At 45.7% G+C, this 72,089-nt stretch overlaps 1 protein-coding gene and 1 long non-coding RNA gene across 4 annotated transcripts; one reads left to right on the forward strand and one right to left on the reverse strand.

Moving 5' to 3' along the window:
• Positions 1–6,410: 6,410 nt before the first annotated feature.
• Positions 6,411–9,529, forward strand: LOC147979745 (uncharacterized). The gene is made up of 2 exons (XR_015618971.1): positions 6,411–6,725; positions 9,222–9,529. It is a non-coding gene; the product is annotated as an uncharacterized LOC147979745 (long non-coding RNA).
• A 4,389-nt stretch (positions 9,530–13,918) lies between these two features.
• LOC125544045 (myosin-17) lies at positions 13,919–38,200 on the reverse strand. 3 transcript variants are annotated; one of them, XM_048707582.2, is made up of 39 exons: positions 37,799–38,200; positions 36,217–36,345; positions 35,794–35,937; positions 35,558–35,703; positions 35,301–35,457; positions 35,141–35,199; positions 34,861–35,020; positions 34,600–34,749; positions 34,382–34,518; positions 34,134–34,280; positions 33,938–34,039; positions 33,801–33,858; positions 33,614–33,715; positions 22,006–22,040; positions 21,698–21,824; positions 21,436–21,606; positions 20,072–20,203; positions 19,895–20,004; positions 19,718–19,778; positions 19,032–19,209; positions 18,660–18,865; positions 18,384–18,503; positions 18,201–18,299; positions 17,888–18,109; positions 17,426–17,565; positions 17,159–17,273; positions 17,013–17,066; positions 16,839–16,919; positions 16,501–16,671; positions 16,093–16,245; positions 15,809–16,015; positions 15,580–15,720; positions 15,434–15,504; positions 15,255–15,354; positions 15,132–15,188; positions 14,985–15,041; positions 14,811–14,891; positions 14,565–14,647; positions 13,919–14,480 (listed from the first exon to the last, which is right to left on the reverse strand). In XM_048707582.2, exons 1-39 carry the CDS (start codon positions 37,799–37,801, stop codon positions 14,357–14,359), a joined length of 4,590 nt encoding a protein of 1,529 aa, XP_048563539.1. In that variant the 5' UTR covers positions 37,802–38,200; the 3' UTR covers positions 13,919–14,356. The 3 variants fall into 3 exon arrangements, with proteins under 3 accessions (XP_048563539.1, XP_087403271.1, XP_087403270.1); XM_087547145.1 differs by having other exon boundaries at positions 13,919–14,647; XM_087547144.1 differs by having other exon boundaries at positions 18,201–18,503.
• Positions 38,201–72,089: the final 33,889 nt, after the last annotated feature.

Genomic DNA, 72,089 nt, shown 5'->3' on the forward strand with positions numbered 1-72,089 from the left:
TACGGATATATTTTTCCTATATGTGATCGATCGGAAGCTTTGGACAAATTCAAAGTGTTCAAAGCCGAAGTTGAGAACCAACTAAACGCTAAAATAAAAGTTGTACGATCAGATCACGGGGGAGAGTATTATGGTAGGCATACCCCTTATGGGCAAATTCCAGGACCTTTTGCTAAGTTTCTCTCTGAGAATGGAATTGTTGCCCAGTATTCAATGCCTGGTGAACCTCAACAAAATGGCGTGGCTGAACGCCAAAACCGCACACTTATGGACATGGTGCGAAGCATGCTCAGTCATGCAAGTTTACCAGTCAGCCTATGGATGGAGGCATTAAAGATGGCCGCACATGTGCTAAATCTCGCTCCTACTAAAGCAGCACCGAACACACCTTACGAGATGTGGACGGGAAAGAAACCGAGCTTGAATTACTTACGTGTATGGGGCTGTCCCGCTGAGGCTAGAATTTTCAATCCACAACTTTAGAAATTAGATCCAAAGACAGTTAGTTGTTTCTTCATTGGATACCCTCATAGGGGAAAAGGGATATCATTTCTATTGTCCTGGTCACACCACCAAGTATGTGGAGACTCGACAAGCAGTATTTTTTGAGGATAATGAAGCCACCGAAATAAGGGAGATCAATCTTGAGGAGAAATGGGTGTGTGTTCCATCCCCGAATATCCAAGAGATTGTTTTGCCACTACAAAGTGTAGTGACGTCTCATGCTAATCCTCAATCTAGTACTTCAGGTCCTGAGGCTGATGGTGATCCTGAAACTAATGTCAATCTAGAAGGTGAAGAGGATCACCAGTCGGGTAATGAAGATGACCCTCAGAACAATGATGCTCCTCCACCACCTCCTCCTATGGGCAGGCCACGCCGTGAGAGAAAGAAAGCCATATCAGATGATTATATCACATACTTGCTTGAGGATATGAATAATCTGGGAAAGGTGGAGGATCCAACCTCTTATAAGGAAGCCATTAAAAGCGAAAATTCGTCCAAGTGGTTGGTTGCCATGGAAGACGAGTTGAAGTCTATGGGCTCAAACGATGTTTGGGACTTAGTAGAAGTTCCCAATGGAGCTAAGAAAGTAGGCTGCAAGTGGGTCTACAAAACCAAGTATGATTCCAAAGGGAATGACGAACGGTTCAAGGCAAGGCTAGTGGCAAAAGGGTATACACAGAGAGAAGGCATTGATTATAAGCAAACCTTCTCTCATGTGTCAACCAAGGATTCTTTTAGAATCATAATGGCATTAGTATCTCATTACGACCTAGAACTACACCAAATGGATGTTAAACGGCATTTATGAATGGAGACTTAAAAGAAAACATTTACATGGCTCAGCCAGAAGGCTTTGTTGTGGAAGGAAAGGAACATTTAGCATGTTGTCTAAAGAAATCAATTTATGGCTTGAAGCAAGCTTCAAGAGAGTGGTACCTCAAGTTTGATAAAATTATCAAAACTTTTGGTTTCACCGAAAACGCTGTGGACAACTGCATATACGTTAAGTTTAAAGGCAGTAGGTTCACATTTTTAGTCCTATACGTTGATGACATATTGTTGGCATGTAGCAATAAGGATACGCTGCATGAGACCAAGAATTTTCTGTCATCCAGTTTTGATATGAAAGATCTTGGTGAAGCCACGTATGTCCTCGGCATCGAGATTCACCGAGATAGGTCCAGAGGAACGTTAGGACTATCTCAAAAGGAATACTTTGAGAGAGTACTAAAAAAATTCAATATGCATAAGTGCTCACCCTCACCTGCTCCTATAGTTAAGGGCGATAAGTTTGGGACATTTCAATGTCCGAGGAACCAGTGTGAAACTAATCAGATGAAGTCGGTTCCTTATGCTTCAGCTGTCGGAAGTATCATGTATGCTCAAGTGTGTACACGCCCAGATTTATGTTTTATAACCGGGATGCTTGGCAGATACCAATCTAATCCAAGACCGGACCACTGGAAGGCCGCAAAGAAAATCTTGCGTTATATGCAAGGAACTAAGGATTTCATGCTTACATATAAAAGAACTGATAACCTAGAAATTATTGGTTATTCAGACTCTGATTTTGCCGGTGTGTGGATAGTAAGAGATCCATGTCAGGTTATATATTCACACTCGCGGGAGGAGCTATATCATGGAAAAGCTCCAAACAAACGTTAACTGCTGGATCTAAGATGCAAGCAGAATTTGTAGCATGTTATGAGGCCACCGGGCAGGCTGTATGGCTAAGGAATTTTATTCCCGGACTTAAAGTGGTTGACAGCATATCTAAACCAATTTTATTGTACTGCGATAATGAACCCGCAGTTTTCTATACGAGTAACAACAGGTCAAGTAGTGTTGCCAGACACATTGACATAAAGTATTGTGTTGTGAAAGATAGAATCCAGGATCAGACAATTGATGTTAAACATATAAGAACGAAGCATATGCTTGCAGATCCGCTAACAAAAGGCTTACCACCCAGTATTTTTCGTGAGCATGTTGCCGGCATGGGATTACTGGAAGCCTTATGATTCTGGAATAAGAGGACCATTACAATAAACCACTCCCCAATTACCAAAACTTTTTCCATTTCGAAATAGGCAGGTGTGCTATAAGTGTTGAGGTTCTAAGGCGTTTCGAGCTGTTATAACACCTCACTTTGGTACATCATTCTTATGTAGAATGGGCAAATGAAGTTAAGCCTAACGATCAAGGGGGAGAATGTTGGTTTTGATCTGACGGCTTAACAGGTAGTTAGATCTATTAGTCTAACAGGAAAAAAATTAAGGGGATAACGATAAGTGAAGGGGTCCACGTACCAACGTACGTGAGCCTTGATCAGAACTAACGCGTCCTGGTCAGGGGCGCCCAAAAACCAACTCAGGTTTTGGGTCCCCTGTCGCCAGCGCCATATAAAAGGATAAGGGAGAGAGCTGGCCATCTGCAAGATCACAATTCACGTAAAGTTTACTCTCCTCCCGATATTCTCACCCCATCCGATCAGGGGAAGCGTTGCGGCGACGGGAAGACCCAAGCCAGCCGCCGCTACTGTCCCCGGCAAGTGCCGGTGGCGTCCTGAAGGAAACAAGACGTCAAGGAGAACCTCTGCTTTGACTACATCACGCCTGCACCGAGCAGGCGATCATGTCCACTCCCGTGACATGTAAAGGATCCCTAAACCCTTCTCTGTTCATATCAATCAGGTGTTCTAGTTGCAATCAATTCCTACTAATGGCATCCTATAGATGCATAATTAATCCAATAACGAGGAGTAGAAATGATTTATACAAGATCGCATGGCGTGACGGAGCCATGGGAGTTGGGAAGGCACACGGGGCGAACCACTCCCATCCGCCATCCGGGCCGGCAATCGACTCCGCCACTGGGGCACGCTGCCCTCGCCACATCCACGTGACCCCGCGATGACGGACAGCAACCCAGCCCAGTGCTGCTACTACCTATCTTTGGATGGTTGCGTGGAGCGCAGTAATTACCAAAAGCTGTAGGGATGGCAGTTTTGCCCATGAGTATGGGTACTCGCGGGTACCCTACCCGAAAACAGTGGGTATGGGTAACACTTGGAGATATTTTGTACCCACGGGTATAGGTACCCATTACCCGCAAAATATATGGGTAGGGCATGGGTAAAAAACTGTGCCCATGGGTAACCCAATGGATACCTAGAAAAAAAAATAAATAAAAATAACTCCTATAACATGTGGGGTTAACATCCAACTCATATGGTCCTGCCCTAAATCTCCTATTCCTTAAACAAGTCATAGCTCAAAGGCTCATAATCATCTACTCTCCACTCCTCCTACGTCCTATGTGACTCCTCAAGAAGATAAAATATTGACTCTTCACTACCAGACTCTTGTCGAACTCTCGATCCAGCGATCCCCAATTCACACCACCGCATTCCACCGCATAGGTCTTCCACCAACCGTTGCGCATACTCCTCTGATGCCTCCAAGAGGCCACCCATCGAAGGAGGCCGCATCCGTACTATACTACTCTACCATGATCACTTTAATTTTGAACTCATTTCTCTACCTCTTAAAAATTTGAATGCTACATATTGTACTCAATGGATACCCATTGAGTATAAGATACCCGATGGGTATGGGCATGGGTCTCAGTTTATACCCATGGGTACTGAAGTGGGTGGGTATAGAAAGTTTCTGCGGGTATGGATTTGGGTAGAAAGAGGTTATATCCACCCATATCCTACCCATTGTCATCCCTAAAAAGCTGCGCGTACTATGACATGGCTAAGCTGAAGCTGAAGATGGTAGTACGATGGAGCAGGTGTCGCTATTCTTCATCTGCATCAGTGTTACATCGCTGTTACAGGTCATGCTCTAGTCTCCTCTGATTAACCCAATGAGTGCTTGCTCGTTTCCTGTTATCATGATCACTTATCTTTTTTCCTTTTCTTTTTTGGGGGATTATGATCACTTATCTATGCGCTGGCTGGTTCTACATCGATCACATTGTCAGGGTTACGAAGCAATGGTCCTCTCGCAGGCATCAGCCTCAAGTGACGGATGCTCAACGGTGAGGTGTCACAGCACACGTGGCAATGTATACATATGCAGCAGGGTATGCATGGCTTGCAAGCATCAACCTCCTCAGCGATCATCAAAACCCCAAATTCCTTTCCTCGTTTCCTGGATGTATAGTTACATACGACTCACTTTTGTACAAGTCGGCGCACGCAAACCTAACCAATCACTCCAAACCCAAACACGAGGGGAAAGAAAACCAATTTTCATGTGCCCCAAAATCTCGAGTCAAAACTGTGGTATGTATGTATGTATCATGCGCTATGTACAACACCACAACAATAAAAAGGCGTGTTGATCATCAGTTCTATTTCTCCCAGTCAGGCTTCAAACGAGGAGTAATTGTCTCCTTGCTCAGTGGCGGCGGATCCATATCTGCTATGTCAACGTGCACCATCAACCTGACAATGTGATCCACGGAGAACGGTATGCTACACCAAGAAATAAACGGCGATTTCTGAAGGAATAAGGAGAACAAATTTTAGCATTCCAAACGGAGCTGCTGGAAAAAAAAGCGTGGGAGGGTGATGCTTGAAACTTGAAATCGTCGTCTAGGATCGACAGGGTAGGCCGAAATTTTCCAATAGCCTTTATATTATGCTCCTTCCGTTCCTAAATATTTGTCTTTTTAAAAATTTTAATAAATGACTACATACGAAGCAAAATGAATGAATCTACACCCTAAAATATGTCTATATACATCCGTATATGGTAATCCATTTGAAATCTCTAAAAAGACAAATATTTAAAACGAAGGGAGTAGAAAAATGTGTTTTAAATTAAAAATTAATAAATGTATATGAACATTTTTATGGTTGGCTCACCCTGACCTGTTGAGCTAAGACATACCGGGCAGAAATCATCAGTGATCTCTTTGAGAGACTTGATGTGTTTCTCTTCAAGTATTAAAAGTGTGACGGCCTATAGAATATGCTTCGGCTCAATCTTCTTTCAAGAAGTCTTTGAGCCTGCTTAGATGCTTGAGACTTCTTAAAACATGAATACTATGAATCCAAATTACAATGATTATTCAAGTCATCGAATAAAACTAATAATTCAATACAACAATTATTTCGAATACAACAACGATATTGATCACACATGAATTAAATGAAATGAATGTAAAAATTGGCCGGTGCCTTTGCCAATGGTGCCCAATGCCTTTGGCCATGCCTCTGCCAATGGTGCTTAATGGTCAAACCTCGCCGTCTCTTGCGCTTTCGATTCTCCACCTTCTTCACAGCTAGGACCGCCACGACCATCTGCTGACGATGGCGCTCGAGTTGTGATGCCCGGATGATTAGCTACAGTAAATCCCACGTTAATGATGCCACGTCACCTCGGTTATTGTTGTTAATCTCGCGTTAGTTTGAAACCGATTCAAATTCAAGTTTGAATTAAAGTCAAACGATAAAAGTTCGCAAACATACCAAACTAAAATGTTCCAAGTGTGGCACATATTCCATAATTAAATATGGTGGTGAACCAACATTTCTGTATAATGTTTTAGTGCCCTATTATAATTAAAACAGTGAATAAAAACAATTATTAAATGCTTTAATTACTAAGCAACACTAAACTATTAAATTAAAGTGCCAAATTAAGTGTGGCAGAAGCCTAATTATAAATAATAATTTAGGGGTAGCATTATATTTTAAAAATCTAAAAATTAAAATGAAACTAAAAGAAAATAGTAAAGGTTAAAACAAACAAACAAAAAGACCCCCCTTGGCCAACCGACCCAACAGACCGGCCCAGACAGCCACCCGGCTAGCCCACTACCCCCAGGCCTATATCCCCGGTGCCCCCCCCCCCCCCCCGCGAAACCGTAACTTCCCCCACCCCCACGATCCCACTCCCCCTCTGCTCCCCCCGAATCTGGATCGGGGATGGGGCACCCGACGCCGATGCCCCGGCTCGTCCCCGCCGTCTCGCCGTTCACCGGGCCACCCACCGGACCCCCCTGTCCTCCTGTCCTCTCCGTCTTCCACTCATCACCGAGCCGCACCCGCTCGTCGTCGTCGTGTGCCACCACCGCCGCCTGGAGGCCCCGCCGTCGCCGACCATCGTCGCCGCTCGGATCACCCGCCGCCTCACCGTCCTCCTCCTCGTCTCCTCCTCGCCGGACCACCCCGCGCACGCTGCCCGAACCCTACGGCCCTAGTGAGCGCCTCCCCCCTCTCCTCCTCTTTCCCCTGTCCCCGTGTGCGACGCGCCCACGCGTCTGTCGTCGCGACCGTCCAGCCGCCTGATCCATGCTGCTGTCACCGCAGACCGCCACCCCATCTGCTTCCCGAAACCGCGCCCGTCGCGGACCTCTGGCCGCGAACGGCTACGCCCAGCCACGCCTCCACGCGCGCCCTGGCTGCCCTGTGCGCGCCTTGGCCGCGCGCCTCGCCCGCCTGTGCTTCCCCAGCTCTACACGCACCCGCAGTCGTCAGCGTGCACGCCACCGAACCTCCTCGTCGCTCGCCGCTTCCCTCGCGGTGCCGTTCGGGTCCGTCCCGCTCGGCCTCCGCCTTCCTGCCGCCGGCCCCGCCTCGGGCTGCCGTGCCCGCTGCCGCCCAGGCTCGGCCTTCGCTCGGGCGCCCGCATGCCCCAGCCACCGAGCGGGCTGGTGCCCGCACCCGTTTGCCAACGCCCGTTTGGCCCCTTTGGGCCATTGACAACGGGGGCCCACCCCCAGAATGGTTTTATAAAAAAAGGGTTTAAAAAATAATAATAATAAATAAAATTATTAATTAATTAATTAATTAAAGAATTAACTAACTAATTAATCCTGATTAGATTAACCTAATCAATTAACTAAACCCTAATTAACCTAACAGAGTATGACACGTGGGTCTCACTGGACCCACACGTCAGGTTGACCAGGTCAACTGCTGATGTCATGCTGACGTCAGCAAACACTTCTGAATAATGTTGATTTAATTAATTAAATAAATCCTAAAAATAATTTAAATCTTTTAAAATTAATATAAAATAAATCGTAGCTCGGATGGAAAAACTTTGTACATGAAAGTTGCTCAGAACGGCGAGACGAATCCGGATACGCAACCCGTTCGTCCGTCACGCATCCCTAGCATAGCGAACACGCAACTTTCCCCCTCTGGTTCATCTGTTCGAAAACGCGAATACTTTTCCGGATGTTTTCCCCCTTCACCGGTACCACCTCGTACCGCGTTAGGGCACACCTAGCATCACGTTTTGTCATGTCATTCATCGTCATGCATTTGTTTGCATTATATTTATTGTTTCTTCCCCCTTTACTCTCGTTAGACACCGAGACCGACACCGCTGCTACCCAGTACGACTACGATGTTAACGACCCCTCTCTCTTACCAGAGCAACCAGGCAAGCCCCCCCCTTTGATCACCAGATATCGCCTACTCTTCTCTATAGTGCTTGCATTAGAGTAGTGTAGCATGTTACTGCTTTTCGTTATTCCTATCCTGATGCATAGCCTATCCTCGCTACTATTGTTGTTACCATTACCTGCTATCCTACTGCTTAGTATAGGATGCTAGTGTTCCATCAGTGGCCCTACACTCTTGTCCGTCTGCCATGCTATACTACTGGGCCGTGATCACTTCGGGAGGTGATCACGGGCATATACTATATACTTTACACAGTTACATTACCTGTGGTACTGTTCGGAGTTGGGGGCTGAAGGGGCAGGTGGCTCCATCCAGGTAGTGGTGGGCCTGGATTCCCGACGGCCCCCGACTGTTACTTGAGGCGGAGCGACAGGGCAGGTTTAGACCACCTAGGAGAGAGGTGGGCCTGGCCCTGGTCGGCGTTCGCGGATACATAACACGCTTAACGAGATCTTGGTATTTGATCTGAGTCTGGCCACTGGCTTATACGCACTAACCATCTACGCGGGGACAGTTATGGGCACTCGACGTCGTGGTATCAGCCGAAGTCTTCGTGACGTCAGCGACTGAGTGGCGCACGCCGAATTGGACCGTAAGCCTGCTCTTGTATTAAGGGGGCTAGTTCTGCTTCCGGCCGCGTACGTAACGTGCAGGTGTGCAATGGGCGATGGGCCCAGACCCCTGCGCCATAGGATTTAGACCGGCATGCTGACCTCTCTGTTGTGCCTAGGTAGGGTTGCGACGTGTTGATCTTCCGAGGCCGGGCATGACCCAGGAAAGTGTGTCCGGCCAAATGGGATCGAGCGTGTTGGGATATGTGGTGCACCCCTGCAGGAAAGTTAATCTATTCGAATAGCCGTGATCTTCGGTAACAGGACGACTTGGAGTGGTACCTTGACCTTATGACAACTAGAACCGGATACTTAATAAAACACACCCTTTCAAGTGCTAGATACAACCGGTGATCGCTCTCTCACAGGGCGACGAGGGGAGGATCATCGGTTAGGATTATGCTATGTGATGATACTTGGAGGACTTCAGTCTACTCTCTTCTACATGCTGCAAGACGGAGGCTGCCAGAAGCGTAGTCTTCGAAAGGACTAGCTATCCCCCCTTATCCCGGCTTTCTGCAGTTCAGTCCACGTATAATAGCCTTATTCCAATTGATACCAATGCATACATATGTAGTATAGCTCCTTGCTTGCGAGTACTTTGGATGAGTACTCACGGTTGCTTTCTCCCTCTTTTCCCCCTATCCCTTCTACCTGGTTGTCGCAACCAGATGTTGGAGCCCAGGAGCCAGACGCCACCTTCGACGACGACTCCTACTACACCGGAGGTGCCTACTACTACGTGCTTCCCGCTGACGACGACCAGGAGTAGTTTAGGAGGATCCCAGGTAGGAGGCCTGCGTCTCTTTTGATCTGTATCCCAGTTTGTGCTAGCCTTCTTAAGGCAAACTTGTTTAACTTATGTCTGTACTCAGATATTGTTTGCTTCCGCTGACTCGTCTATGATCGAGCTCTTGTATTCGAGCCCTCGAGGCCTCTGGCTTGTAATATGATGATTGTATGACTTATTTTATTTGTAGAGTTGTGTTGTGATATCTTCCCGTGAGTCCCTGATCTTGATCGTACACGTTTGTGTGTATGATTAGTGTACGATTGAATCGGGGGCGTCACACGAGCATTGATTCCACGTCCGAGTGGTCGGACGTGGATGAATCCTCGAGCAAAAATTGCTCAAATCCATCTGGAAAACCACATCAAAGCTCGCATCAACGAAATTTCTGCGGCCGGGCTACAAGGGGAAGGAAAGGGGCTCACCGGGGCGGCGGCGACCGGTGGCGGCTCGGCGAATCCGGTGCGGGGGCCGACCGGTGGCGACTCGGCAAATCCGGGGCGGGCGCGGCTTGAGGCAGTCAATTCGGGGTGGCGGCGACTTCGCAGTGGCTCGGCTCGTCGGATCCGGGGCGGGCGACGCAATTCCGCTGGCAAGAATGGTCGGAATCGCAGGCGGCGGGCGGCCGCGGAAGGGGATGTGGGGAGCGCGCTCTGAAATGTCCCTCCCGCCAACCGCTTTCGCGGGATACAGGGCACCGACGGGGTGAGGAGGGGGGCTGTGTTTTCGCAGGTCGGAGGAGGGATTTTAACACGCTGCTCAAAAAAATTTACAGGTCGAACGCTTTTAAGATTTCTGTTCGGGTCACATTTTTCACCAAAAACCATAAACTGGCGGTTATTTTGCAGGTCAAAGGTGATATAAGGGGTCTGTTAGAGATGCTCTTAGAGCATCTCCAGCCGTTAGCCCCCCAGGAAGCTTAAAAATCGCAGGGCGAGCCGGCGCTAAAATCGGGTCTGGGGGCGATTGGGTTCCAGCCGCCCCCCACAGGTCGCCCCCAGGCGCCGATATCGGCCCATTTTTGATGCAAATGTGCCTGCTTTTTGGCCCACTTTCGGCGAAAAATCGGCCCGATATCGAGGCAAATCGACCCATATTTGCCGTGGTTCGCGCAAATTCAACAAAAGTATTTTTTTATCACATAGTTCATCACAGAAAATCAATAGAAATTAAATAGAAGACAAATCACCGAACACCTGGCGGGCGCAGTGGGCGCAGTGGGCGCAGAGCTGCCGGTATACCGCCCTACGCAGCCGAAGCGCCAGAAAACTCGCCCGGAAGGTGGTGGAGAGGTTGCCGCGATGAAACTTTCTCTTTTTTCCGGCAAGGAATGGCCTATCTAGCGGTGCTGGGCGGTGGGCGGCACCGGGATCGACGGGGTGGTGGCCGAGCGTGCGGGGGTGGGGGGGAATCTAGACGATCGCCTTGACTTTTCACCTGACAGTGTGGCCTAGGCGTGTTTTCCCCTTCCGCCGAAGCCCCCGAGCGCCCCCCCCCTAGTGCGCTGGGTTCGGCCTGGGATCGCCGGGCCCAAAAACGGACCGAGCCGGCGGATTTTTTCGATGTCTTGGGGGCACGACTGGGGTATTTTTTTTTCAATGCCGGCACGAAAAAAGTCCCCAAAACGGGCCGAACCGGCGGATTTCGACGTCTTGGGGCACGACTGGGGTTTTTTTTCGACGTCGGCACAAAAAAATCGCCTTGGGGGGCCTGTTGGGGGCACGGCGGGAGATGCTCTTACTTTCCTGCTATGATGTGTGTTGTTCTGCCATTGGCATACTTCATGTCGGGTACCTCCTGGTGGTGGGGTTGTTTGCCGGTTCTATCCGGGCTCATTACTTTTCGGGTCCAATGTGCCGGCCACATTTGGTGTGTTGTTCGTCCATGTGTCTGGCGAGTTACTTTTTACCTGAATTCTTAATCGCGCAGCTGCGCCGGATGGACATTGTGAGCGCACACGCGAGCTGTCCGATGTTTGCCCACCTGCTACGTGACAAAACTGCTAAGAAAACGGCCTCCTTCCTCCTCGCTATGTACCTGGCGTTGTCAGGTGGTGGATGTTCACTAAAGATTACCTGCATGCATGTGCTGATGTCATCCCACTTTATTTCGTCTCAATTTTTTTAAACTATAAGGCCTCTTTTGGTTCATAGGATAGGATTATCATAGGAATAGGAATTTTGTAGGAAATGAGATGGCATGTATCTCAAATCCTATGAGTAGGAATAGGAAACGAGATGTCATTTGGTTGACACCAAAGGAATTTTTTCATTGAGTCTAGGCTCATTTTTATTTTCCTATGAAGTGTGGAGGATATGAACCAATCCTATGTAGGAATATGAATCTATTCCTATGAACCAAAGGGCTTTAAAGGAAAAAAATTCTATAAGAATCCTATCCTCTAAAATTCCTATAAAATTCCTCCAAACCAAAGGAGGCCTAACTTTTGATCCGAGTGTCAAAATGAAAATTCGTTTTCACCATTAGGTTTCTCGCGACGAGATCTTCAAAACTAGATCCCATATGTATATGTTTCGATGAAATTTTTTTAAAGCAACTTTGGTTCTAGTCGAGGCAATTTTAGTACTAAACAGAAGCAACTTCCTTGCATCATGTGTACTAGTGAATTTACCTATCAAGTATATCATAGACAACATAAAAATCATGTGGGGCAAATTTTCATCGTATGTAGGCAACTGAGCATCATTCGTAGGCAACTTTAAAATTACATGGAGGCAACCTTCAATACTAAAGAAGCAACTTGCGTTCAACATATATTATGCATATTTTGCATTCAACCTTCAGCGTGTGTGTGTTGGCTAGCCAGTTCGCCGGTGTTGGCTAGTTGAGAAAGTGGGGATAGATGAGAAGTTGCATATGGGGTGATGAGAATTTCATAGAGGACGGATCAGACAATTGCCCACAAAATTACACAAGTTGTTCATAATTTTGGCATGAGTTGCCAGCAAAAACAATTTGAATCTCTGAATATAATAATGGAAAACACACATGAGTTGCTTGTTGAATATACTGGAGTTGCACAAAAACATCCTAAAAGTTGCTAACTTTTTTGTGTGATACTCGAGTGCATAACGATCTTAAAGTTATTGTTCTTGTTTGCCTCCAATAGCCCACCAATGGTGAACTTAGACTTTTCCACATGTGGTTGCTTTTTTCTAGATACCAACTCAGAGTACACATGAGTTGTTTGATGAGTGCACTGTAGTTGTATAAATACACCCCAAAAGTTGCTAACTTTTTTTGTGTACCGCTCGAGTGCATAACAATCTCAAAGTTTTCTACCACAACCAGCAAGTATTCTATCATAACTAGCTTCATCTCCATATTGATAGTGCTATAGGAAACTTACTTTCTGAGGTAGCCTGTCCTAAGTTGCCTATCATGATTAGTGAGTAGTCTAACCTTATCCTATGTTGCATAGAATACCTGTTCGATATGGTAAAAAACTTAGTTTCATATATAGGCAACTTAATAACATTGACATGTAACTTTTTAATATATTTTAGGCAACTGAAATAGTAATGGCGGTCAACTGAGCATCTATGATAGGCAACTTCATAGTGTTTCTAAGCAACTTAGAAAAAAAAAATGATAAGCAACTTCATAATATTATAGTGAACTAATTACAAAGTTAGACAACTGAGAAGCAATGGAAGGTAACTAATTACCAATAGCAGGTAACTAGACATCAATGGTAGGCCAATTTCATAGTATTGTAGGCAACTGGACATCAATGATAGCCAACTAAACATTCAGGATAGGCAACTGAGCAGCTATGGTAGCCAAGTTGTGATAATGTTAGCAAAATTCATTGATACACGTAGTGCAATGAAGTTGCTTATATGTAGCACTAAAGGTGTCTCATATTTTGTGTGATTTTCTCTTTTTTTTACACTAACCAACCTAATAGGTAGTCCTACTAGGAAAAAAAATGAAGTTGCCTTCCTATAACACTAAAGTTGTCTTCATCGGACCCAAGGTTACCTCAAAAACAAGTTCGACAAAACCTATCGATATAAGATCTAGTTTTGAAGAACTCGCCGTGAAAAACTCGGATGTGAAAACGAAACTGAATTTGAACGCTTCAATCAAAAGTTACAGTTTTTTTAACTTTTTTTAACACCCAAATAAATAAACGTGCAGACAAGATTATTTTTTTTAATAGATCACATCAGACACGTCAGCTGCTCTTTCATATTTGAAAAAGCGCTCATTCCCACCAGCAGGCGCTCAGGCGCCCGCTAGCCACGTCCTACTTTTTATGTTTTCCAGCATTGGTTCTTTTGGTTTGCATTTTTGCAATCTACGATAGGAATGACCTATGTCGCTCGTCGTCCTATAGCGACATCTTTCGAATAAATATTTTTGCTCCGCTATCTTATCTAGGAAGATTCTCAGATTCTCTTGTTATGTGAAACTTGGCATCACACAACAGGCCTTTAGGCGTTCTCCCAGTGACAGATTCTGATGTACTCCCTCCGTCCAGAAATACTTGTCGTTGAAATGAATGCGACAAGTAATTCCGGACGAAGGGAGTAAAAACAGACGATAAACATCTAGATTCAGGGTACACCAAAAATATCAGTCATCAATGTGCAATTCCTTGTAACTATGATCTTTGTTGCAATTTACAACATGTCGAAGATTGAAATGAACGACACAAATGACTGACTAGTAGCCGTGGAAAACCTTTCCAGACGCTAAAAGGACGACGAGCTTTTCCAATAGCAGCTCGGAATCCTGACCAAGGGCATCCGACCCCTGGCATTGCAATATAAACTTGACCTCCCAACAAAAAAGGGGAGCCAAACTGAAGAAATAACCAATCGATCAAACCGAGGACCTAACAATAAATATCAAACAGATCTACCAAATAACCTGACCAGACTAGATTTGATTTGGTAGAAAGAAAAGCCACTGAGTATATACATGATTTGTGCACAGATCGAGTGGGGAAAGGAATGTGGAGGTCGCTAGCGGAAGGACCACATCCGCTTAGTCCTTTCTTTGGTGTAGGAAAGTAAATCCAGAATTCTCCCGGATCAAAGGTGGCATATCAACGTCCGTTACCTCGATTTCTGTCATTGACTTTGAGATGTCATCCACCGAGAATGGAATGCTGTGGTTTGAAGTATCATGAGCAATGTTAGACCAGGGACATTTCTGCCGTAAACTAATTATTGAACTTGGAACACGAAATAACCTTGAATCGTCATCCAACAAGAAAGAACTGCTCACTGCATTGTTCGAGTCTTCTGTCATCATTATTCTCATACTTGAGATGACCTACAACCAATTTGGTTCACTGTCAGAAACGAGAACTAGTAATGGGACATAGATAGCACCACTTGCTGACACAGTAACATATGAAACTTGAATAAACCAGTAATTACCCCTTCCTTCCCATAATATAAGAGCGTTTTTGACACATCAAGTATAACAAGCTTACCTCTGACGAAACAGTGTGGGTGCCATATTTGTCATCCCAATACATTGTACTGATTCGATATAGCTGTTGTATGCTAAGGACCTGAAAGTTTTTGAAGTATGTGTTAAGTCACAAGTCACAACTAATATATGCTTTAATGATTGCCGAAACTTAAGTGAATTCAAAGTCACTTACAGGGCACAAATCGTTGGTGATTTCTTTCAATGTTTTCTTTGGCTTTTGATGAATTACCTGATAATACAAGTACACGTCTCATTAGGTTACATACCTTTTTTACTCACAAAGTTGCAAATAGACATCTAATCAGTGTAGAACACATACAAGGAATCCAACGGCCTGCCTAATATGCTTCAACTCTTCCCAGGAAGAACCTGCATACTGTACACCACATAAAATTAGCACACAAATTAAATATCACCAAGGGAAAAAATCATCAGTACCCACCTCTTCAGTGGCATAAATGCACCACTGCTCTAACTCAGCCAATCCAGCTTTGACATATTCTCCGTTGCTAAATGAACAGCACTCACGTCGGAGGAGAAGACTGCAAGATACAGGATATCTTAAAATCCTAACGGGAAGAAGTAAAATGTACCGCCAGTAGAGCAAGAGCCATCTCTTACCTATTGAACAGCTGGACATTAATAAACGAAAATATCTGAGTGAACACCTTGCTGATTAAGAATGAAGGGACCTGGCGTATCAATAAAATACATGTTAATGCATACTCAAAAATAGTGTGTCCATTTAGGGGTTTTAGCTTGCATACATAATTGGCTTTCAAAACATTCAGGTAGTTTGTTAATATTTTCACAATACTCTGCCAATGTGCGATCAGAGTTTGTTGGGCCAAGGCATTTGCTTGAGAACGAGATCCTTTTATCAAACTTGCACGAGATGTTCTTGGTGCCTGCACAATAAGTAAAAGTAAAAAATAAACCCTGAAGTTCACTGTTTTTCTGCGAAATAAGAGAAATTATAGTGCCAATAAATCATACCTGGATGCAAAGACCAAGCAATGGAGATATCTCTTTCTTCAGATTGTCTCTAATCATTCCATATATCTTCTCGAGGAAAGCTGTAAGTTGTTGCTTGAAAAGCAGAGCAGGATACTTGGCTTCAACTTGACGAAGATCACCTAGTCCTCCAATCAAGCGGCTACCAAGAAAAGGTCGCGCAGCACTTTGTGGTGAAGCTCGAATTCCCTTGTGTATTCAGAAACAACAAAATTAAGATTTGTTCAGACTATAAAATCAGCGAGGGCAGGATAAAGATGTTTTACCGAAAAAACCCTCCCAAACGATGCAGCAGTTGACCTTCGCCTCTGAGGAGTGAGTCCAGCTGCTCCAGTCGTTTTCAGTGTCCGTTGCAGAAGTAGGAGTAATGTGGATGAATTGGAGAGCCAATACGCTAACTTGTCGTTATTGTCCTGGACCTTTGGAAAGGAACAATTCGAACATGACTACATAGCAGTACACATAGAGAATAAATGAAAAAGGAATATATAAACCTATGTTGTTGCAGCATTTTAGATTTTAATTTTTATTATTGCCCCTTCTATTTATATGTGTTATTCAAGGTCTATCATGAAGGCCTAAGATATCAGTTCATTAAATCAAACTAAACAAAATGTGAGTATTTCTCCCAGAAAGAAGGGTTCTTAAAGAAACACGAGATAGGTATGACCTACCTCTATAGCAGAGCCTATTGTTTGAATAATACGGTCAAAAACACCAGTTCTTTCAACTTCAAATGATCTCCAGTGCAGAAGACACCTGTATATAACACAAGCTGCAATAGCCCTACCACTGGAGAATCCCAAATCTTGTGATACACACTTGATTAGCAGGTCTTGGTTTTCCTGGAGCATAAAATTCAAATATATATGATGTTAACCAAAAAATATTTATGATGAAAAAGAAATCTCATTAGAAACATAAATGATACAATTTCAGGATCAAAGAAGAAAAAAAGGTACATAACTCGGGAAGATTAAACAAAGAAAGGAGTGGTCAACAAGTAGCACACCTGTTGCTTCTCGTTAAGTGATTTTTGAGGCTTCTCCTCAGCCTCAAGCTCTTTGCGATTCAGTGAGATGGGGGTTACATCCTGCACAAAGATATTAACATAGGAAAGTTATTTATTATAGCAGTTACTTTTTGAAGTATAAGTCATCTATATGGTTATGTTCTTTCCACTTACTGGTGAAGATTTTACCTCCCCATTCGGAGCATTCACAATCTCCGGAGTTCTCAGCTGACAAAGTCAGTTAATTTGAAATATTATGTCATTTTGATGAAAATAAGAGTATATTTGTACAGAATGCAAGTGCCAGGGATATGACATACTTGGAAAGGAGACTTGGGATAGGCAGCTAATGCTTTCGCAGTAGGAGAAATTGCAACAGCCTGTTGACGAAGCACCTTGTTCTCTGACTCCATGTTAGTTGCTTTCTCTTCCAGCCTGATTACGTTTTCAAGACAATACTATTAAATAGTTATGCAGAATAAAACAAACACTACTGAACCACTAAACAGAAATCATCCTTAACAAGCAAAACATCAAAATACAGCCAAATGAATCAACAATAACTGGTAGTTCTATTTCGATTGTACCTCTGGGCAGTGTCCTGAAGTTGCTCAATCTTTTTCTCTGCGCCTTCGAATTTCTTCATTAGTTCTTCATTTCTCCGTTCAGCTTCAGCATGTTCTTTCTTTGCAGTCTCTGTGGCTTGCCTTTCAGTTTGCAGCAAAGCCTGTAAAATCAAGATACAGCGTAACTTTGACTTTGTCATACAATAACATGATTTCCGATTCCAACCCTGCATCGCCCTTTAGTGCAGAGGCCACGGGGTAATAAAAGCTTCCATTAACTTCAAAATGAACTCACATGTCAATGTTGTCAATGAAAAATGTCGTAACATATGATGACCATGTTTCCAAAACATTAGGGTAAACATACGCGGTATGTTTTACATGGACTGATTCTCCATAATTGTTCAAGACCAACAGACCAAGTACCCGATAAAATAAAACAACCGCATGAGAAGTGTAGAAATAATTCAGTTGACACCATACCTTCAGTTGATCAACTTCAGCTGTTAGCGAGTTAACTTTTTCAGTGTCTTCGACCAATACAGGAGTCTCTTTGATTACTGGAGGTGCTTCTTCAATTGCCTTTCTCGCTGCTTCTCTTTCCTTAGTGGCCATGGTCTTTGCTTCTTCAACTTGAAGCTGTAGGTCATGCAATGTTTCTTGCAGCTTAGCAATTTCCTGAGCTTTTGCTTCCTCAAGGTCAGTCTGCACAAAGGAACATTAAACATAAATCACATGTTACAATGCTCAAATAGGGTCATTGGTACTATGACCGAAATGAACAAATCACAGGTACCCTTAATCGCTTCTCCAGTCCTAAGCGCCATGTTAACTCTTCAACGCGCTTCTCAAGCTTATCTTTGGCCTCTTTGAGGGCTCCAGTTTCTCTTGCGGCCTGCAGATGATTCATGGATAACACAAAAATGACATATGGGCCATGGTAAAAGCATTGAAAGAATGCAAGCGTAAGGGGCATTACCATCTTGAGATTTCTGAGCTCTCTTCTTGCAAGCCTTTGTCTCCACGCACACTGGTAAGTAAGAACTGCTCGCTGCATATTCTTGTAATGTGAATAGTCTCTGTGGCAGCGCCATCGAGCCTGTGTTCAAAATGGAATGTTATAAGCTGCTTTTATATTAACGAGGCAGGGTAGAGAATTGTGAAGTTTTGGAAACTTGATGAACGTCAAGCCATGAAATGCTTCGTAAAAAATGAAGAATATAACTAATAGCAATTTGATCAAAACAGAGCGTACTTGGATATGGACAGCTGCTTTAGTTTCCTTTCTGAATCTGAATTCTTTGCGAGCAGACATTGCCCTTAAGCCAGTTTGCAGCGTGACTGTAGCTGCTTGCAGTAGTAAATAAGATTCGCGTGCTTTGTGACGACGCACATTTTTTTGTATTTTGACTGCTGCTGCTTCTCGCCTCATGCATTCGTACAAATTACGAACCAAGGTCCCTGAGTTACAACAGGGAAAATGAAGAGCACATGAAATCTGTAGAGTGCTACAGCAACTCCATTACAGGATATGGCACCAGCATCACTCTGCTCTACATAACCATCGGCGCCCGCGCACACACACACACACATATTATATATATATAGAGAGAGAGAAGGGTGGTACCTCTAACAAAAGATTGTAGATGCGTTGCTGATCTTCTAACCAAAACAAACTGTTTCCGTGCAATATATGTACGCATTAGTCTCTGTATAATTCTTGCTGCTTTCCCTAACACTTCTGCCCTCCGTGCATCCAAATCAGCCATTTGTCCAGCTCTCAGGAATACCTTTGTTTTTCCTATCTGTAAGTCAACCAAATGGACCATGTAAGAATTAAGAACGGCTTGAGTCTACGTACAACTTATTTTACATGACAAAATTTCTGAAATTGAAGTAGATAATACAATCAAATCTACAGCAACAGTGTTTAGCTAAACGATGAAATGACTAGTAATGTTGAGAAAAGTGAGTTCATTCAACATGCCAACACCCATGTGCTGCAATCCACATCTGGAAGATGGATCCTTTTTCATTGATGTCAAGATGTTGCCACAGATAGGACAGTAAATAAGGATCACACATAAGAAACATCTCAGATATTGTTCTTGGAGTTCAATTTCAAAATTTTATGTAAATGAAAGAACATCGAGTCATATAAAGGGAAATTATATTTCAGTTCACCAACATCATCGTGTCGTGCTAAAATGTCCCCTGATTGAAATCCTAAGATAAATGGTAGTACTAAATATCACAAAAAGTCAGATGAAATGGGTGATGGATCCTAGTAGTAGTTCGGGTTCCATGTCCTACCTGGTAGTTCTCCAACTTCATTTTTTCCAGAATCTTTTGGCATGCAATCTTATCGTCGTTACTGGACATAAGAATGTACAAGCAAAAAACATATACTAATCAATAACTTGAAAATAGAATTAAATGACAAATAAATGAGTAGAAGGCTCTATTGTGATTTCTGTGTGAATTGCTTACCTTCCTTCTAGAAGTTCAGGGCCAAGAACACCAAAGCGATTAACAAATTCATAGAATGTTTTTCTTGTGGGGTATCCAGCACAGCTTATCCTGATAGCTTCAAGAACACCCTGCAAAGTAGGTATTAGTTCAACATATGGCAACGATAAGAATAATAAAAGAGTATACGACTCTTACTCCACATCGTAGTTGTTGTATAACATTTGTGTTCTCAAAAATGGCTGGCTTGAGGAGATTGTTTGGCTTCACACATCTAATATAATGGGGTTCAGTAGAGCTCAAGGTCTCCATGAGAGACTGAAGTTGCAGCTGAGAATCAAACAGAAAGAATGTCAACGGAAAGGAAGTCAAGAGCACTATAAGGACTAAGGAGAATCAAGATATTTACAATCTCTATTTAAAGGACTGGATCATGAGAAATTGTTACTATTTTCGAAGAGTTAACAGTTAATAAAGACTTAGGCACTCGTCATAGTCGCATAGACACTTTGAACTTTCTAATTGGCGCTACTAAATACATGCAAACCAACATTTCTGTCACTAACTCAGGAAGGGAGGAACTATGTAGGGGCGTCATCATACGCTGCAATCAAGGCAACCAAAGGATCAAGTACAACAAATGTATGAAGGGCATCTGAGCAACAATGGACATACAAGATCGTATACAATACACCAAACTTTCCGATAAACAGCACCAATGTAGTGGTACAGATATACAAATTTTAAACACACCCACATGCATTAAGTTCTAAGTGTTGTGCAGGTATAGTACTCGATTTATTAAATTACAATATTTTGATGCGCATTCCAGATTCAATATTCACAAGCTTACAAATTTTCATGCACTTAATATTTCAATATAGACCAAATTCATGACATGTACCCATAGGAGTACAGCACATACAGTTAACAGTTTCATAGTCATATGTGCTCAGCTGCTCGCAGTAGACCTGAGAAAAAGTGAACCGGCCCTTCAGGCTTGGCCCAGCCCCAGCCCAGCCCAGGCCCAGGTTTAGACCGAGCATGGGCAAAAAAATGTTGGGGACAACATCTCTATTAGCCCATCTTGGTACAGTTTTATTCATTTTTGGGTACAAGCCTGTGGGTTACCTATCCAACTGCCTTAACAAGACAGCCTGGCAGCTCAAGTGCCCCAAATCAAATCAGGCCTAAACCCAGCCAGATCAAAAATTTGACCAGCTCTAGTTCAAAGTAACATATCAAATCGCAAAAAAGTCCATCTTGCATGAAAAGGCTGTCAAATCTGCCCAAAACAACTTCATACTGCCAAGTATGACAGCTGCAAGAAATTCAGCAGGGACATGTCCAAGGTTAATACAGATGAGAGTGCAACGTGGATATCATCTTTAACAGTGACAAAGTGACAGTGGCATCCATAGGTTCTTCAGAGTCTAAGATAATCTACCGGCAACTGGTGCTTAATGAATTATACCCTAAATAGCTTCTCAAAGAAACGAGGATTTCATTTAATGCAACAAAGTGATATACACCAATAAAAATTAAATCAAGTAGAACTTCACCTTAAAACGTGACCCAATAGATGAAAATTTTGAAGACTTTGATGATTCTTCAGGGAGTGAAGGGAATAAACTAGCTACAAAAGGACATGAAGAAGCATTCAGCAAATCCTGATGTTCCGCCACTACATAATCTTTGTTCTTGTCTAAGAAATGATCAGCCTGGTATGTCACCTGTGGATGATAAAAAAAGTGCCTAATTAGTATGGTATTATATTCTATATGAGCAATCGAGCATGCTTATCGTTTGATGAAGAAAGCTCACATCGCCAGCATAATGGACAACTGTAAAGTCTGTACGTGAAAGCTTTGGTTTGACGAATCGCTTGTTATTCTTAAATGTTGTATACAGCTTCTGTGCAAATGTCTCATGTGTTGATCTGGGAAACATACTGCACATGATATTGGAAAACATTGTTAAGACACAAGATGTCACACATCAGTTACGACAACACACAATCATACTAGACATCATGGCAATTGAAGCAATCCATGTTTCAAAAAAAAAAAATTGAAGCAATCCATGTTGCTTGCAAGTGGGCTGGAATGGCAACTGGAAGTTCCAAAACATACCATGCTTCATCCAGAAGCGCAATCAATCCACCTTTCTGAAAATAGCAGAAAACATGTTACTGTTATTGTATATAACAAAATATACAGAATACTTGCAATACCAATATGTCCATTCTAGTGTTCATGATCAATACTAATGGTTGTTTAGCCACCCCTTAGCTCATCATAGAATTACAAGCGTCACAACTTGTTCAAAGCTCCCAGGGCCAGTGCCAGGAATGCTGGAGATACTAGGACCATCATGCAAAAAGCTCAACAATTCAAAGAAACCCAAGATGCAGCAGCAAGAAAGGAGCAAGGTACATGTCCCACTCCTTTCTCTCTCTTCAATAACCCCTATTTCCTAACAGTGGCATCTAAAATAGGAATTGATGTGGATCCTAAAGAGATTAATGTAGTTAGTTTACCTATTCCCAACAATCTGAATCCTGACAGGAATGTTGGTCCTGACTCAGGATTCACCCCCCCCCCCCCCCCCCCCAAAGAGTAGTGTGGATAGTGGGGTGGACCATAATAGTAGTTTAGACTCTGATAATCTGTGGAACTTGGTCTGTAACCACAAACGGGGCAAGCACCCCAGGACCAAGATTTTGTCATGAATGCCATCTTCTGGAATGTGAGGGGCATCACTGCTCCAGGGAGGAAAACTCTTATTGTAGAAACTATTAGGAAAAATCAAGCCTCTATCCTGGGTTTCCAGGAAACCAAAAAAGAGGACTTCTCTGATTCCTACCTTAAATCCTTAGTGGGCAGTAGAAATTTCTCTTGGCACCACCTCCCATCAAAAGGCTCTGCTGGAGGCATTCTGATGGGAGTGGATGCAGACATTTTTGAGATCATCTCTTGGTCTCACCTTGATTTCTCTGTTAGTTGTGTCCTTAAGCTAAAAAGTAATGATACTACTTTTAGAATCATCACTGTATATGGGCCACCCTATGAAGAGGGAAAAGAGCCCTTTATTTCTGAGCTCCATTCCCTGTTCATAGAGTGCCCCTACCCTACTCTGATTGGGGGTGATTTTAATTTGGTTAGGTTTGCTACAGAGACAAGCAATGGTGTGGTCAACCACAGATGGTGTGACAACTTTAATGCTTGGATAGAAATCTGGAGTCTCCTGGAAATTAAATTGCCTAGTAGAAAATTCACCTGGGCCAACAACCAGGTGGACTTGATCATGTCCACAATAGATAGACTGTTCTGTAATACTGAGATGGACAAAATCTTTCCATTAGCCTCCTGTAATGCTTTACCCAGATGTGGCAGTGATCATGCCCCCATTATTTGGGAATCAGGGGTGGAGCAAACACCAAAAAGTAGTAGCTATAAGATGGAAAAATGGTGGTTAATTAGGGAGGACTTCTCCAATCTAATCACCAAGATATGGAATGAGCCTACCTCTAGAACCAACCCTATGGACAATTGGCAGGATAAGATTAGGAAGCTAAGAGTGACCAAGGGTTGGAGTTCCAATGAGGAGGCTCAACTTAGGAGATACAAGAAAATCCTTCTTGAAGAATATGATAAGCTAGATATAAAATCTAAGACCACAGTTCTGTCTGATGCTGAGTTTTCTAGGCTCAAATTTACCCATAGTGAGCTCCAGAAAATCTGGCTTCAGGAAGAAATTAAGGCAAAACAGAGATCTAGAGATAGGGACATCAAGGAAGGTGATAGGAATACTGAGTACTTCCATGCAGTGGCAAACCAAAGGAGGAGGAAAACTACCATCCACTCCTTGGATGGCCCACGGGGGCCAGTCACTGATACAAAGGGGATGCTGGACATTGCCTGTAGCTTCTATAAAGATTTATTCAAACTGGAAGAAAGAGATGGATATCATTTAAACCCATCTTTCTTCTCTGATGAGGAAAAAGTTAATACTGTTGAGAATGAAAACCTAGAAGCCCCTTTCTCTAAAGAGGAAATTAAAAGAGCTGTCTCTGAATCATACTCAGATGGGGCCCCTGGCCCAAATGGTATTCCCTTTTTCTTTTATCAGCACTTCTAGGAGCTAATAAAAAAGACCTGGTAGCCATGTTTGAAGTTTTCCATAGAGGAGAGCTGGCTATCCACAGGCTTAATTTTGCTATGCTGACCCTGGTTCCAAAAGAAGCTGATGCTTCCAGTATAAAGAAATTTAGATCTATCCGTTTGCTCAACTGTAGCTTTAAGACTTTCACTAAAGTCCTCACTAATAGACTGGCTATGATACTGCAAAGGCTCATAGCCAGCAACCAATCTGCCTTGTTGAAAGGTAAGATATATCTTAGAAAGTGTGGTCACAGCACATGAAGTGCTGCACTCCATCCACTCTAGTAAGAGGCGGGGCCTAGTCCTTAAGTTAGATTATGAAAAATCTTATAATAAGGTGAATTTAGAATTCCTTTGAAGAATTACTTAGAAAAAGAGGCTTTGGAGATAAATGGATCTACTGGATTCTGCAGGTCACTAGAGGGGGCTCAGTGGGGGTCAAACTGAACAACACTGAGAGTGATTTCTTCCTTACTGGAAAAGGTTTGAGGCAGGGGGGCCCCATTTCCCCCCTGCTATTCAACCTGGTAGTTGATGCACTCACTAGGATGTTAATGAAAGCAGCAGATCATAGATTGATAGAAGGACTGTGTCCTGAGATCTGTCCTCGAGGGATTATATGTCTTCAGTATGCTGATGACACCATCCTGTTCTTGGATAAGAACCTGGAGCACACTAGGAATCTAAAGATGGTTATGTCTTGTTTTGAGAAGATCTCTGGCATGAGAATCAACTGTAGCAAGAGTGAGCTCATCCCTATTAATATGGAGGGGTCTGAGGTAGGGGGGTTCCTTGATACACTAGAATGTGCTGAGGGTTCTTTCCCAATTAAGTACCTTGGTATACCTCTACACTATGATAAACTTAGGAAAGAAGACATCCAACCACTGATTGATAAGATCATGAAAAGGATTGCTGGATGGAGAGGAAAACTACTTTCTTACAAAGGAAGAATTGTCCTCATCCAAGCTTGTCTAGCTAGCATACCTATATACTTGTTGTCTTTCTTTAAATTCCCTAAATGGGCCATAGATCTTATAAATACTCAAATGGCAAACTGTCTGTGGAATGATTTTGAAGGCTGCAGGAAGTTGCACTTGGCTAACTGGAAAATGGCCTGCATGAAAAAAGAATTTGGGGGGCTTGGAATCCCAAATCTCCAAGATATTAACCTTTGCCTTCTAGGACCTTGGGTCAAAAGATATTATGAAGGGGAAGGGAAGCCTTGGAAAATGATGGTAGACCAGAAATATATGAGGGCAAAACTAACCTCTTTGCTCCTAACACCTCCACTAATCTCTAGGTTTTGGAAGGGAGTCAAATCCATCATCCAAACTTTGAAGTTTGGGTATAGATGGAAAGTAGGAGTAGGGGATAAAATCAGGTTCTGGGAGGACACTTGGTTTGGCACATCCCCCCTAGCAGTTCAATTCTGGCACATCTACATGATTTGCAACGAGCAAACCAAAAGTGTCAAGGAGATCTGGGATGGTGAAACCCTGAAACTAACTTTTAGGAGGAACTTTTACAACAAGATGATGGAACAATGGTATCAGCTGGTAGAGATTGCTAAAGAGATTAACTTCAGCAATGACCCTGATGCTCTCATTTGGCAGCTTGAGAGCAAAGGAATCTATTCTTCTAGTTCTTTGTACCATGTGATCAACTTTAGGGGGGTGCAGCCTCTGTTCCTGCCGGCGGTTTGGAAACTAGCAATGCCACCTAAGATCCATGTTTTCCTTTGGTTATTCTCTCAAAATAAGTTTATGACTAGAGACAACCTTAGGAAAAGGCACATAATCAAACCTCTAGAATGTGTGTTCTGTGCTAAACATGAGACAAATCATCACTTATTTTTTGACTGTGTTGTAGCCAAGAATATTTGGTCTTTTATCAGTCAATTTTTCCAAAAGGATTTGGGCACGAATTTTTGAGTCTGTGGCCCGCTTCTGGATTTCTAACAAAAAGCATTTAGCTTTGAATGTAGTTAGCTCTGCTGTCTTGTGGTGTTTATGGAAGTATAGGAACTCTATGATTTTCAATAACACCATTCGGACATCTATTACTCAGGTATGGGGACTGATTCACAGAATGCTCAAATTCTGGGTCATTCTGACCCCAGAAGCGAACAAAACCCAGGTGGAAACGTTTTTGGGAGCACTGATGAAGCTGCTCCAACTGTTAAACACAATATGCACTATGTCACGTATGGAGTGCATTGTCAGGCATGGAGGAGTCCAAGACTTGGCGCAGGATCTAGGATAGATAGTTGGTTCGGTTTACATGTAATTCTATCTCCTTATCTCCTGTAACTACTTCTATCTCTTGTTCTCCAAGTTGTACACCTCCTGTAAAATCTCCAACGATGTATGCGCTTCCAGGGAGGTGCGCCCCTGTATATAACACGTAGCACGTCGCGGTAAGACGTTTCCGCCTGTCGCACATGGTAATCAGAGCCTCCTCTTCCAAACCCTAGCTTTCGATCTCCACCAGTGCCAGCCATGTCTTCCTCCAGTGCCACCCAATCCAATCTGAGCGGTCAGGTCACGGAGAAGCTCTCCCGGACGAACTACGTCCTGTGGCGTACCCAAATCACGCCGCAGTTGAGGGGAGCCGGCCTCTATGGCTACGTCGACGGCACCCAGCCGGGGCCGTCCCGCCTTCTCGTCACCAAGGACAAGGACGGGAAGGAGTCGTCCGAGCTCAATCCTCTCCATCCCATCTGGGTAAGGGAGGACCAGCAGGTTTTAGGCTACCTGCTCAACAACCTCACCAAAGAGGTGCTCATCGCGGTCACCGCGGTCACCACCGCGCACGCACTCTGGACAGCACTCGCAGGTATGTTCTCGTCGCAGTCCTTGAGCCGCGTCAACAACATCCGCACTGCCTTGATCAATGCGCAGAAAGGGAACCAATCGGTGGCCGCCTACTTCGCCGCCATGCGTGGCCTTGCTGATGAGCTCGCCGCGACCGGCAAGCCCATCCAGGACGATGAGCTGATCTCATATCTGCTTCACGAACTGGACATGAACTACCAGCCGCTCATGTCTGCCCTGGATGCCCGCGTCACGCCGGTGTCCCTCGATGAGCTCTACGCCATGCTGAGCAACTTCGACCAACGCGTCGCCCAGTACCACAGTGTTGGCGGCGGGTTCAAGTCTTCGGCAAACGCAGCAACCTGCGGGCGTGGTGGGTACTCCTCCCGTCACCGCGGTCCTCCTCGCACCAAGGGCAAGCACAGCAGCGGCAACACCAACAACTCCGGCTCCCGCGGCGGTCGCCCCAACTCCACCAACAACAGGGGTCGCCGCGGCGGCTCCAGCTGTTCGCGGCCCGACGCCGTTCGCTGCCAAATTTGTGGCAAACCAGGTCACACTGCCAAAGATTGTTGGTATCGTTTTGACGAAGATGATGCCTCCTCTGAAGATGATGAAAAAGTTGCTGCCGCCGCTGAAGGATTCTATGGTGTTGACACTAACTGGTACCTTGATAGTGGCGCAACCAATCACCTCACGGGGGAGCTGGAGAAGGTGACTCTCCGTGAAAAATATCACGGGAAGGACCAGATTCATACGGCCAGTGGTGCAGGTATGAACATACGTCACATTGGTCACTCGGTTATACGTGCCCCTTCTCGTAAAATTCATCTTCGCAAAATTTTGCATGTTCCTAGTGCCAACAAAAATCTCCTATCCATTCATCGCATTACCATCGACAATCATGTCTTTATTGAATTCCATCCTTTTTTCTTTTTGATAAAGGATCAGGCCACGAAGAAGGTACTATATCAAGGTAGATGCGTTCGAGGGCTTTACCCATTGATTCCGGAGCTTAGGAGATTCAATAAACAAGCCCATGGTGTTGTCAAACTTTCTTCAACACGTTGGCACGATCGTTTAGGGCATGCTTCTTTTTCTCTTGTTGATCGTTTTCTTAGGAAAAATAAGCTCCCGTTTGTTGGTGAGCGGAATGTTGAAACTATTTGTGATTCTTGCCAAAGAGCAAAATGTCATCAATTACCTTATCCTATTTCTACAAGTGTCTCTACTCAACCATTGCAATTAATTTTCTCCGATGTTTGGGGCCCTGCCCCTAGCTCTGTTGGTAGACACACATACTATGTAAGTTTCATTGATGACTATAGCAAATTTTCTTGGATCTATCTTCTTAAGAAACGATCCGACGTTTTTCAAGTGTTCAAAAACTTTCAAGCACTTGTTGAACGCAAGTTTGATAGCAAGATCATTGCTGTCCAATCCGACTGGGGAGGGGAATACGAGAAATTAAATTCCTTCTTCCAAACACTTGGCATTTCACATCATGTGTCATGCCCTCATGCTCACCAACAAAACGGTTCTGCCGAACGCAAGCATAGGCATATAGTTGAAGTTGGTCTAGCTCTTTTAGCCGGTGCTTCCATGCCTCTCAAGTTTTGGGATGAAGCATTTCTCACCACTGTTCATATCATTAATATGCTCCCAAGTCGTGTCATAAACAATGAAACCCCCATAGAACGGCTTCTTCATGTCAAGCCCAACTACACATCTCTACGTGTCTTCGGTTGTGCATGTTGGCCCAACCTCCGTCCTTACAACTCCCGCAAACTCATGTTCCGATCTAAACAATGTGTTTTCCTTGGCTATAGTGCCCAACACAAAGGGGTTAAGTGTCTAGATGTTTCCACCGGGCGCGTTTATATTTCCCGTGATGTTGTGTTTGATGAGAATAAATTTCCCTTTGCTGATCTTCATCCCGACGCCGGTGCTTTACTCCGTAAAGAAATCCTCCTTCTACCATCTTCTCTCACCGGTCTTCATGAAGGGGAACAAAACCATGATGATCACATGTTGACTAACTCTCAAACCACTGTGCATGAGTTGTGTGATGCTGCAGAAGAAAACGGAATGCAAAATGATGAAGAAAATGACGAGCATGGGCCATATTTCATGTGCCCCGAACCAGGGAACAAATCCTCCTCGGGATCAGTCCCGTGGCAGAGGCAGAACTGCCCAGCAGATCGCCCTCGGGATCCGCCGCTGGCAGGGGGGCAAAATCTCCTCATGAATCCACGCCAGCAGCTGCGTGTGGAGCCGCCGACAGCACGCGCGCGGCGAGCGAGCCAGCGTCTGCCATGCGGCCATCAGCGATTCACGGCGGTGCCTCCATCAACCCGAGCGAATCACGCGGCGCCGCCTGTCCGCCTCAGATTGGGTCTTCGGGGGCCCGGTTCCTGGTCCAACCCCTGTGCTACAAAAGGCGCGACCCGCGCCGGCCGACAGGTGCGGGGCCCGCCTCTGGCGCAGCGGACGCTGCCTCTCCATCACGGCGTCATGATGAGCCCCGTCCGCTGGGATCCTCTGCGGAGCCGCGCCGTTGCACATCGTCGTCTACCACCACAGAAAATCCAATGGCGGGATCTGCTGCCGAATCTGCTGCTGCTTCGTCGGGATCTGCCTCGGGATCGATTCCTGCTGCACCTGCAAGTTGCGTGGGATCTTCTGTGCCACCCGTGACAGCTACTTCAACGCCAAAACGTACACGGTTGCAACAGGGAGTAATTCAACCAATTAATTATAAGCATATTACAAAATATGGTATGGTGTGCTCCACAGGTGAACCAGGTGAACCCTACACACTTGATGAAGCCCTAGCTGATGAAAATTGGAAGAAGGCCATGCATGAAGAGTACATGGCATTGAAGAGAAACAAAACATGGCATTTGGTCCCTCCACAGCAAGGTAAAAACCTCATTGATTGAAAGTGGGTGTTTAGGATCAAGAGAAAATCTGATGGCACCATTGATCGCTACAAGGCAAGACTTGTGGCAAAAGGCTTCAAGCAACGCTATGGTATTGACTATGAGGACACGTTTACTCCAGTGGTAAAAGCTGCAACCATTCGTCTTGTTTTGTCCATTGCTGTGTCCAAGGGCTTGAGTCTTAGACAGCTAGACGTACAGAACACGTTTCTTCATGGTGTTCTGGAAGAGGAAGTGTACATGAAGCAACCTCCTGGGTTTGAAAACAAACGTGCACCATTGCACGTGTGCAGACTTGACAAAGCGTTGTATGGGTTGAAGCAGGCTCCAAGGGCGTGGTATTCACGTCTCAGTCAAAAGATGCAAACTCTTGGCTTTGTTCCTTCCAAGTCTGACACTTCACTGTTCATTTATAACAAGTGCAACACTCATATCTTTGTTCTCATCTATGTTGATGATATTATTGTTACAAGCTCATCTGATGAAGCTATAACAGGATTGTTGAAGGATCTCAGTGCAGAGTTTGCTCTTAAGGATCTTGGAGACTTGCATTATTTCTTAGGGATAGAAGTGAAGAAACATGATGGTGGACTTCACTTGTCTCAAGAAAAATATGCAACTGATCTGGTAAGAAAGGCTGGTCTGCAAGGCTGTAAACCTTCACCCACTCCATTATCAAGTTCAGAAAAATTATCTCTCACAGAAGGACAAGCCTTGAGTCAGGAAGACAGCACTAAGTACAGAAGTCTTGTAGGTGCACTTCAATACCTTACTCTTACAAGACCTAATATATCATTTGTTGTTAACAAAGTCTGCCAATTTCTTCATGCACCCACTACTGTTCATTTGACTGCTGCCAAGAGAATAGTTAGATATGTCAAGAACACCCTTAATATTGGTCTCAACTTCAGAAAGTCATCATCTACACTTCTTAGTGCCTTCTCAGATTCTGACTGGGCAGGTTGTTTGGATGATAGACGTTCTACTGGAGGATTTGCAGTGTTCTTTGGCCCTAACTTAATTTCATGGTGTGCAAGGAAGCAGGCCACTGTCTCTAGGTCCAGTACTGAGGCAGAATACAAAGCATTAGCAAATGCTACAGCTGAGATCATATGGGTGCAGTCTTTATTGAGAGAGCTTGGTGTGAAAAGTAAACAAGTTCCATGCTTATGGTGTGACAATTTGGGTGCAACTTATTTGTCTGCTAATCCTGTTTTTCATGCCAGAATGAAACACATTGAAATTGATTTTCACTTTGTCAGGGAACGAGTGGCTCAAAAACAGCTTGATATTCGCTTTGTGCATTCCAAGGATCAGATTGCAGATGGATTCACCAAGGCTCTACCCACTAGAAGTTTTGAGAACTTCAAGCATAATCTCAACTTGATGAAGTTGTGATTAAGGGAGGGTGTTAAACACAATATGCACTATGTCACGTATGGAGTGCATTGTCACGCATGGAGGAGTCCAAGACTTGGCGCAGGATCTAGGATAGATAGTTGGTTCGGTTTACATGTAATTCTATCTCCTTATCTCCTGTAACTACTTCTATCTCTTGTTCTCCAAGTTGTACACCTCCTGTAAAATCTCCAACGATGTATGCGCTTCCAGGGAGCGGCCCCTGTATATAACACGTAGCACGTCGCCTCAGGTCGAGGTAAGACGTTTCGGCCTGTCGCACACCAACAACCCTTGATGATCTTGAGTCTTGAGTGGCTGAAATTGAAGAACACAAGGTTTGATGGTGGCGCAAGCTGGAGTAGCCTTAAGATCTCAGAAGACGGAGACTTCCACTCCCCCGCCAAAAAGAGAGACACCAACGACAAGACCATGGTGCACAGCCCCATGTCCACCCTCGCAATCTGCTGGTCACCCCAAGCTGCTCTGGCGCCTCCGCTCAAGTTCAGGAGGGGCGGCGGTGCGATCGCAATGTGATTCGTCTACCACACTGGGCGCGGTCGGAAAACCTGGGCGCTAGGAGCCTGGTCTCCTCCGGCTAGTTTACTTCTTTGCTTTCCTTTTAGTCATTCGGCTTCGCTGATGTGCGGGGTCTGTAATAAATTTAAACCCTCTGAACGTTAGCTGGGATGTAAGAAAACAGACTCTGTATGGTTTCATTCTTGTTAATGGAACCGGGGAGAGGCCTCCCTGTTCATCCAAAAACAACTTGTTAGTTTGTAAAGGCCAATATGGCTACTTTATTTATTTATTTATATCAACGTAAGCTCCTTCACTCCACTACGTTAGAAAGTTATGAGCATCACAGAACAAGTCAATTTAGCACTAAGCCTCTTCAAAATTTTAAGCACAAACTCTCACCAATCCATTATATAACCCTTAGCTCTTTTCACAGTAAGTTTCACTCCTTGACTTTAAAACCAGACAAAACACTCTAAACTCCTAGTAACGTTACCCATTTTGCCCATTTTAGCAGATGTGACATCTATGATAGCATCCATGTCAGAATATGTTACAACATCATAAGGCAAATCGCTTCCTTGATGCTTCATTCCCCTGGGCTCCCACCCAAATTTCACTCTCTCTACCTCCCCCTTCCAACATAGCCAGCCACTGCTGTCCTCTCCTACCCGCACTCCTCCTGCCTCACCCTCCTCCAACCCTCTTTCCCTCCCTCTACATGCCCAAGTACCTATGCCTACAGTTGCCCCCTCCTGTGCCCCTACATCAAAGGCTATTGCACTGGCAGCTAAACCATCTGTGGAACCAGCCAATGGGTGGAACGTAAACGGTATTAAGGGGTAAGAGTGTTGTTCAAAATCCAAGGCGCTTATCGATCTTCTGAGAATCAAACAATCACACAAGCACAACGACACCAACATTTGTTAACGCGGTACGCCTAACATCAGCTACATCCCCGGGGCATGACTACCGGCGCTCCTTCCAATTGATACCGCATATCGGTCACCCAGACACCAGCACATGCCGCCGACTCCCCCGCATACTCGTGTTATTATGTTGGCATAGGTTACATTACATTATATAGGAGCCTAGGATATAAGTGTCCTACTCGAACATGACTCCATAACCCTATCCACACACCATATGACTCAAAGTCCAGCTGTAACATAACTCACACTAAATTCGACACATATTTAACAGGTGTACTTTGTCCAGTTTTAGAATCAAGGGGTGAAACTTAGACTTTGCGAAGAGTTGAGTGTAGAACAAACTAGCCAACTCCCAGATGGAGGAGCCCAAAGGGGTTCCAAATGACAGAACAAAAGTTCCTCTTTTAGTCTAAATTAAGCTATTTTAAGTCATGTTTGTGAAAAGACACATAGAGCAGAAGCAAAACGTCAAGTGCTATCTGTTTATCGTTTACCGAAGCACAATAAATTAGGTCATTCTCCTAAGGACTTCTCATTATTTACAGTGATGAACCGATGATGACAGGATCAGAAACGATATAACCCCAAAGGGTAGGGATGTAAACTGGGTCCTGTTTAAGCCCACTTATTGGTCTAACAGTTCAATAAAGTATTTTTCGGTGAAAATGAACTATCAGGCTAACTAGAAGCTAACTAAACGGGCCTTGTGGCGCCGTTATTGCGCCATTTAAATCCCTACCCAGGGGAACAAACCATCACCTCCCCAACCACCAATTACAGAATGAGAAGGGCTTCTGAAGAATTTCATCCTTTCTTTAATTGACACTCGATCCACCAACTTCACAGGGGAAAACATAAACAACCTAGACAGTTCAATTTTCAGTCTCTATTTGGCTTTCAAAGTCACATCATAACTACCTTGCATTTTATGTAACCTGTCATAGTACGAAAAATATGAAGAAATAAGCACCTTCTCAATCAAGTCTAGCACATCTTGATTATCAACAAACTCTATGTAACTCCAGTTTATCTCCTCCCTAGTATATTCCTCTTGCTCCATTTTGAACACATGCTGCAAGACAGCATCACATGTTAAATCATGGACAGGAAATATCTATAGAGTAACAACTATGGTCAAAACCAAATTCATGAAGTACCTGATTAAAATGTTGCTGCAGCTTTTCATTTGTATAATTGATGCATAACTGTTCAAAACTGTTCAGATGACCATTTGTTTTAGCACATTCTGTGAATTGGATCGTTCATAAAGTTCAAAAGTTGGAAAAACACTAACCTGTTAATTTTGAAACTCTCGAATCCATAGATATCAAGAACACCAATCAGTTGTTTAGAGTTTGGGTCTTGTCCAATGGAGACATTAATTTTTTCCACGATCCTGTGCATACAGGATCACAGTTAAAATGTAAAATGTCAAGATTGAGAAGTAAAAAGGTAAATCTAATTAGAGTTTTCTGCCAGAGGATCATTACCAATCAAACAATCGGGAGTATATTGTTTTGGCTAATGCATCTCTGCTAGCAAGTGCCGACTCAGGATCAAGTGTTCTAGTAATTATTTCTTCAGGAGTAACTATTTCTCGTGTTATCAGTGCCTTCTCCAAATTATTGCAATCACACCTGCAAGAAACTTAGCAGTCAGCATTTTGGTTTATGGTCACAATGAACATATAGAAAATAGAAGGTACAAAACAGTATTTGAAGGGAGATAATTTACTCACTCCAATAGCTCTGATGCAGTGTTAAGGTGAAACCTCGAGTTATCATCCTGAATCACAGATGAATCAACTTCTTTTCCCTTGGCGAAATTTATATTTCCAATATGAAGTACAGCTGCTACAACCCGGAATATAGCTTCCTGTAAAATAAATTAACAATGATGTCGGTCCTTATTCCTAAAACTAGCATTTTAATAGCTTTAATATAACACGAAACAAACCTGTTCTTCCTCATTGATTCCAACTATGTCCATGGCCCTCCGTGTTGCTAAATACTCTTCCGCGTCATTAATTCCTTCAACCTCAATACAGCTTGACTGATTGAGGTAGTGAAAAGATCTAGCATCAGCCAACTTATACCTTTGGGTATCCTGCAAATTACAGAAAGCCGTATTAAGAAGTGGACCTTTTGTACTACATTAAATTCCATATCCAAAAGGCAAATAATCAGATAGTAACAGTGAGTCAATGTGAAAACCTACCTCAGGTGGTGCCGCACAAAGAAAATAGAAGCAATGATAATTTCTTTCCGGAGTATTTATTTGGCATACGCGGGATCTTTCCAGCAAGTAAGTTCTTATAGCAGCTCCCGAGATTCGTCCAGTCTTGTCAAATTGGATCTCCACAAACTTGCCAAAGCGACTTCACCATGAATTACAAACAAATGAGAATGCCAAACAATCAGCTGGTGATATTCAAATAAAGGGAAGAAACAAATCTACCGAAGGAAAATAAAAGAAAAAGAATCATGCAAACCATTACCTCGAGTTATTGTTCCTCACAGTTTTTGCGTTACCAAAAGCTTCAAGGACTGGATTTGACTGAAATATTATTGGATATAAGACAATCAACCAATGCATATGTTTTCCATTTGAAAGCTACAATTTGTAAGCAAATAAGGAGAAGAGTTGAACGCCCTTGCCTCTAGAACTTGTTGCTCTACAGTTCGCCCTTCTACTCCAGATCGTCCACCTAAGTGTGCTAGATATCTCATAAGCATCTTTGTTGTTTCAGTCTTGCCAGCACCACTTTCACCACTGACTAAAATAGAGTTGTTTTTCCCTTCATTTATCATTTCCCTGGTTTCCCACATTAATAAATCACATAAGGGTAATGCAGGGGTATTGATACTGGATCATGCATGGTTATCTATATGAATACTATACAGCAGGAATTCACCTATAAGCAACGTCAGCAATTGCAAAGACGTGTGGACTCAGCTCCCCAAAATCTGCACCCTTGTATTGTTCCATCATGTGGGTATCATAAAGATGCGGTAATCTTTGAAACGGATTTACCGCAATCAAAATGCTACCAGTGTAAGTCTGTGAATGCAAAAGAATGGTTATTATTTGCATTGCAAGTTATGCAATTGATTAAACGCATGACATTTACCCAAGAGATAATGAACTCACATATATTTCATTCAGTTCATAACGCGTAGCAAGATTCTGTAGAACCCCAGGCTCGTGTAAGTATGATAATCTTGTCATATCATCCACTCCTCCTGGTGGAGCTTCCATATCCTTGGGAAAAACTTTTGATCTGTCTGTAGTAACCTGTGCAAAAGCATTGTAATGTAATTCACAATCCATTTCCTGTCAAAAAGATAAAACCGAAAGCCCTAGCCATAACATGTGTAAAATAGTGAACAGTCAACAGCACCGTGAAGTTCTTTTTGCAGCCTAATACCCCTTTTCTAGATTAAAACAGAGCAGGATAATACCATTCAGGGAGGTTATGAATAATATACTAAGAAAACTATGTCTTCATAATATGAATTCACATTCATAACAAGATAAAGATCTACAGAATGCATAAGAAATTGAGAAGACTACCTTTTTCCCATTTGATGTCTGCACATGAACTTCATTGTTTTTTATGCTGACAACCTCGCCATCTATCCATGCTAGAGTTGGATCCTCCACCCAAACATGAGAACCAACAATGATGTTAGCTGGAGTTCCCTGCAAAACGAAATGATGCAGTAATCAGAGTGATGTCAATGCATAGCAGAATTATGAGTATCCTGAGATTTAATGGGTAATCTACTCTGCCTTCCGCACTCGTGCCAGTGAATTGTGGCATATCTTGTTGAATTGACATACATGTTTGGTGAGAGATGGATAAGAAAATAATATGTTGTACTCCTCGCTATTTCTCTCACGGGGGTGGGTAGCTACAAATTACCCGCCTATTTTGAACATGCAGGGTGGGGAGTATTAGATTCATGCACCAACCAGTACACTCACTTTTAAGCTGTTAAGGGACGGTGAGCAATATATTCATACTTAAACACTCTCTATAGTGTCTAGGCTCCTCCAAATTTATGTAGTCATCCAAGCTGAGGATACAATTATATTTCCCTAGAATTCATGGTTCTAACGTGGACTCAAACTGGGACACTGCTATTTTCTCATACAATTGTGCCAGCGGGACCTCAAACTCAGGACCTCGATATTGAGTTTCATGCACCGAACATTTTACCTACAAGCTTAGCTGCTATGGGAAGGTGGCAATATTCATACTTCAACAGGTTATTTCGTTGGGGACAGATTCTAACTATGTAGATTAATTATATTTTGATATCAAGGGTATTACGTGTAAAACAAATACAAACACACATTAATTGGTTGAGACACTTCAAATGTAGGAATTCCTAAACAACTTTAGTTTGAGCTTCGCTAATGGATATCAGTTCAAAGCTCAACCGTCCATTTTACGGAGACAATAGAACCTAAAAGCACATAACCCCCAAAATGCGCATTGACATATGAAAAGTATGGCTCCATTTCCAGCACCAACATCAATTGCACACATAGAGAAGTGCCATATAAGGTAAAACATTAGAACTTGTTTCGCACTAACGTATCATAAGAGGGGTGGGGGTACTTTATTCCGCATCCATCACATTACTGCTGAAGAAACTTTGCTGCAAATGAGAGCTAGGGTAATAACTGATGGCATCTGTGTCGTTCGTGGGAGATGGCCTTTTGGCTATGAAGTGAACTAAGAATAGCAAGGCCCTGACTAATTGCAGCAAATAATTCACCACCCAAAAATACTAGCTAGCTACACAGATTTTAGTGAAAACAAGCTCCTTCGGAAGTGGCTCACTAAGCAAGTTAGCAAAGACTAAAAATAGGGTCAGGGTAAGCTCAATACTTGTAAGTCTACTGTGGGCAATGGCACATCATGTTACCCAAAAAAAAAAAGGAAAAAGCACTAGGCTAGTAAACCTATCAATTTGGATGCCCGAATCCTCCAGAACTCATCCAAGGCTTTGGGACAAATCTAAAACTTGGAACCCTAGTAAAATATGATTCGATCCGCAGGCACTTGAAGCAAAGCACACGGCACCTAAGCTAGTAATTGGGAAAGCAAAATTAGTCCAAACAAGTATACGATCCGGAACAGTACCATGCGCAGATCAGGCTAGGATCGGAGGGGACCACGAATTCCTCAGCTCCGGTAGAGGGATCCCGCCGCCCGAGTGGTCGGCGGCCGTCAGGTCTGCCAATTGGACTGGCTCCGCCCGGCCGCCTCCCCGCTTCGTCACCTACCCCTTTGCTAGCTGGTGGCTGTAACTTGTCGGCTTCCTCCGCCCCTTATCCCTTCTCTTGTATGCGATTCACGCAGTTGGCTTCGTGATTGCTAGGACCGCGAGTGGCTTCGCCCTCGGCGATGACGGCGCGACGGCTTCGTGCGTCGCCGTCGCGACGGCGAGTTGGGGAGGGAGAGGGAGGGCAGAAATGGTAATTACGCGCTGTTCTAGTTTTCTTCCGTTTGAAACAACCGAGGAATTCTGCTCTTGGTCCTAAAATCCGCTGTTTCCGGACGGCTAGGCAGTTAAATGTTTGCATTTCATTGCTTCAAGGGCCTGTAGTTTAGTCAATTTTCTTCAAGGCCCTTGTAGCATTTACATTTTCATCCTCTAGAAAACTGAGTGTTACCATACTCCCTCCGTCGAGTGAAAAGTGTACATATAGAAAGGACAGATTATGGGGGAAGTAAATAATGCATTGAAAACATGCAAGCCACCATCTCTCTCCTCTTTAATTACCCAACCTCAAATGAATTAAACGAGTGTAGAAATTAAGGAGACCATGTATAGAATGTTATTGGTCTTGATTACCGTGTGATGACAGAGAAATGTTTTTTTCTACTTTAAAGTGCATTGCAAAGATAGAAGTACACTCTTTTGTGGACAAATTTTCAAGTCAAATATACACTATTTACCGGATGGAGGAAGTATATTGTTTCTAGCCTCTAAATCTCGTATATTGTTTACGTGTAACACCCTGTAACTCTCTCTTCCAATCTCAATGAAAGCAGTCTTCACTGCCTTGGTCAAAAACTTGTTATATGAACATAATCATTTGATCAGAGGGGTCTGAGTGGGGATACATGCAACTTGCATGTGCAGATTGAAATAGTTAAGTAGTCTAATTCAATTTCTTTTTTCATTGCATCAACTTAATTTCAATCAGGTCAAAATAAAAAAATCTAAGACAATTCTTGACCAAAGAATCCATGGAAGGAAAGAAAAATACCCTAATGAAAAAAATAGCTCCATGAGCAAAAGCCCCTGTCATGATGAACCCTGCAATATATTGGTGATGAGTATATAAAGCAGCTTGAGTAGTAAAGTATCCACAATCGATCATGTCCTTCAAGTCGCACGTTGCTTTCTACCACATCGTTTTAAACGAAGTTTTACCATAACAAACATTCCTCTTTTCATTGCAAAGTGGATGGCTCGAATCCATAGTCAATCCTACTTTCGATAGGACCAGTTGACAATTGAATCCAATTTTTCCCATTATTTGCAGTAGCAGCTGCAACAGGAGCTGAATATGCAACAGCAATCCAAGGACGCATACCCAGACGGAAACTAAGTTCCCACTCACGACCCATATAACAACGTGCTACAATGGGCGGGACAAAGGGTCGCGATCTCGCGAGGGTGAGCTAACTCCAAAAACCCGTCCTCAGTTCGGATTGCAGGCTGCAACTCGCCTGCAATAATTCGATTGGGGTCGTTGCTGACCCATACCACATAGTTCCAGCAACTACGAAAGCTGCAAAAAAAACAGCAGCGATACTACTGGAAAGTACAGTTTCAATATTGCCCATACGTAATCCTTTATATAGACTCTTTTTTTTGCTTTTTTTTAGCCCTACCTATACCTCAGTCTTACGAAAAAGAGAGGGGGGTTGGCATAGAGAGAACCAAATTTGTAAAGCAAACAAACCCACGCTTCGGGAAGGTGAGGCGAACTAACAATACAGCTCTAACTCGATTATTTCCTAATAATTGTTGTACCTCACAAGTCACATTAATTTGCTTATCGGCAGTGTCTCTACTCTGGACTACCAAAGCGTTATAAATATAAGGTAACTTGCCTGGAGGAAAAATGACATCCAGCACGGGTCCAACCCGGAACAAAAGGATCAAAACTTTCTGCACCCCACGCTGGATTTACAGCTTGTACTTTTCCAGTTAGTCCATAAGGATCGGATACCCATATCCCAGGACCCTGTGGACCACCCCCATGGGGGCGGTGAAGGGAAAGCTCCCATTGGTAGAAAAAAACCCACAACCCCTTGGGGTTATCCTGCGCTTGGAAGAAGAACTAGGAAAAGGAAAAAATATAGCGATAGTTTTATTCTTCGTCGCCGTATCGAAGTTATATACTCTATAACATAGGCCTTATACACACAAGCAATGGAGAGCATACAAAGGCTTTGGAATATTATTTCCGGGCACTAGAACGAAACCCCTTCTTACCGCAAGCTTTTAATAATATGGCCCCATTCTCGGGTCCCTGGAATGGAAGAGATAATTAAATTAATTAGGCCTTGAACTTCTACTTTCGTTTAGAATTTAGGCTGGTATGAAACGACTTATTAGCAGATTAATAGATCATTTTGGAATGGGATATACATCCCATATACTGGATCAACTAAAGACTCTGGGCTTCCATCAAGCCACTACTACATCGATTTCGTTAGGAATCGAGGATCTTTTAACAATACCCTCTAAGGGATGGTTAGTCCAAGACGCGGAACAACAGAGTTTTCTTTTTTGGTTCACCCCAACATTACCCACTTGTCCGACTGTTGCTAAGCAGTTTTGGGATACTAAACGGACCTCCCCAGATGGTAATCTTAAAGTGCTACCTACTGTTTTCTAACGATTCCTTGGTATTCACATTAGTATCGGAAAGGGGGCAAAGAGACTGCAGAAGATACTGAAGATTTATAAAAAGGGTTCATGTCTGCTAGTAAACAAGGAGAAGTGAGTGTATTTTATAGTGACAATTACACATTTGATATGAAGGAAAAAATACTTGGGTCTGCCAACCTCTTTGAGAAGATATACTGATGATCAATTTGAACTCATCGTTGCAAAGATAAAAAAATAAAGATTGGGGTTGCTTGAGATTACTTAGTAGTGCGGGCCGAGAGGTGATGATTAAGTCGGTCTTTCAAACAATTCCAACGTATTCAATGAGTTGTTTTATGTTGCCTAAAAAACGAGTAAGAAAATAACAGCTCCAGATGGTAAGGTTTCGGTGGGGAGGCGATGAAACTAAACAAAAAATGCTAAACCAAAGGGGGCATGAGTTTCAAAAATTTCTAATTATTCACTCAAGCCATGTTAGCCAAACAAGGATGGAGGTTGATGAAAGAACCCGATTCAGTATGTGCAAGGCTGTTGCGGGGCAAATATTTCCATCAAGGAGACTTCATATCAACTAGAAGCGGGAGGAACATCTCTCTGCATGAAGGTTTATAATCATGATAGGGAAGCCTTCGGGACGGCTTAATCAATAGGGTGAGAGATGGCTCAACAACTCATTACTGAGAAGACCCATGGATCCTTGACAATTATAGTAAGAAGCCCATTCTAAATCTCACGGATGCTACCATCATGATGATGAAAGAATTCTTAGATGAAGCATTGAATTGGATCGAGAGAAGATTCTTGTAAACTTCATGAGGCTCGATGTGGATGCCATATGTGAGATTCTAGTAGAGATGTTCGTAATGATTTTGGTCATGGGAGCCAGAAAAAGGAGGGTGGTTTTATGTTCATTTTACGTACATACTATTGTTTACAGCTAAACAACAAGGGATCAAGCCACCACGCCTACAATTGAACACAGCTACTAAAAGCTCTTATTGTGTATGGGAGTGCCAACAAAATACACGGTTTTTGTTGGAGAGTTATGCATGATGTAATTCCATATCGAGAGATTATACGTGATTGTCGCCATATTGAGAGAAAATTCCCTTATGTGAAATATGTGGTGGTAAAGAGAGGATACTGCTTGTACGGTTTGAATGTACTTGGGAGAAAGTGTCCTGGCATGAGTTAAAGAACATAAACATCCAAGGTTTACATCATGAGACTTGGCCAATTGATTTAATTGAGGGGGAAGCAAGTAATGGAGGAGGCATGTATGATTTTATGTGGATGTTGGGCAGTGTGGACTGAAAGAAACGTCAGAAGGCATATAGAGATAGGGTGGTCAGCGTCAATAACAGTTAAATCGACTATTGACACAGTCGTTGATCCAATGAAATCCACAACTGAAAGCATAAGGATTAACCGATGCAACTAAAAATGGAAACCTCCTCATGAAGGTATGGTGAAAATGAAGGTTGATACTAGCTTTAGGGACACATGCGATCATTGGGGGTACGGGTGTGGTTGTTCGAAATAGAGACCTAATGTGGACACAAGCTCACTATAGTATGAGCACATTGCTAATCCAAGGGTGATGGAAGCGTATGCTATTGGTGATGGAATTCGCCTTGCCACATATTTGAGGCTACAACTAGTCATGTTAAAGAGTGATGTGCAAGAGGTCGTCCGAGTGCTAAATGTCAGAAAGTTTCAAAGGACATAGCTAGCACCCATATGCCAAGAGATTCTAGAATTAAGTCAGAGATCTGATCATTTTGAGCTGGTCCATGTCGGATGCCAAGCTAATTTTTTCATAAAGAACGCTTTTATCATTTCAAAATGTAGCATCAAGTTGATACAAAAAAATTATGAGTAACACCCGGCCTCTTCATAATTAGGATGCACATAGCCAAATATCAAAAGTCTGACAATAGGAAATGTAACAAAATCAACAAATCAGCAACAGCAGTCCTATAGACCGACATTATGCCTATGTCAGAAGTGTTGGTGGATCGTTCCGGAGGTTATGCTGTCACCCTTGGGAAAAACCCTATGTAGTCGCATGCTTCAAGTTGCTACACATCGTCTTAAACACCGATTGGTGCTATGATCGTTGTAGCGTAGACTACGTATGAAGCGAGTGTCGGACATCTTTGTGCCGAACATCCAGATGAGAATAGGTGAAGATGCCTTTGGATTAATATATTCCAACTTCCCCATCTAAATGTATCTCGAATGATGTATTGTCCATAAGTAATAAGGAATGAAAGGTTTGTGATTTTCAAAAAAGGTGAAAAAGGACACATTACGTGACACAATGACTTTTCGACTATCTACTAAAAGGTGTGCCCGTCTCTGACGAGGGAAGGATGACGGCGGTGGCGCGCCTTCGGCTCGCTTCAGCGCTTGTAGCTATCGCCAAGTGGTCTATGAATCTGGATGCATTTTTTATTATTTCTAATATTCGTTGTACTGTCATGATTGAATATGAATAGATTGAAAGATTCTCATAAAAATAAAAGAAAAAGGCAACATATTATTAAATGCAAATTCTATTTTTCTACCGATAAATTGTCTTGTCCGTTACGGCCCCTCTACAGTATTTTCAATTTCACGTAACAATGCTTTTGAACGTAATTCATTTGTGTACACATTTAGTGTTCTTTTGCGAGAAACTTCAAATCTATTCATCTTCAATCAAAGCGTACAAAAAACAATATAGGTAATAAAAATTACAACCATATTCGTAGACCACCTAACGACGACTACAAACACTGTAGCAACTCGAAGGCGCGTTGTCGTCATCGCCCCTCCCTCACTGGAGCCAGGCAAACCTTATTGTAGTAGATAGTCGGGAAGTTGTCGTGCTAAGGCTCCATAGGACCAACACACTAGAGCAGCAACCATCACCGATGAAGAAAGTTGTAGATCAGAAGGATCAAACATGTAAACACTCAAACAAAGAAGAATGAAGGCCGGATCCAAACAGACCCACCGAAGACCAGCACCGACCGAATCCCACGAAATTCGATGGAGACACACCTCACGCGCCCTCCAACGATGCTAGACGCACCATCGGGGTGTGGGTAGAGCATGTGAGACATTATTCCTAATAACGGACATCGACGCCGCCACATAGTCCCAACCAAGACACTGAATCTAACAAGAACGAGAAGAGGGTCCCTCCCGCCGGCGGAGGGGGGGGGGGCGAGATCCTCCCCACCTCCATGGCTCAGAGGCCATCGGAGATGGGACGGACCGTCCGGCGATGCCGAAGGGAGGAGAAGGGGCTTTTCTTGTGGATAAGGAAAGAGATATGCTTTTGAGGTTCGAGGTCCTATTTTTATTTTTCCACAACTAGTGTTTCAACCACTAATACTTATCATGATAAGGAAATTATTTTCTTCTCGAGAATGACATACAAAAAGCGATATATACTATAATTCTCATTGGAAGAAAAAAAAACTAGTTCCACCATGTGGTTCGATCTTTGGCACTAATATCCAAAGGTGGCAAAGCAAAAGAATAAAACGAAACAAAGGTTGGGTAACAATAGTTGCACTTTTGTGATCAGCTTCCCAAAGGCAATGGGTGCTATATTTTGCTATCGGCGGCTGCGTGCTGCATTGCTTTCCCCATCACAAGATTTCCTACCCGCATATCATGTGGCACAGGTTGCGCGTGCGGCAGGAAAGAAAAAAGACGATGCCGGTTTGGATGGTGGAGCTGGAGCTAGTTTTGAGGTTAGAGCATCTACACCTGGGCGGCTTAAACCCGCCTCAAACGTCCGGGCGGACGATCCGATCAGTGACCGTGTAGAATAGTATTATGCAACTCTCGATATTCATTGGCTTCATATGCACATGTATATATAGTACAAGGGGTAGCCATATCCTCAACTATACACAGGGAGGAAGGCTTGTGGTACAAGTAATACACATGCAAAACACATATACTCAACACCACCCTGCAGTCGAAGCGACGCCATTGGTGAAACTCCTCGAAAGACGTCGTAGGGAAGCCCTTAATCATGATATCTGCAAGTTGTCGGGAAGTGGACACACGTAAGACACGTATATGACCAAGAGCCACCTGTTCCCGAACAAAAATGAATATCAAGCTCAATGTTCTTAGTACGACGATGATGGACCGGATTGGCGGAGAGGTAGATGGTGGGGATGTTGTCACAATAGACCACCATGGCCCTGTCGTCAGGACACGAGAGCTCAAGAAGGCGTCGGTGAAGCCAGGAGCACTCGTCGACGACATTAGCCACCGCGCGATACTCAGCCTCAACACTGGAGCGAGAGACCATATGATGCCGCTTGGATGATCACGAAATAAGTGATGGACCAAGGAAGACACAATATCCCAAAGTGGAACATTGTGTACCAGGGCAGCTGGCCCAGTCGGCATCGGAGTAGGTAGTGATGTCGGTAGGAGTGGAGGCGGACATCGTGATGCCAAGATCCATTGTGTCGTGGATATACCAAAGAACCCGCTTCTTCGAAGTCCAGTGAGCCACGCTCTTTTTTCAACACATCTCGTAGACCAAGTTATTCGATCCTTGCGTATGTTTTCTACATACCAACCTGAGTCTCAGGGGCTAGTGGGATCAACAGTTTTTTCATACTATGAATGAGGAGAAAATCGATCCTCAAGTTGTTTTTTTTGTACACGACGGTTTTTGTCACTCTGACCAGCAGTCTATCATCTTCCTCTAAAAACTACACCTCGGAACTGACTATCAGAAAATTCAAATGCTAGTCCATGGAGCGCCTCAGGCTTGGAGGGCGAGGGGCACCTCGAGGGCTATTGGCTATCCTATCATACTAAAATACATAAAGAGTATGATGACATACCTCCATGCCTCCAACAAAGCCGATGAGCATGTCCAGAACTCCATCCTCGAGGAAATTGAATCTGTCCCGAACGGTATGGAGACATATTCGCTGGTCGAGCATTAGTGTCGCACTGTTCAAATCTGCCTCTGCATCTCAGTACCACATCATCGACTAGGCTTCGGAGGCCATCATTGGTACATAGGTGGCCTGCTTTGGTATGATGACCACGTGGGGATTGGTTGTAGTCACCAAGGAGGGAGGAGGGGTGGTGCCCTAGGTGCTCAGCCCGATGGCCGTCATCTCAAGAGCGCCGGATTGGAGGAGGTAGGTGGGATGTCCTACTCCTCCTCACGACTAACCGGAGAGTGTGATTCTCTCTGGATATTCTCTTTGTCACCTACCGCGGAGGTATCTACCTCAGCAATGAGAGTGTGGCTCCCACCGCCCACGTCGGAAGCGAGCGGTGAAAGTATTGTGTTGTCCCCCGTGAATCCGAGTTGTCGCGAGTGAAGGAGCTTGCGCCACGGGCGTGGCGATAAGGACCCCCTTATGGGTACAATGGTGGAGTCCAACTATAGGCTGGCCACATCGGCCTCAAAGGGCTGAGGCGCTATGCTAATGGCAAAAGGTCGTATACAAACCTGAAAAAGGGTCGAACCTTTCAAACAACCAGGGCGACTTATAGTTCCGGCTCAGGTCTTGGTAGAGAAGGGCCGTCCTCAGGCCAGGTGGTGGCCACAGGCTCCTGTGTCTAGGCAAGGGACGGAACGACAATCACCTTGGTTGGGCTCGTTGTCTGGTGCTATTGCCTCTTCGGTGTCTCTCCAACTAATGGAGTCAAATCTAGGAGATCTAGGGTAGGGGTACCGAGCTAGTAGCCTTAGCACGATGGTAACAGGGACACAGGTTTTACCCAAGTTTGGGCTCTCTCGAAGAGATAATACCCTACGTCATGCTTTGATTGTATTGATTTGGACGGACTACAAGTTACAAGTCGGTCTATCGCGAGATCATCATGTGTGTATGGGAATTGGCGTCTATGGTCCTAACCCCTCGACTTATATAGATATCGAGGGTGCCTAGGGTTACACATAGGTCGGTTACATCCAAGTATAAATGTGCCAAACATAGCCTCTAAGTCTTGGAGTATGTGCCAAGTCTTCGAAAGATTCCATCTTGGTACTCCTAGGCATGATGAATGTGGCCCACTGGTTGACAGTCTTTGGTGGTCCTCGACCCGGGCATGATGAATGTGGCCCACTGGTTGACAGTCTTTGGTGGTCCTCGGCCCGACCTGTATGTCTGGGAGCCAACATGGTTAGCACCCCCTATTCTAGGACACCATTAGTAGCCCGTGAACCGGTCTTCAAGTCGAGGATTCTTCTCAGTCGTCGGCCTTGCAAGCTGGTTCAATAAGTATTTATCTGTTGCCGAGGAGTTTCTCATACCACAAGTTTGCGAGGATCCGCTTAACATATCCTTGCTTGCCTACCGTCAAAAGATTCTGATTATATTCGATGAGAGCCTTAGATCCAAGGGTTCTTTCCTGCATAGAGCAACCTTAACGGCGAAGCTTTCCCGCGCCTGGACAAGTAGGATGATTCAGTCATACTCTGACAGCCTTGACCAATCTGAACCTCCACCGCACACCGTAGAGTCATGCAGTCTTTTCAGACGTCATCATAGCATGCTGGTGCAGCTCGAGGCCACTGCCATTGGCACATGTAATCAATAAAGAGATCGTGCTTTAGATTTGTAGCAGCATTATCAATAGACTCATCGATTTGCGCACGCTTAACGCATGTCGCATGGGGAACTTGTGAAATTACTGCCACGCGGTACGCCCATTCCACATTTTCACTCGCCCTAAAAGGCTAAAGTAGAAGGTGAAAGTGCTAGTTATCGACTAGAGGGAGGGTGAATAGGCAATTTTTATGGAAGTCTTCAAGACATGAAATGTCTTCGAAGACAAGCAAGCAAAAAACACCTACACAGTATGCGGCAGAAGATAAACTACACTAGAAAGGCTATAGTCAAGGGAACATTGCAAGGTAAGCACGAGGACAAATAGCTGCTAGGTAGACAAGATCAGAATAGGAAGATAGTGTGAAGCCAAATGAGCAATCAGGGAGATTATCTTCACACATTAAAGTCAAACAGGGTAAGCAAGCAAGGACTTCACAAAGCTAAACAAAAGTTAAAGGGTGAAGGGATAGAACCAGTAGCTTGTCGAAGACAAGAATTTGGTAGACCAGTTCCGGTTGCTGTCACAACTGTACATCTGGTTAGGGAGGCTGAGACTGAACTCAGAAGACCGCATCTTCACCTTATTCCCCTTGAGCTAAGGACACTTAGTCCTTGCCCAATCACTCTGGCAAGTCTTCAAGGTAAACTTCCAAACCTTCACAGACTTCGTTCACCAGCGATCCGCAATGACTCTTGGATCTTCAGAACGTGACGCCTAACCGACTGGAAGATACACAGTCTTCAAGTGTAATAAGTCTTCAGATCACACGGACAGAAATACTTCAGTGATGCCTAACACTCTTTGGCTCTGGGTATTTTGTGCTTTGTCCTCGCAAGGTTTCTCTCTCAAAGGCTTTGGAGGTGGGTTGCACTCAAACGACAAAGCCGTGCACTAACTCTGAGCAGCCACCAATTTATGGTGTAGGGGGTGGGCTATTTATAGCCAGGAGGCAACCCGACATGATATGTCCGAAATGACCCTGGGTCACTAAGGAACTGACACGTGTCCAATGGTCGGATTTCAAACACATGCGGCAGCCTGGCTTGGGCTACAAGCAAAGCTGACTCATCCAACTCTGGATAAGATTTTCTCTCATAGTCTTCACTCGAAGACATAGGATTTGGGTTGAGCATCACATCAGTTTTCTGACTTTGTTCACTTGGACCCCACTTAATAGTTCGGTGGTTCCTATGACTCAAGAAATAAGAAAATGAAACTACGAAAGAAACTATGTCTTCGCACTCCATTGTCTTCAAGTGAATGTCTTCACACACTAGTACATAGAGGTGCTATACAAACGGTTTTTAACCCCTTTCTGCGATGGTGTTTCAACCCGTCGCCAAGTGAGTGACTGCGACAGGGGGGGGGGGTCAAAAAATACAATTATACAGGCCAAACCGTTTCAGTCAATCCAAGTAATACGTTTCCGTTAGTATGTACATCCCACACAGTTAATCCAAGAAATACGTTTCCGTTCGTATATACATCCCACACAGTCACTCCAAGGAAAACATTTTCGTTCGCAGGTACATCACACACAATTTTCCCCATTAAATCGTTTGTGATAGCGTTGCCATTGCACAGGATATTAACAATTTTATCGTTTGTATTATTGAATGCATCACACACGGTGCATAGAAGAAACTGTGTGGCAAATGTTGCCCATCACACAAACTTTTTGTGTGGTAACGTTTGCACAAGATGGCCTAACGCAAACAGTTTTCAAGGGGATGTCGTGTGTGATTGTTCATTGATCCAACACGATTTATTTCTAGAAACTGTGTGCGTTGCCTGAGGTCATCATCCATGGTGTTTTCTCAATAACCGTTTGCAATACAAAAAGCAGGCTAATTGTTCTATTATTAATAATTCATTTATTAATCTAATTGACATTTCATATTAAGCACACAATATATTTCATTTTCATATTAAGGAAGCAGGATTTCGTAATTGAAATACATCAGCATACAACATCATATAGCTTCAGCACTCAGCTACCACATTACACAACTGCACCAGCACCAAGTTTCACATGCAACATCTATAACCTTTCAAAACTAGCATCATAGATGGTACATAGACCGATGAATCTCATCTGGAAAACTGCTGAAGTGGAAGGCGAACATTGAGCCTTCATTGACGTTGAAGGTCTTTGCAACTTTAGGCCAGTGCATGTGGATGATTGACCGTCCATCCTTCATCCTCTTCAGGAACACTTCAATATTGAACCGTGGGTGTTGTATGAATACCTTCCTCGCCTCCTAACCATACAGGTGGTTTGAGAGGTAATCATTAGTGAACTGTTTTGGAAAGGCCTGAAAACAAGGATGTGCATAAATATCTTCTCTATATTGGAAATGGGGCAAAAGAATAAAAAAGGCAAGGTATAATAGTTAGTACCATCCTGTAGTGAACTGATGTCTTCTTCATTGTGCAGACAAAGATCTTGTTGTTTTTTGTCGCTAATTTCTTTATCCTAACAATCTTTCTGAGTTTCTTGACTTGACTGATACTCATGGACAACTCATTTCCCCATATGCAAAAGGGGTCGAACAGTGGGTCAAAACCTCTGACAGCAGGACCTACATGTGCATGACCAAATTGTTAAAACCCTAAATATTAGAATGGTTCCTGCAATTGCACAATAATGTGCTATTAGACAAAGGACCATGCATGCGCAAACCTCGATTGTAAACCTTAGTGCTTCCCGTTGTTTCCCTGCAACACATATAAGGTAGTTAGTGATCACATTAAGTGAGGGTTCGCATGCTATCAGTAAAATATATTGATGAAAAATAAGCACATTGCAGATTCATCAGATTAATTCAAGTCACATGGAAAACTCATTTATCCAAACCAAGCATGATTAAGAACTAGGAAACACAGCAATTGTATATGTTTCTCATGTATTAAGTGCAACCAAATTCGATTTATTCCTCACATGCACAACAATACAAAATTCTACCCACGATAATTGGACATCGCGTTGTAGAATTGAACCAAGCAGTTAACTAAACACCACAACAAATGAACCAAAAATTAATTGAACACCACATTGCACAATATAACACACTCCTAATAGAAGATCAGACAGTTAAGTAAACCAAGCATGATTAACATCTTGGAAATATAGCATTTGTATTTGTTTCTCATGTACTCAGTACAACCAAATTTGATTTATTTCTCACATTATATACAATAATAGAATGCACCCACAACAATTGAATACCGCATTGCAGAATTGAACCAAACAATTAACTAAAGACCACAACAAATGAACCAAACGTTAACTGAGCACCACATTGCACAATGTATAACATACTAGAAGATCATATGGTTAACCAAACCAATCATGTTTGACAACTTGGAAATATAGCAATTGTATTTGTTTCTCATGTATTTTGTAAAGATAAATTCAATTTATTTCCCACATGGAAGACAATATAAAATTGCACCCTGAAGAATTGAACATCACATTTGCAGAATTGAACCAAACAGTTAACTAAACATGACAACTAATTAACCAAACAATTAATAAGTGAGCACCACATTGCACGACATATAGAACATATACACTAGAGCAACAGATTGTATGGTAAAGTATATAGGACAATTCACTAGAATTTTTTAAGGAAAGGTAGGAGCAGCACATGTGATGGGTAAACCGAGCATGCTTAACCGGCGTAGCTAGAAAACCGAACATAGGTCCTTATAGTGAGCTAATAAGACAAGCCACTCCTCATCGTCAGAGATATCGATGATGATTGGCTCCTTGGACATGGAAGAGGGCAAGGCCTCCACATCGTGGGTGCCCTCGTCGTAGTGGTGAGTTGCCTGAGCCGCTCCGGGCACCAACCTGCTGGCTCTCGAGTTGAGGTAAGCACGTGCTCGCTAAGAAAACACCTCATAGTCTTCGTCGAATGCATCGACGATGACCTCGAGAAAACGCCATGAACTATCATTTAAAGCAGCCAACCGCGTCGTGGCGTTGGCCCGCGAGGTGTGGATGGTGGCCTTGACAGCGAGGTGCTCCTCCAAGATCTGGGGTAGGCACGGATGGTAGCCATCGCGACCTCATATGCGCGTGCGCCCGCGATTTGCTTCTCCGCTGCCAAATTCTCCTTGAGCTCCTGGCTATACTGCGTGCACGATGGCTTAGGGCGGCACTTATTTGGGGGAGGGGTCGGTGATTTGGGTGGAAGGTGTCGCGTCGGCGGTCGGGGAATGTGGGATGTGGAAGGAGGAAGAGGAGGAGGAGGATGGGGGTCGGATGTGGATTACCTGCTTGGATCGATGAGGCCGAGCAGCATGAAGGAGGGTCACCGGCGAGGAGACAACGTTGCAAGCAAGGAGTGAAGATTTCAACTTGGAAAGGAAGGTGGAAACAAGAGAAATGTGGCTTTTGGTAAGGGGAGGGGGCGAGGAGGTAGATATTTCTGCGGAGGCCGAAAATTTTGAATCGGTTCAGCGAAAAAAGTGGCGTGCAAAGTGTCATCAGACACGGTCCCTTATTCAGCACTATGTACGATATGTGAACATCACAAATGATTCATATAGCTTAACCTGTGTGTGATGAGTTTAACATGAAATTTTTTTGGTTCCAATATCCCTGGTTACAGTGGTCATCCACGTCTTTGCTTAATTTGGGTACACAAAGGAGACTACAACACACCCACACTTCTTAATCGAGCAAGTTCAATAATTAAACATAGCTAGCAGACCTAAACATTACTCTAACAAATTAAAGACCAACCCTCTTAATTAAACAAACAAAGAGTACTACTACGGCTAGTGCTCTTCGATCTCCGTCGCCTCCTCCATGTCTAGCTCGCGCCCGATGATCTCCTGGGGAAGGGGCTCCATGGCATCCATTGCACCATACTCGGCAAGCATCTCGCCATCCGCATCCTACATCTCTTTGGAAAAGGCCGCCACAAGCTAGGTGTAGGCGGCCGCGATCTGGGCTTGGACGGGCTCCATCATGGCAAGGTATGCCGCAGAGGAACGCACAGCTGCTCGAACGCTCTCGGCGATTGCCAACTCTTCGGTCGTGGGTTGCCGACGGTTGTCGGGCAAGCTTCGTTCGATTTGTGCTGTGACTGCTGAGGGAGTCCTGATACGTCTCCAACGTATCTACTTTTCCAAACACTTTTGCCCTTGTTTTGGACTCTAACTTGCATGATTTGAATGGAACTAACCCGGACTGACGATGTATTCAGCAGAATTGCCATGGTGTTATTTTTGTGCAGAAATAAAAGTCTTGGAATGACCTGAAACTTCACGGAGAATATTTTTGGAATTTATAAAAAATACTGGCGAAAGAATCAACACCAGGGGGCCCACACCCTGTCCACGAGGGTGGAGGGCGCGCCCCTACCTTGTGGGCCCCCTGAGGCTCCACCGACGTGAACTCCAACTCTATATATTCATGTTTGGGGATAAAAAATCAAAGAGAAGGATGCATCGCATTTTACAATATGGAGCCGCCGCCAAGCCCTAATCTCTCCCGGGATGGCTAATTTGGAGTCCATTCAGGGCTCCGGAGAGGGGAATCCGTCGTCATTGTCATCATCAACCTTCCTCCACCACCAATTTCATGATGTTCACCGCTGTGCGTGAGTAATTCCATCGTAGGCTTGCTGGACGGTAATGGGTTGGATGAGATTTATCATGTAATCGAGTTAGTTTTGTTAGGGTTTGATCCCTAGTATCCACTATGTTTTGAGATTGATGTTGCTATGACTTTGCTATGCTTAATGCTTGTCACTAGGGCCTGAGTGCCATGATTTCAGATCTGAACCTATTATGTTTTCATGAATATATGTGAGTTCTTGATCCTATTTTGCAAGTCAATAGTCACCTACTATGTGTTATGATCCGGTAACCCCGAAGTGACAATAATCGGGACCACTCTGGTGATGACCGTAGTTTAAGGAGTTCATGTATTCACTAAGTGTTAATGCTTTGGTCCGGTACTCTATTAAAAGGAGGCCTTAATATCCCTTAGTTTCCAATAGGACCCCACTGCCACGGGTGGGTAGGACAAAAGATGTCATGCAAGTTCTTTTCCATAAGCACCTATGACTATATTCGGAATACATGCCTACATTACATTGATGAACTGGAGCTAGGTCTGTGTCACCCTATGTTATAACTGTTGCATGAGGAATCGCATCCGACATAATTATCCATCACTGATCCAATGCCTATGAGCTTTTCACATATTGATCTTTGCTTAGTTACTTTTTCGTTGCCACTACTACAATCACTACAAAACTATTACTGTTACTTTTGCCACCGTTACCGCTACTTCCATATTACTTTGCTACTAAATACTTTGCTGCAGATATTAAGTCTTTCAGGTGCGGTTGAATTGACAACTCAACTGTTAATACTTGAGAATATTCTTTGGCTCCCCTTGTGTCGAATCAACAAATTTGGGTTGAATACTCTACCCTCGAAAATTGTTGCGATCCCCTATACTTGTGGGTTATCAAGACTATTTTCTGGCGCCGTTGCCGGGGAGCATAGCTATATTCTTTGAGTCACTTGGGATTTATATCTGCTGATCACTATGAGGAACTTGAAAGACGAAAAAACCAAGATTTGTCCCTCAACTATGAGGGGAGGCAAGGAACTACCATCTAGCTCTGCATTTGATTCACCTTCTGTTTTGAGTAAACTTGCAACACCTACACCCTGCTATTGATTCTGATATGTCGCATGTTATTGATGATGCCACTTCTGCTATGCATGATGCTTATGATGAAACTACTTCTATGCTTGATAATACTGTGCCATTAGGTGAATTTGTTGATGAACAACTTGCTAGGATTAGAGAGAATGAAATTATTGAAACTGATAATATTGATGAAAGTGATGATGAAGATTCTCCCCTAGATATGAATTGCCTGATGTACCTGAGGGTTATTGTCGGTGTCAAAACCGGCGGATCTCGGGTAGGGGGTCCCGAACTGTGCATCTAGGCCGGATGGTAATAGGAGGCAGGGGACACAATGTTTTACCCAGGTTCGGGCCCTCTTGATGGAGGTAAAATCCTACGTCCTGCTTGATGAATATTGATGATATGGGTAGTACAAGAGTAGATCTACCATGAGATCAGAGAGGCTAAACCCTAGAAGCTAACCTATGGTATGATTGTATGTTGTCGTTGTTGTGTCATACGGACTAAAACTCTCCGGTTTATATAGACACCGGAGAGGGTTAGGGTTACACAAGGTCGGTTACAAAGGAGGAGATATCCATATCCGCATTGCCTAGCTTGCCTTCCACGCCAAGTAGAGTCCCATCCGGACACGAGACGAAGTCTTCAATCTTGTATCTTCATAGTCTAACAGTCCGGCCAAAGGATATAGTCCGGCTGTCCGGAGACCCCCTAATCCAGGACTCCCTCAGTAGCCCCTGAACTAGGCTTCAATGACGATGAGTCCGGCGCGCAGTATTATCTTCGGCATTGCAAGGCGGGTTCCTCCTCCGAATACACCACGGAAGAATTTGAATACAAGGATAGTGTCCGACCCTACAAAATAAGTTCCACATACCACCGTAGAGAGAATAATATTTCTGCAAATCTAATTTGCTGACTTGTTTTGGCAGCATGACGTTATGTCATGGCCCGGTGATTATTCGAACCGTTTCCTTAAACTAGCCACGCACATAACGCGAGGTAGTTTTTTGACACGTCTTGTCAAAGCAGAGATCGTGTCCCCTTATTACGGGATTCTCATCAATACGGGCGTGGGTAACCCAACCGCACCATCGATTACGACGCTTGGGGGATAAGCGAGTCTTACTAGGCTAGTGGGGGGCGCATAGTTTCGTCCGCCCATATAAAGGGATAAGGATTCACCTTTTCATCCACGCCTTCCTCCTCCTTTGCTCATCCATTTTCGCACACTCGAGCTCTAGCGCCCAAGTCCGCACTTCCCACCTCAACCTTCCCCCACCATGTCCGGAGCGGGAGGCAGGTGGATGGTCTCCTCCGTCACGGAGGGAGACATCAAGAAGCCGAGGAGAGTCGGATACCTGCCCGACAACATCGCGCACCGGCTCCCAGATGAGGGGCAGCTCATCCCCCCCCCCGGGCCCCATGAGAGGGTAGTGTTCCTTACCCATTTCCTCCGTGGACTGGGATTCCCTCTCCATCCATTCGTCCGGGGGCTCATGTTCTACTATGGCCTGGATTTCCACGATCTGGCCCCGAATTTCATTCTCAATATCTCGGCGTTTATCGTCGTGTGCGAGGCCTTCCTCCGCATCAAGCCCCACTTCGGTTTATGGCTGAAGACCTTCAATGTCAAGCCGAAGGTTGTGGGCGGCCGCCAGGCGGAGTGCGGAGGCACCATGGTGGGCAAGATGCCCAACGTTACATGGCTCGAGGGCTCCTTTGTGGAAACCATAAAGGGGTGGCAATCGGGGTGGTTCTACATCACCGAGCCGCGTGACCCTGCATGGGCAGTGGCCCCCAAGTTCTGATCTGGCATCCCCACGCGGCTCACCTCCTGGAAAGAGAAGGGTCTGTCCTGGGGTAGTTCGGGAGAGTTGACCGGACTCCAAACATGTATTCAAAACATGGTGAACAAGAAGCTCAAACTCGTCAACGTGGTCCAGGTCATGCTTCACCGCCGGATCCTCCCATGCCAATAACGAGACTTCAACTTGTGGGAGTTTGACCCGGCGCAGCACCAAACTCTGAACAGGCTCTTCGACACAACTCATGAAGATGCCTGGAGGGTGCTGTTCAAAAGTGCCGAGGTCCCCCCTCCCATTACTGAGGATCGCGGATTCAACGCGAAGCACCAAGCCAGTGCGGTAAGCTGTTTTACCTTTCACAGGATACTTATCTTTTATAGATTGACTCCATGCGGGATCTAAACTCCCGTACCTTTGACAGGACTGGCAGGAGACGGCCGGACAGATCGATTGTCCGGCTCCTTTGCCCGAAGGCCCAGCGGACGCTCTTCTGGCGAAGATGCTGACTCCGGCTCCTTATACGGTGCCGGAGAAGACCAAGAAGGCCAAGGGAACCCGAAAGAGTTCCCGACGCCAGGCGTCATCGGACTCACCGTCCGATGACTGCGGCGCACTCCTCCCCCGAAGACGAGGAAGAATAAGAAGATGCTCCCCCTCCATCTGGGGGAGATAAGAAAAGGAAGGCCGCCCCAACTGGGGGGGCCGAAGGGTCCAAGAAGGGAAGGACTCTCCTTCCGGACAGTTCTACCGCCGCCGACGAAGGCGAAGACGAGTGGTTGCCCAGGGCCAAGCCCCTGGGGAGATCGTAAGTATTCGGATACCAGAGTAACTCATAGCATTCCTTTGTCGCACTACTTTCCCTAACGCCGAACATAATTATGCAGGCCGCCACGAGCCAGTATCGATGTATCATCGGACGACTCCCTGGGCTCGTCGGACATGGATAGCGATCCAGTCCCGACCGCCACCTCCCCTCATCCTGCTGACGATGCCGAGGTGCTGTCTCAAGAGGCACCGGGTCGAGGCGAGACAGTCCTGGAGGCGCCTCAAGGCGACCTTCTGGACTTTGGGAGCCAAGGGGACGGGGCCCCTCAGAGCTCCGAGTTCGGCCCTCAACCGAACACCGCGCCGGAACCTCCAGTGGTTCCGGGCTCGGGCAGGCGGCCTCCTTCCAAGAGGGGCAAGACGCCTGTGTCGGTGACCTCTGTCCATTCAGAGGCACCGGACAATCTGCTGGAAGCGCTTCGCAGCGCTTCCATCGACGAGGAGCACCATAATCCCTACTCATAGGGTCCCCGAGTAGCCGATTACCCGATAAATCGTTCGATTAATTGATTAAATGGCCGATTAACTTGCCGATTAGCCTATTAATCCCCTACTCACCAGCCGACCGAGCAGCTACGAGTTAACGATTTCCTCAACAATGCTATTATGAGTGCGGTGGTCCAGAAGGTTCAGTCCGCCAAGAGCGGATTGACTGAAGCCTGTGCGAGCCTTCTAACAGGCTTTGAGGTAAGTGTTTTTAGAATATAGGAAAAATATTACCGCATAGACAGTAGCCCCTGATGCTTTGTTCGGTGTTCACAAAGAAAAGCCGAACAGAGGATCAAATAATATCGCAGGAGTCTAATATAAGTATGTCAATACGCGTATGCAGGCTTCGCTGCTGGCGTCCGCCGCACTGACTGCGGAGGTTGCCATACTGAAGCAGGACCTCGAGGGGTCCAGGAAAGAGCTCGACCTTGCCAAGAGGCAGCTCGAGGAGAACAAGGGTAAGTAATACCATGTCTATAGATATGTATATATAAAAAAAGACGCGATTGCAAAATGACAGGATCATCGTATATTTGCCAGAGGCCACGACCGAGGTGGCGACCCTGAAGCAAGCGCTAACCAAGGCCGAAGGTAAAGCGGCCAAGGAGCGCACCGAGCGGGAAAAACAAGAGGCTCGGATGGGCGAGGTGCAGCAAGAGCTCCAAGCTCTCGTGACGAAGCACGAGGCGTTGGAGCTTGACTCGAAGACGCGAGAGTCTGAGCTTGCCGCGGCCCTCGAGGGCGCAAAAAGTGCCAAGGCCGAAGCCCAAAAGGCCCTCCAGGAGATTGACGCAATGAAGAAGATAACGGCGGGTAAGGCATTCTATATGCAGAGCAAGCATGTAAAAGTAAATTACCGATTACTTACCCGGATTCGGAGCTCTCCAGGAGCATTCGCAGATTTGCCCCGCAGCATGTCGGATGCCGCACAATTTTACCAGGCCGAGGAGGGAAGCTCAACGGAGAAGCTGTTCTGGTCTCAGTATACTGGGACCAAACACCCGATGCCTTTGAGCGACCAGCTAAAGCAGCTGGTCGAGCTGCACAAGGCGGCCGAACAGGCCATGAAGGGCCTTATAGTCCGGCTGTGGCCTGGCGACGCCCTTCCGAACAGCTACTTCGGCCTGGTGAGGCGGCTTGTAGATGCCTACCCACGGCTGGAGGTCGTCAAGCGGTCCGTCTGCATCGAAGGTGCACGCCGGGCTTTCGCCCGTGTGAAGGTGTAGTGGGCCAAGCTAGACGCCATGAAGTTGATCAAGGAAGGGCCGCCGTAGGGCAAGGAGCATCGCACCCCCGAAATTTATTATGAGGGTGTCCTGAAGGGTGCCTGTCTTGTGGCGGACGAATGTTCAAAGGATGTAATATTTGAGTAAACTTGCTCGTGTGATCCTATATGATGAAAACTTGTTTCATATGCGCTATGCAACGCTTGTGTGAATTTAAAATATTACCTTCTGTTTGGCTGTTTATCCAATCTAAGAGATGGCTAGTCCTCGGCTTCTGCCCCCATGCCATGAGTGCTGGGGTGTTCGGGATAAACCTGAGCACTCTTGTTCCCATGTTTGGGTCCTTCGAGGGAGGTGCTCAGCACAACGAACAAGGCAACTGGACTAATAATGCTTTATCACTCTCACTTAGCCATAGAATTCTATAATTTTAAATTTCGGCGAAGCCCCTGGTATTCGGAAGGCCGAATTCAGGGCGCGATACACGCCTTTAAGCTGGACAGGGCCGGCCCCTCACCCTAAGCGGCATAAGTCTTTAGGGACTCGAAAACCTCGCCGAACAGCGACCAGTCTCTCACCTTATCATGACAGTCAGTTTTAGCTTTCTCTACTGAGGTGCTCAGCCCGGCAAAACCGGGGCACAATCACAGTAGTTCTCCTAGCGCTACCTTAGCCGATAGAGCGGAACATAAGGTACCAAAACATAGGAGTCGGGCAAACCCAACATTTGACCAAAGACATGATTCAGAGCTGATGCATATAATGCTATAAGTTCGGGGTGCCGCACTTGTGAAAGTGTTCGGACTTTTCACACCATATTGTGGGGTACGTAAGCCCCTGGTGTATTGCCCGTACCAAAGTGTACGGTTGCAAGGCGTCGTTAATGAACACACACACACACACACATATATATATATATATATAACAAGAATGCAATAATAGTCATGATGGTATGCATTGTTTATTCAAAAAGGTGTGTTAAAGCAGAATGATACAGATAGTGCGATAAGCAAATAGTGGGACTATGTCCCTTCTAAGGGCAAGCTGAGGAATAGTATTAAATCAAATATTTCGCTCGTTATTGTAATCCACCTGGGAATTCCGTGGTGTGATGTTGCTTTCTGCCTCCTTGGTTGCTGCATCATGTGTTCGGCAATAGTGCTGCCGGACAGGGTTTCCAGAGATTAAGGTCCTGAAAAAAGAGAAAAATAACCAAACGGGAAGCCCCTAGTGTGGTTTAAGCCGCGTCTTGGGGCGTGCCGCAGTGTGCCCCCCTCTCCACCTGTGCCCATGGTATTTTTAATGCGTAATTATGTACGCGTGGCCCGAGCTTCACCATTTGGATGGGATTGGGGTGGGGGCCGCATTGCTACGTGAGCTCATATCACGCCAGACGGTCTATCTGCCGATTGCTCCGAGCGCGCTTGAAGGTGTCCGGGTTTTGAACCGCCGAACTGGTGGATTGCCTTGAGAGGCTGTTTTGCGCTTCTGCTGCGAGGGCCGCAGTGTGCTCCTCTGTTCGGAGAGAGCGCTCTGTGTTTCCATTGACTGTAATAACCCCGCGAGGTCCTGGCATCTTGAGCTTGAGGTATGCATAATGCGGTATCGCATTGAATTTCGCAAATGCGGTTCGCCCGAGCAGTGCATGATAACCACTACGGAACGGGACTATATCGAAGATTAACTCTTCTCTTCGGAAGTTATCCGGAGATCTGAAGACCACTTACAGTGTAATTGAGCCTGTGCAATGGGCCTCTACGCCTGGAATGACGCCCTTGAAGGTCGTTTTTGTGGGTTTGATCCTTGAGGGGTCTATACCCATTTTGCACACGGTGTCCTGATAAAGCAGGTTCAGGCTGCTGCCGCCATCCATAAGGACTCGAGTGAGGCGAAATCCGTCAATGATTGGGTCCAGAACCAGTGCGACGAATCCGCCATGACGGATACTAGTGGGATGGTCCCTGCGATCGAAAGTGATCGGATAGGAGGACCACGGGTTGAACTTTGGGGCGACTGGCTCCAACGCATATACGTCCTTGAGCGCATGCTTCCGCTCCCTCTTGGGGATGTGGGTTGCGTATATCATGTTCACCGTCCTCACTTGTGGGGGAAACCTCTTCTGTCCTCCGGTGTGTGGCTGCCGGGGCTCCTCCTCGTCATCGCTATGTGGCCCCTTGTCCTTGTTTTCGACAATTAACTTGCCGGCCTACTTGAACACCCAACAATCCCTGTTGGTGTGATTGGCTGGCTTTTCTGTGGTGCCGTGTATTTGGCACGAGCGATCGAGTATACGGTCCAAGCTGGACGGTCCCGGCGTACTTTGTTTGAATGGCTTTTTCCGCTGACCGGAGCCTTTGAATCCAGCATTGACTCCCGTATCCTCATTATTATCGCTGTTAATGCGGAGCTTATGTTTGTTGCGACGTGACCTGCTATTGCCGTCCTTGGTATCCGAAGTACCATGGTTCTTTGATATGTTATTACTACGAGCCAGCCAGCTGTCTTCTCCCGCATAAAACCGGGTCATGAGTGTCGTGAGGGCTGCCATAGATTTCGGCTTTTCCTGGCCAAGGTGCCGGGCTAGCCATTCGTCGTGGATGTTGTGTTTGAAAGCCGCTAGAGCCTCTGCATCTGGACAGTCGACAATTTGATTTTTCTTTGTTAGGAACCGAGTCCAGAATTGCCTGGCTGATTCTTCTGGCTGTTGAATTATGTGGCTCAAGTCATCGGCATCTGGTGGCTGCACATAAGTGCCCTGGAAGTTGTCGAGGAATGCGGCTTCCAGATCTTCCCAATAGCTGATGGACTCGGCTGGCAAGCTGTTAAGCCAATGCCGCGCTGGTCCCTTGAGCTTTAGTGGGAGGTATTTGATGGCGTGTAAGTCGTCACCGTGGGCCATGTGGTGTTAAACAAGAGAACTTCAATGTTTATGTTGGTAGACAATTGAAACGTAATGCTTATATGATTGAACACTTGAGTAATTATATGTCTAGAGTTAAAGGTGAACTTAAACTTATTAGTAAACATGCTTCTATGGTTACCACTCAAGTAGAACAAGTGCTTAAAGCACAAGATGATTTGCTCAATGAATTAAATAATAAGAAAAATTATAATGCTATTAGAGTTGTGATTAGAGGGGGTAAAATGACTCAGGAACCTTTGTATCCTGAGGGCCACCCTAAGAGAGTTGATCAAGATTCTTAGAGAACTAATATTGATACACCTAGTACTTCTAAAAAGAAGAAAAAGAAAATGATAGGACTTTGCATGCTTCTAGTGAACCTGTTGTTGACACACCTGAGAATCCCAATGATATTTCTATTTCTGATGCTGAAACACAATCTGGTAATGAACATGAACCTAGTGATAATGTTAATGATGATGTTCATGTTGATGCTCAACCTAGCAATAACAATGATGTAGAGATTGAACCCGCTGTTGATCTTGATAACCCACAATCAAAGAAACAACGTTATGATAAGACAGACTTTGTTGCTAGGAAGCACGGTAAAGAAAGAAAACCATGGGTTCAGAAACCCATGCCTTTTCCTCCTAAACCATCCAAGAAAAAGGATGATGAGGATTTTGAGCGCTTTGTTGAAATGATTAGACCTATATTTTTGCGTATGCGTTTGACTGATATGCTTAAAATGAATCCTTATGCTAAGTATATGAAAGATATTGTTACAAATAAAAGAAATATACCGGAAGCTGAAATTCCACCATGCTTGCTAATTATACTTTTAAAGGTGGAATACCTAAGAAACTAGGAGATCCAGGAGTACCAACTATACCATGCTCCATTAAAAGAAACTATGTTAAAACTGCTTTATGTGATCTTGGAGCCCGTGTTAGTGTTATGCCTCTTTCTTTATATCGTAGACTTGATTTGAATAAGTTGACACCTACTGAAATATCTCTGCAAATGGTGGATAAATCAACTGCTATACCTGTCGGTATTTGTGAGGATGTGCCCGTTGTGGTTGCAAACGTTACTATTTTAACAGAATTTGTTATTCTTGACATTCCCGAGGACGATAGTATGTCGATTATCCTTGGTAGACCCTTTTTGAATACTGCAGGGGCTGTTATTGATTGCAACAAAGGCAATGCCACTTTTCATGTTAATGGTAATGAGCATACAGCACACTTTCCGAGGAAACAACCTCAAGTCAACAGTATCAATTCTATTGGAAAAACTTCAACAATTACTATTGGAGGTTTCGAATTCCCTCTTCCTACTATCAAGAATAAATATGATATTCTTATTGTTGGGGACATGCATATCCCCGTTGAGGTAACTTCGTGTTATTCGAAAATTCTCCGGTTTCATGTTATTCGGAAAGAGTTTGTTTACAAGACTTGATCAACCTTGTTAGTGGATTCCTTTTGATGAGCATGAGATGGATGAAGTTAGAGAGCACAATCCTCTGTACCCTCCTTTTACTTTCTGTTATTTAGATTAAATAAAGCAAAAATAGTTTTTTCTGTCTGTTTTCTGAATTATCCTTGCAATAAAAAATACCCTGAAAATAAAAATTCTCCAGATGTCCTGAAAATAATATATGATTTTTTGTAGAATATTTAAGAATATCTGGCACTAAGAACACACCAGGGGGCCACACCACCTGGCCACGAGGGTCCAGGGTGCGCCCCCTGCCTCGTGGACCCCACATGGCCCCCCTCCACTTATTCCAGCACCCACACACTTCGTCTTCCTCCAGAAAAAATCCTCCCATAGCTCGAACTCGTGTTCTAGCTCATCTTGTTGCCATTTTCGATCTCCTTGCTCAAAGCTCCATTCACAAAACTGCTTTGGGGGATCGTTCTTCGGTATTTGACTCCTCCAATGGTCCAAATAGTTTTTGTTCTAGTGCTTTATTTGTTGCAAATTTTTGCTGCTTTGGTGACCCTATTCTTGAGCTTGCATGTCAAATTTATATGGGCCAAAGTAGTTTTAATGCATAATATAGCCTCTAGGCACTCGTGGGAGTAGTTGCTATCAATCTTGTTGAGTTTGGTTCACTTTTATTTTGAGTCACTAAAAATTTCAGAAAATTTTCAGAGAAAGAAAATGATGAAGAGATTGTTGAGGGGCTCTTCGAGCCGAAGCTCGAAGGATAAGCAAAGTGAAGAGAATAAGAAGCCCAAATATAATCTCCCTTGCACTGCGGAGGTTCGGCCGTGCGAATGGCCTTGTGATGAGTTCTTGAGAGTAGTTGGGATTTATGAGGACTTTTATTATTTGGCTGAGAATGCAGGCCTCATCGATTTCCTCCGCGACCAGCGCGAATAGTATCTCCTACTCACTAATATTTTCGTGCAAATTTTTTACTTTCATGCTAAGAAATCACCACCTTCACTGGAATTTCACTTATATGATGAGGTTGAGGAGATGTCACTATATGATTTTTGTCGGGTCTGTAAGATACCCTTTGCAGGCAGCATAGAGGAACCACATCGTAATGATGTAGAGGGGTTTATTGACACGATTGATGTAGGGGAAATGAGGAAAGTTTCCGATGCAAGAATTACTAGCATACATTTTCATGTTCTACGTTACTTTGCAATATTTGCTAGTAGATTCTTAATTGGTCGCGGGAATAGTGGAAATCTCAGTGCTCCTGTCGGCGTCCTGGGAATGGGGGTCGCCAGACTTGCCTGCCTACGGCTCACGGCGTGGTTCCACCAGCGGCCCTGTACGGCCCATCTTCACCAGCAAACACTCAAGACCCTCGCGAGGGGCCAAGCCTCACAAGGCGGACGACGCAAGACCTCCTCGGGGGCGGCCTCACCAGACTGGCTCGCGAGGGGTGGAGAGATCAAGGCAAGGGGAGCCTCGCGGGGTTCCTGTGACGCAAGCCATGACGACCAGGGCCAGGCGGGTGCCAGCGCGCGTAGTGTCCTTGTTTCCTCTTTGGTGCTAAAGAGGCAAGCGCAGGCGCGGAGTCTCGAGGCTTCAAGAAAAGGTTTCCATATCGGTGCAACAAGACCAAGACCAGCAGGACGGTAGGACGGAGGTCACCGTGGAGACCAAGATGGCGTCATCACCGGAGCCTTTGGCAGGCGAAGACCATCTTTTGTGAGGATAGCTTGTACTAGTCGTCCCCCTTCAAACTGGCCGTTGTGGGATCCCTTCCCGCCTAATATTTGGGAAGAGGACCCGGGCCTCTATATATAGGACTAGCCACCACCGTAGGCAGGAGATCTCATCTTGGACCGGATCCATTCCACCAAGGACACACACAGACTCACCAAGCACAAGAGCACCTCTCCTCAGGAGGTTGCTCTTCTCTTGTAACTGTTCATCCTCAGCCCAAGAGGCAATCCACCACACCACACTGGAGTAGGGTATTACACCACATCGGTGGCCCGAACCAGTATAAATCTTGTATCCCTTGTTCTGCGGGTTCGACGCGCTGAGCCTTGAGATCGCGGTGAGGGCGAGAGCAAGAAGGAGGAAAGATCTTCGTGCGCACCCCAGTGTTCGAACCTCAAGGATTTTGCCGGAACCCGAAATCCGACATTTGGCGCGCCAGGTAGGGGTGCGCCGAAGCCCCGCCTCTCCGCTTGCCTCGTCCAGCTCCATGGCAGACGCCACCCCTCTGGTTAAGCTAGTGGGCGCCTGCAGATGCACCGCGGCCGTCCAGGCCTTCACCCACATCTTGCGACAGGTGCGGCGGCCGCACAAGTTCAAGCCAGAGATGCCACCCCGCTACAACGGTGCGGCAGATCTGGCGGCCTTCCTACAGGTGTATGAGAAGGCCATCCTTGAAACCGGAGGCGACGACTAGGTCATGGCCAACTGGTTCCTCCTCACCTTGGCCGGCGCGCCATGCGCCTGGCTGCTCAGCTTGCCAGGATCTTCGATGGCCTCCTGGGAGGAGCTGCGCGGTCTCTTCGTCATGCACTTCGCGACACCAGCGCCCCTCGTCGTCGCGGCCCTCCTTGGCGGCTCACAAGCACCACCCTCGGACCGCCACACCAAGCTGTTCTTTCACCAGGTTGGCGTCGCCTCCACACGGCAAGGGGCTCCCCCAGGTTGGGCGGCGCCCAAGGCCGACCTCTCCTTCGACACGAGAGATCACCCTGCCACCACCATCGGCTCGGGCGTGCTCCCTATGCTGTGCACGTCCACCATCTGTAGTGTAGCTGTCACCAAGACCCTCAACGATGGCGGCACCGGTCTCAACATGCTCTATGTGGAGGCTTTTAGCCTTCTTCATGTACCACTCCAATGACTCCGACCCAGCAAGCCCTTCTCCAGGGTCAGCGGCGGCTCCACCATCCCCTTGGGGCAGATACGCCTTCCTGTGACTTTCGGCACCCGCGATAACTACTGTACCGAGTAGATCGACTTCAACATCGCTCGCATCGGCCTCCCGTACAACGCCATCCTCGGATACCCGGCTCTGGCTCAGTTTATGGCGGTGAGCCATCCGGCCTACAACCTCATGAAGATGCCCGGGAGTAAGGACATCCTCACCATAGTTGGGGATACCAAGGAGGCTCTAGCAGCTCTCAAGTGTGCCTTCAAAACCGCCGCGGTAGCGCGACCGGCCAACGATACCACCCCTGGGGTTAAGGAGGCCGCACTAGTAAAGAAGAAGCAATTGTTCACTCAAGATCGGGCCAAAACCAAGCAGGTGCCGGTCGAGGAAGATGGGTCCTTAGGAGCCACCTTCACCATAGGCGCCAACCTTGACCCAGATCAAGAGGAGGCATTAGTGAGGTTCCTGCACGTGAACAAGGATGTATTCGCTTGGGAACCCAAGCAGCGAGTGGGGGTCCCAAGAGGGGTGATCGAGCATCACTTGAGGGTGTGCCCCAGTGTGCACCCCGTGAAGCAGAAGGCGCGGCGACAATCCACAGAGAAGTAGTCCTTCATCGTCCAGGAAACCCGCAAGCTGGAGGCAGCGGGTGTCATTCGTGAGGTTCGTTACCCCGAGTGGCTAGCAAACCCCGTCGTCATACCGAAGAAAGGTGGGAAGGAGTGCATGTGTGTTGACTTCACCAACCTTAAGAAGGCTTGTCCCCAAGACCCGTTCCCGCGCATCGACCCGATCGTCGACCACCGTCGAATGCGACCTGCTGTGCTTCCTGGACGCGTTTTTAGGCTATCACTAGATCAAGATGGCAGTAGAGGATGTGGAGAAGACGACCTTCATGACCCCGTGTGGGGTGTACTGCTACACTTGCATGCCATTCGGCCTGCACAACGCAGGCGCAACCTTCCAACGGTTGATGCACATCGCCCTGGGCCGGCAGCTCGGGAGGAACGCAGAGGCCTACGTCGACAACATTGTGGTAAAATCTCAGGAGGCAAGGACTTTGATTCAAGACCTGGAGGAGACCTTCACAAGCCTGTGTCAGGTAGACCTGCGGCTCAACCCAGAAAAGTGCATGTTCGGTGTCCTCTCTGGCAAGCTGCTGGGCTTCCTCGTGTCCCACAGGGGGATCGAGGCCAACCTAGAGAAGGTCAAGGCGATTGAGGGAGTCCTGGTTTAGGGGGTGTCCAGATAGCCGGACTATACCTTCGGCCGGACTCCTGGACTATGAAGATACAATATTGAAGACTTCGTCCTATGTCCGGAAGGGACTTTCCTTGGCGTGGAAGGCAAGCTTGGCGATACGGATATGTAGATCTCCTACCATTGTAACCGACTCTGTGTAACCCTAGCCCTCTCCGGTGTCTATATAAACCGAAAGGTTTTAGTCCATAGGATGAACAACAATCATACCATAGGCTAGCTTCTAGGGTTTAGCCTCTCTGATCTCGTGGTAGATCTACTCTTGTACTACCCATATCATCAATATTAATCAAGGAGGACATAGGGTTTTACCTCCATCAAGAGGGCCCGAACCTGGGTAAAACATCGTTTCCCCTGCCTCCTATTACCATCCGGCCTAGACGCACAGTTCGGGACCCCCTACCCGAGATCCACCGGTTTTGACACCGACATTGGTGCTTTCATTGAGAGTTCCTCTGTGTCGTCACTTTTAGGCCTGATGGCTTCTCCGATCATCAACAGCGATGCGATCCAGGGTGAGACTTTTCTCCCCGGACAGATCTTCGTATTCGGCGGCTTTGCACCGCGGGCCAATTCGCTTGGTCATCTGGATCAGATCGAAAGCTACGCCCCTGGCCATCAGGTCAGATTTGGAAGTTTGAACTACACGGCTGACATCCGCGGAGACTTGATCTTCGACGGATTCGAGCCATAGCCGAGCGCGCCGCACTGTCACGATGGGCATGATCTAGCTCTGCCGCCAAACAGTGCCCTGGAGGCTGCACCTGTGTCCGCTCCGACCCCTAGCTTGGAGCTGATCACACCAATCGAGGATGGGTGGTTAGACACCGCCTCGGGGGCTGCAATCTCTACGGTGATCGAGCCGAACACCAGCCCTATTCTCTGTAAAGCCCGTGACTCCAAGGAGCCGGACTCCTCTCCTGACTCCAAGCCCTCCGCGCCCCTATCGATCGAACCCGATTGGGCGCCGATCATGGAGTTCACCGCCGCAGACATCTTTCAGCACTCGCCATTCGGCGATATTCTGAATTCACTAAAGTCTCTCTCTTTATCAGGAGAGCCTTGGCCGGACTATGGTCAGCAAGGTTGGGATGCGGATGATGAAGAAATTCAAAGCCCACCCACCACCCACTTTGTAGCCACTGTCGATGATTTAACCGACATGCTCGACTTCGACTCCGAAGACATCGATGATATGGACGCCGATGCAGGAGACGATCAAGAACCAGCGCCTATAGGGCACTGGAAAGCCACCTCGTCGTATGATATATACATGGTGGACACCCCAAAAGAAGGCAATGGCGATGGAACAGCGGAGGATGACCCCTCCAAGAAGCAGCTTAAGCGCCAGCGTCAGCGGCGCCGCTCTAAATCCCGCCAAAGCAAAAACGGTGATTTTGGCACGGGAGATAATAACACCCCGGACAGTGCCGAAGACAACCACCTCCAGCAAGATTCAGCACAGGAGGATAGAGAAGCCAGGACAGAGAGGTCGAGGATGATAATTATATGCCTCCCTCCGAAGATAAGGCAAGCCTCGACGACGACGAATTTGTCGTGCCGGAGGATCCCGTCGAACAAGAGCGTTCCAAACGCAGGCTTATTGCCACGACGAGCAGCCTCAAGAAAAAACAGCAACAACTTAGAGCTGATCAAGATTTGCTAGCCGACAGATGGACTGAAGTCATTGCGGCCGAAGAGTAAGAACTCGAACGCCCCTCCAAGAGCTACCCAAAGCGCAGGTTGCTACCCCAATTAGAGGAGGAAGCACCTAAACCTACATCACCAGCGCATGATGCGGCCGACCGGCCACCCCGTGGCCGCGACAGAGAGGCCTCTCGGCCCTCCACTCAAGCCGCACCCCGGCGCCGCTCAAAAAATACCAATGCATGGGAAAATGCGCCAGACCTGCGAGATATATTGGAGGACAAGGCAAGGCAAACAAGATCGATCTACGGATCACATGGGCGCCCCACGGCACGAGACGGTTCTCGTCACGCCGGATACAGTAAATCCGGCCGGGCCGAACACAGTAGACAAAGCTCGTTTGAGCTGCGTCGTGATATAGCCCAATATAGAGGCGCCGCACACCCACTATGCTTCACAGATGAAGTAATGGATCATCAAATCCCCGAGGGTTTCAAACCCGTGAACATCGAATCATACGACGGCACAACAGATCATGCGGTATGGATCGAGGACTATCTCCTTCATATCCACATGGCCCGCGGTGATGACCTACACGCCATCAAATACCTCCCACTCAAGCTTAAAGGACCAGCTCGGCATTGGCTTAACAGCTTGCCAGCCGAATCAATTGGTTGTTGGGAGGACCTGGAAGCCGCATTCCTCGACAATTTCCAGGGCACTTATGTGCGACCACCAGACGCCGATGACCTAAGCCACATAATTCAGCAGCCAAAGGAATCGGCCAGACAATTTTGGACACGGTTCCTAACCAAGAAAAATCAAATCGTCGACTGTCCGGATGCAGAGGCCCTAGCAGCCTTCAAGCATAACATCCGCGACGAGTGGCTTGCACGGCACCTAGGACAGGAAAAGCCGAAATCTATGGCAGCCCTCACGACACTTATGACCCGCTTTTGCGTGGGAGAAGATAGCTGGCTAGCTCGCAGCAATAACATGACCAAGAGCCCTGGTAATTCGGATACCAAGGACAGCAGTGGCAGGTCGCGTCGCAACAAGCAAAAGCACCGCATTAATGGCGACAATGCTGAGGATACGACAGTTAATGCCGGATTCAGAGGCTCTAAACCCGGTCAGCAGAAAAAGCCATTCAAAAGAAATACTCTGGGCCCATCCAGTTTGGACCAAATACTCGACCGCTCATGCCAGATACATGGCACCCCCGAAAAACCAGCCAATCACACTGAAGGAGTCCTGGATTAGGGGGTGTTCGGGTAGCCGGACTATACCTCCGGCCGGACTCCTGGACTATGAAGATACAAGATTGAAGACTTCGTCCCATGTCCGGATGGGACTTTCCTTGGCGTGGAAGACAAGCTTGGCGATGCGGATATTCAAGGTCTCCTACCATTGTAACCAACTCCATGTAACCCTAACCCTATCCGGTGTCTATATAAACCGGAGGGTTGTAGTCCGTAGGACAGAATCAACTCCATACACAACAATCATACCATAGGCTAGCTTCTAGGGTTTAGCCTCCTTGATCTCGTGGTAGATCTACTCTTGTACTACCCATATCATCAATATTAATCAAGCAGGAGTAGGGTATTACCTCCATCGAGAGGGCCCGAACCTGGGTAAAACAAAGTGTCCCCTGTCTCCTGTTACCATCCGGCCTAGACGCACAGTTCGGGACCCCCTACCCGAGATCCGCCGGTTTTGACACCGACATTGGTGCTTTCATTGAGAGTTCCTCTGTGCCGTTGCCTTCAGGCCCGATGGCTCCTTCGATCATCAACAACGATGCAGTCCGGGTTGAGACTTTTCTCCCCGGACAGATCTTCGTCTTCGGCGGCTTCGCTCTGCGGGCCAATTCGCTCAGCCACCTGGAGCAGATCGAAAGCTACGCCCCTGGCCATCAGGCCAGGTTTGGAAGCCTAAACTACACGGCTGATATCCGCGGGGACTTGATCTTCAACGGATTCGAGCCACAGCCAAGCGCGCCGCACTGTCTCGATAGGCATGATATAGCTCTGCCGCCGAATAGCGCCTTGGAGGCCGCACACGCATCGGTTTCGACCATTGATTTGGAGCCTACTGCGCCGATCGAGGATCAGCGGTTGGACGCTGCCTCAGGGGTTGCGATCTCAGAGGCGATCGAGCCGAACTCCAGCCCCGCACTCCGCATGGTCCGCGACTCCGAGGAGCCGGATTCCTCTCCGAACTCCGACCCCCCCGCGCCCCTGCCAATCGAGTCCGATTGGGCGCCGGTAATGGAGTCCACCGCTGCGGACATCTTTCAACACTCGCCCTTCAGCGACATCCTGAATTCTCTAAAGTCTCTCTCATTGTCAGGAGAGCCCTAGCCAGACTACGGTCAGCAAGGGTGGGATGCGGACGATGAAGAAATTCAAAGCCCACCCACCACCCACTTTATAGCCACTGTCGACGATCTAACCGACATGCTTGACTTCGGCTCCGAAGACATCGACAGCATGGATGACGATGCAGGAGATACCGACGAACCAACGCCAATAGGGCATTGGACAGCCACCTCATCTCACGATGTGTACATGGTGGACACCCCTAAAGTAAGCGACAACGAGGAAAAAGGGGACGGGACGAGAGATCGCCCCCCCTGAAAAGCAATCAAAGCGTCGGCGTAAACGCCGACCCAAGCCCCGCCTCGACAAAAACCCAGGCATAGAGCAGGACGAGCCGGTAGACGACGAGCAGGCCTTAGAGCAACCGTCCGAACAGGGCAACACGGATAGAGAAACCGAACATCCCTCCCCCGGCGAAAACGGCATTCCGGACGACCTCAAGCCAAATAAACCTATGGAGCAGAATAATCTCCATGAGAGGCTCGTTGCAACTGCACGCAGTCTAAAAAAGCAGAAGCGGAAGCGGAAGCTAAAAATAGCGAAAGATGCACTCCGGATCAGATGGAGTAAGGTGATCAATGCCACAGATAAGTACGGCGACAGTCGCCACACTAAAAGCTATCCGAAAAGAAAACTACTACCTGAATTCGACGAAGAGGCCTTAGAGCCCTCGCATTCAAAAAAACGAGAAATCCACAGGGTCGGATAGACGACCCCATAAAGCGGCAAGCAGCGCCGCACCTAAATCGGCATGCAACCCTCTTAAGGATTCGCATCATGGCCCAGTCAGGTCCATTTACGGGCCAAGAAAGCAAGCTCTTGTAAGCAACACTATGAAGCCATCATCAGAATCCGGCATACCCAAATACAGGGGCGCCGCACACCCCCTATGTTTCACCGATGAGGTCCTGGACTATGAATTCCCAGAGGGATTCAAACCCGTAAACATAGAGGCATATGATGGAACAACAGACCCTGGAGTCTGGATCGAGGATTATATCCTCCACATACACATGGCTAGAGGAGATGATCTCCACGCCATAAAATACCTACCCCTTAAGCTTAAAGGGCCAGCCCGGCACTGGCTTAAAAGCCTTCCAAAAAACACAATTGGAAGTTGGGAAGAGCTCGAGGATGCTTTCCGAGCAAACTTTCAAGGGACCTATGTCCGTCCTCCGGATGCAGACGATCTTAGTCACATAACTCAACAACCCGGAGAATCAGCTCGGCAGTTCTGGAATAGATTCCTCACTAAAAAGAATCAAATAGTCGACTATCTGGACGCCGAAGCCTTAGCAGCTTTCAGGCATAACGTCCGAGACGAATGGC

Source organism: Triticum urartu, chromosome 3A, assembly GCF_056163025.1.
Source record: "Triticum urartu cultivar PI428250 chromosome 3A, HENAU_Tu73, whole genome shotgun sequence".
NCBI classification, from domain to species: domain Eukaryota; kingdom Viridiplantae; phylum Streptophyta; class Magnoliopsida; order Poales; family Poaceae; genus Triticum; species Triticum urartu.

Bases quoted from the DNA above. Each gene is read 5' to 3' on its own strand.
- LOC125544045 (XM_087547145.1), bottom strand. The intron at 34,750-34,860 runs GTAGGTTTTCAC...TGTAATTTGCAG, and splicing joins TTTGTGCGGCACCACCTGAG to GATACCCAAAGGTATAAGTT. The intron at 20,005-20,071 runs GTAAGAGTCGTA...CCTACTTTGCAG, and splicing joins TACAACAACTACGATGTGGA to GGTGTTCTTGAAGCTATCAG.